We start from the raw sequence: 72,089 nt of genomic DNA on the forward strand, positions 1-72,089 counted from the left end.
CCCAGCTGCACGACCAGGCCTGCGCCCACAGACCCCAGCTGCATGACCAGGCCTGCGCCCACAGGCCACAGCTGCACGACCAGGCCTGCACCCACAGGCCACAGCTGCACGACCAGGCCTGCGCCCACAGGCCCCAGCTGCACGACCAGGCCTGCGCCCACAGGCCCGCCGGACCCGCCTCGGCAAACGCTCCCGCAGGAAGTGATGTCACGGAGAAGCCGGTCGGCGCGCAGCCCCCGCAGGGCGTGTTCTACGGCCAGAAGTCCACCACGCTGGTGCTGCAGAGGTCCAAGTCCCACCCCCTGGTAGGCCATCATTACATTTTAGCCCCGCCCCCTGGTAGGCCATCATTACATTTTAGCCCCACCCCCGGGTAGGCCTGTCACGATCACTACATTGTAGCCCCGCCCCCTGGTAGGCCATCATTACATTATAGCCCCGCCCCCTGGTGGGCCTGTTACCATCATTACATTATAGCCCCACCCCCTGGTAGGCCTGTTACCATCGTTACATTATAACCCCGCCCCCTGGTAGGCCTGTTACCATCGTTACATTATAACCACGCCCCCTGGTGGGCCTGTTACCATCATTGCATTATAGCCCCGCCCCCTGGTGGGCCTGTTACCATCGTCACATTATAGCCCCGCCCCCTGGTAGGCCTGTTACCATCGTTACATTAAAGACATCTTTGGCAGCCAAAGAGTTAAGGCACTGGTCAAACAGAGTCGGGTGCTGCTATTGTGCCTGTTGGCTCATTGGACACTCGGCTACACCAGTGTGTAACGTGTCCTTGAGTCCCTGTACGGTTGTGTGTAACATTGAGAGTTATGGGGGTCCTTGAAATTCAAAAGGTTTGAGAACCACTGTACACTAAATGGAACAAAGCCTGAATGAATCGGTAAGATCGGTAAGGGGGCTCGGACACAGAAAGAGTTATTCCGTGTGCATAGAGCCTATATAAAGAGTTATTCCGTGTGCATAGAGCCTATATAAAAACCACCAAACACAATTGTTTGCCACGACACGACAACTAAAATTGTCATGATGTTTTACAGCCCTCCGCTGAGGAAGAACAGGAGGAGGAGGACCACCCGGACAGGAGGAGGACCCTCACCCTGCTGCGCCGCGCCTCTGAGCAGCTCCTCACTGTGACCCTCCCCCACCCACCCAGCCACACCCTGGACAGGCACCGGCCCCCTCCCCGCGGCCACAAAGCCCTCTGCCGGCCCCCTCAGGACGTCGCCGGAGGCCTGCGCGTGTCAGACGTTGAGCCCAACAACAACCACGCCCAATCCTCCTCCTCGTCGCCGCCGGCCTTCTGCCTGTCCCCCGGCGCCACGCGCGCCGTCAGGGACTACTTCTCCACGTCGCAGCAGCAGCCGGGCGGCGCCGGCCGGGCGGACGCGAACGCCTGCCTGCGGCGCAGCCAGGAGGTGGCGCTGGCCCTGGTCCAGGGCAAGCGGGAGTGGCAGAGCCGGCGCTGCAGCGACCCGCGCGGCACCGCCGTGGATGACTTTGACCAGCTGTTTTTCGCGGAGGAGTCGTACGTGTAAATGAGAAGGAGACTTTGTTTACGTTCCAGAGACTTGTTGTTTTATCGTCTTCGTTCCACGTTGAGTTTTTATGGATTTGTCACACTTTCTCAATTTTATGGATTGTCACACTTTCTCCGTGCCATCTTGTTGGTTGCACAGTAAAATCTGTGTGGTGTGTAAACGGCCACTTCCCACCTTTTTTTTTCATTCTTTGTTCATGGAATAATATTGTACCGTTTTTCTTTCTTCCTTCGTAAACTGGGAGAAACAAATTGGAACGGTGGCTGGAACTTTTTGTGACCAGTGATCTCTGTGTGTGTGTGTGTGTGTGTGTGTGTGTGTGTGTGTGTGTGTGTGTGTGTGTGTGTGTGTGTGTGTGTGTGTGTGTGTGTGTGTGTGTGCGTGTGCGCGTGCGCGTGTGTGTGCGTGCCTGCAAGTTAAGCACCATTGGAAACATACCATATGTTCGGCTCTTATTGTTCATTTTGTCTATAATTGTTAATTATGTTTAATCCCAGTGCTGCCAATATTGTTTGAAATGTTTCATAAAAATACTTAAGGCCTATTTGTATTATTATTGTTATTCTTATTAATATTATTGTTATTATTCTCTCCTTTACAGTGAATTGTGTTCAACGTGTATAGTTCTACATATTTATGAGTATATATAGACATAAAATAAATATATGATCACGTTACTTTGGTATACTGTGTTGTACGAGAAAATCAAATGTGTATTTTTATACATGCCAATTCTGTTGCTGCTGTCTCTACATAAAGTATATTTGCTACGGAGCACACCATTTGTATATTAATGTGTATATCTGATGTCCAACAATGCTTATGAAAAAACGAAATATCATTGATTATAATAAATGTTGCTCTTGTGAAAGTACAGCTGTGTTGCATTTTGCCATTGTGTTTTTGTTTGATCAGCGGTGAGCTCTTTCACTGAATAATATCGTTTATGCCATGTCCAAAACCATTCAGGGTTCAAATAGGAAAAATAGGAAATGTAGCACGCACGCAGGGCTGGATTAACACCTCTGAGGGCCCCTGGGTACTGAAGCTCGAAGGGTCCCCCTTCTCATGCGTGCGCAACATTTTTTGCTGTTTTGGGCCGTTTTGGGGCAGTTTTATGCCGTTATATTGGCCTATTTCCGATCGCCTACCCCCCCCCAGAGTGACAGCCAATCTAGCGCATTGTTGCTGCTTTACACACAATTGCACTTTTCAGCTGCCTTCTCACCAACAATAAAACACTATTTTTTTTAGACACCATTTATTTCATTCGGATTAGCAGGGACATTTTCTGTGGAGCTAAAAAAAAGTTTATCTTTTTCTTTTTGAGGGGCCCCTGGTGCCCAAGGGCCCCTGGGCACGTGCCCAAAGTGCCCATATGGTAGATCCGGCCCTGCACGCAACTCTACAAGCTTTTTGAGCTTGCAGATCTGCTACTTTTGATGCTTTTGTGTGACACTGCAGTGTGATCAATTGTAAGGCATTAATTTATGAAAGAAAACATAGAAAAGTTAGGCACCGCTCACACACAAACGGCACCCTGTCTTCTCTGGCCCCTTTTCCACCGGTTGGTTCCCAATGGGAACCGGTTCAGTTCTTTTTGGTTCTTAGTCCATGAGCCAGAGCTCCAAAATTGGAACGTTAATTATTATGAATTGAGTGGGCAAAACCATACCTATATTAGATTGTTATCACCATGAAACTTCCCCAGTTGATTACTTACACGAAGACAATGATTTGTTGTATTACAAATTTTAAATTTTTAAATATGCAAATGAGGCATTATGTAGGAAAATATGCAAAATAATAGAAAATATGAAAAAGCTACTACTGTGGAAGGGTTATCATGTATTAATTTACTTGTATTGATCTTATAAACAATTTAACAATTAAGGTGTAGTTTTCCCCACCAATATTGGAGCTCTGGCTCATGGACTAAGAACCAAAAAGAACTGAACCGGTTCTCATTGGGAACTAACCGGTGGAAAAGGGGTCTCTGTGTCTCCTGTGTCCTCTGTGTGTCGCACGGCTCGCGATTCATTTTCAATGGGAGTCAAGTGGTTTTGACGAGACAAGCTTGCTTCCATGGCTGTCTTCTGCCCTCCTTCCCCCCCCTATGGAGCAAGCAAGGAGGAAGCTTGTCTCGTCAAAACCACGTAACACCCATTGGAAATGAATTGCGAGCTGCTCTGAACACCCCCTCTCCCCCAAAGACAGCGAGAAGACAGCTGTCTTTTATAATTATGTGACTGAGGCCTCAGAATATTGAGATAAGAGGTTCCTGCCCGACGGCATTGATATTCTGTTGACCGCGTACCAGTATTTGATACCAGGTGTAAAAATGTGTCCTCATCCAGTTTGTTGCATATCGTCTAGATCCTTTAAAGGAGCATTCAGTGATTTGGGTGATTTGGAAAACCACCCAGTCCGCCCCGGTAACAAAATGTGCACATGCACACGCTCTACAGTGGGGGGAAGTGCAACAGGCCAACAGCATGTCCCCACTCGATCATGATTGGAGGAAGGCCCCTCTCATCCTGATTGGATGAAGGCTTTGCCACCCAAAGCCCAAACCGAAACTAGGGTTTTTTGACCCCAGGGGCTTACTGGGGACAGGGAGGAACTTCTTATATGGTCAGCACACTTTATAGTAGGGAGGATTATCCAAAAAATAAGAAAAAAGAGGTGAAGTGAAGTGAAAGTGAAATCACTGAATATACCTTTAAATGAGAATGTAGTGACCTTTCGTCCTTGTGGTGGTTGATGAGAGTACCTAACATGACCAAAAAAGGGAAATGAGGAATGTCCAAACCAGAAGTTAAAGTAGAACTCACAAAGGGGTTTAATTCCATCCAGGTTGAAAACAGATCTAGAATAAAAAATACTTTTAGCATAGAAACTTAGAACAGAAGACCAGCAGCAACAAAAAACAGACGTAAAAAGCTGTGAACCTCCAATCAACTATACACCTGGCCCTCTGTTGGCCAGGTTCTTATGTTCTCCTTACAGGGACATTAGACATATGGCACATACATGGCCTATCGTAGATCGGCTCCTACAGGGTACAGGCACATTGTCGCGACAGGAGGCGGCAAGAAAGCGCCCAGAGCAGGCATGTCTTTTGGGTTTTTAAACAGCCTGTGGATGGAAATGATGCTCGCGCGAGGCTTCAACTTGTATAGCGTCGGTAAAGCGTTTCCGTTCTTTTGCGGAAGTTTTTTTTTTTTTTATATATATATATATAATAATAATAATAATAATTTTTACAACCCATTTTTGCCAACCTGGGGGGCAGCAGACTGACCTCATGCTTCCTTCTATGCATGAGTAGTCCAAGCTACTCAGCAGGAATCGAACCCAGGACCTTCTAGCTGTGAGACGACAGCACTACAGACTGTGCCACCGTGCCCCCTCGCTACAAGTTGAAGCGACGCACAAGCATCATTTCCATCCACCAGCTGTTTTTTGACGTGTGCTTGCACCCACAGAGAAGAACCATTCACATGGAACATTCATGGACAACAAAATCCACTCCATAGATCAAGCAAACTTTCCAAAGCTCAGCTGCAGACTATATCAATGACAAGTCTTATTTATCTCAAGAATGTGATTCCTTAAAATAACAGCAATCCTATCCTAATTGTAGACATGAATCTTGAAATGAGTAATCTGGAATTATAGACAAATCTAAGGCAGGGCTCAGCTCTCAACAATTCTGAGAGTGCAGCGAGTTAACTTGAACTCGCTGAACCGGTTGACGAGATCCAGTGTCCAAGTCGATGCAGATACTTTACATTAGGGGAAACATTTGATATGAACTCAACTTACACGTATACGTATATCTTAGTCTTATACCATGGGGACAGCTCAAGTACTGTTACGGCTGTCCCAAGTCTTAATTTATTGTGTTTTCATGAGTCCATTATTACTTATGATATGGCATTGGCGGCTAACTGGAACCACATTGTAAGTGAGTCATGTTGACTCGCCTATAAGCAGAACCACATTGTGGGCCCGTCGAACTCAAACAGGAATCAGTGTACGCCATGTCCTCATGAACAGAACCACATTGTGGGCCCGTCGAACTCAAACAGAAATCAGTGTACGCCATGTCCTCATGAACAGCTATAGCGTGATGTTCCACGTCCTCATCATATTTTACGATACATTTCCACCGATACATCACACTGAGAACTGGGCATAAAGATTAGCGCTTAGGTCATACTCAGTCCATCGTATGACGTTGTCGCTTGGTGAAAATGTACGAATACAAAATGAGTTAATATACTGCAGCGTCATTTTAACCACAGTAACAATCTTTGACTATAACGTTTGTAGATCTTCTATTTTCCGTCAAAGCGGTATCGCCGTGGGTCGAAGGCTTTGCCTTGCCCCGGCTGGCCGTCATGTTTCTCGGAGTAACAGGTTGGTAGCTGTAACGCCAAGCGTCTGTAATAATCCAAACAGAACTGGGGTTATGTAATGGAATGGACCCCCACACACACACACACACAGGCCTGGATCAGCATTCTTCTGGAGCCTGGTCCAAAGCACCATCTGGCAGCCATTGGGTGTGTTTGGGGGGGATTTCAGAGCCCCATATAAATGTCATGATGGGCTCCTTTTTTTATTTCTTTCTCAAGGATGGTGTTGTGGTATTTCTGCTCTGTGCAGGGATTGCGTACAATGAGAGATATGGGAGGAGGGGGGGCAGCAGGGAGGGGGTCAGATGATGGCTGGCTTCAGAAGAACCCACATCAATGTGGCAGCGGTGGCCGAACGGATAGCGGCGCGGTCTAGATACCGGAAGGTTCCCAGTTCGAACCAGCCGTCCGACACGTTAAAATTACCACCGCTGAAATGCCCTTGAACAAGGCATCAACCACTACGATGAAATGTGTTCTATGAGCAGGGCCTGGCTGGAAACAAGTTCTTGAGCTTAGCCCAGATACCCTGGGTAAATATAGATTTCATTTCATTTCATTTCATTTCATTTCATTTCATGGGGGGGGGGGGTCGCCTGGGCAGGGGTCTCGATGCGTTGCGTCGGGGCCGTTGTGCGGGCTCATCATTGCAGTTAAAAATGTCGTCTCTGTCGGGTGGAAACCTCATATGTCCCAAACTGTTACTTTTTGTGGTAATACAAAAATTGCTATAAGGTAGCAGCAGATCTGCAAGCTCTAATTGGGTCGCTTTGCGTTGCGTTTCGAGCATGCAGATCTGCTATTTTTGATGCTTTCGCGTGGCGCTGTATATATGATCAAGTAGGACATTATTTTTTTACGAAAAAAAGTTTAAATATATGGAGATACGATTTTAATTCTGCCCAGCAACAATGCTATGCTGTTTCATGGGTTACTTTAATAAAAACAGGCCTATGGTAAATAAAACACACACACACACACACACACACACACACACACACACACACACACACACACACACACACACACACACACACACACACACACACACACACACACACACACTTTCTCTCTCTCTCTCTTCTCTCTCTCTCTCTCTCTCTCTCTCTCTCTCTCTCTCTCATGGACATTGCCCAACTGATCCACCACAATGCCCCAAAGCATTAGTGTTTGAATGAGAAGGATTTAATTTAAAATATATTAGACAGTACATTTCCATATACGGGAACAAAAGGGGTCTCCTCCTCATCATGTGTGTTTAAAGGGGTCTCCTCCTCATCATGTGTGTTTGGAACAAAAGGGGTCTCCTCCTCATCATGTGTGTTTAAAGGGGTCTCCTCCTCATCATGTGTGTTTAAAGGGGTCTCCTCCTCATCATGTGTGTTTGGAACAAAAGGGGTCTCCTCCTCATCATGTGTGTTTAAAGGGGTCTCCTCCTCATCATGTGTGTTTAAAGGGGTCTCCTCCTCATCATGTGTGTTTGGAACAAAAGGGGTCTCCTCCTCATCATGTGTGTTTAAAGGGGTCTCCTCCTCATCATGTGTGTTTGGAACACAAGGGGTCTCCTCCTCATCATGTGTGTTTGGAACAAAAGGGGTCTCCTCCTCATCATGTGTGTTTAAAGGGGTCTCCTCCTCATCATGTGTGTTTGGAACAAAAGGGGTCTCCTCCTCATCATGTGTGTTTGTGAACAAAAGGGGTCTCCTCCTCATCATGTGTGTTTGCTCAATATTGAATTCCTCAAATAAACATTCATAACAACAGCAGTTATACATGTCTCAGAAGAAGCAGCCAGTAACGTCTGATGTAGTTTGTTTGTTCGAGAATTTAGTTTTTGCCATGTTGTGTTACGCCCGCTGTAAAGTCAACACATGCAGTTTACAGTTAAGTTGTTTTTCCAGCTCTTTGTTTTTATTTTATTTTTTCTTTAAAGGAGCATTCAGTGATTTGGGTGATTTGTAAAAAAAAAACCCGGTCCACCCGGTAACAAGATGTGCACATGCACACGCTCTACAGTGGGGGAAGTACAACTGACCAACAGCACGTGCACCAATGCCCGCCCCACTCGATCATGATTGGAGGAAGGCCCCTCTCATCCTGATTGGATGAAGGCTTTGCCACCCAAAGCCCAAACCGAAACTAGGGTTTTTTTTACCCCAGGGGCTCACTGGGGACAGGGAGGAACTCCTTATATGGTCAGCACACTTTATAGTAGGGAGGATTATCAAAAAAATAAGAAAAAATAAGTGATATTTGAATTAAGTGAAATCACTGAATATACCTTTAAGATATTTTTTGTGGCTTTCGCCTTTATTGTTTTATTTGTTATAGAGGGATAGAGTGACAGTAGGCTGACAGGAAATGGGGAGAGAGATGTGTGTGGGGGGGGGGGGGGGGGGGGGGGGGGTGACATGCATTAAAGGCCGTCGGGATCGGGAGTCGAACCCGCGGCACACTGCCAGACTGCATGGATTACCAGCCCCTGGCCTTTCCAGCTCATTTTTGGAACGAAAACCTGAAGCTGGCACACTGCTGGTGAAACTCCTCCAATCCTCTGTATCATTTTTATGAGCACAGGACCATGAGAATAAACATAACCTATGTGTGCACTATCACAGAATTGTGAGTGCCAACATTACCGTCCTTACCCCATACTTAACTTCGACGCTATGGAAACAGGAGAGGAGAATATTGCTCCAGACCATGCAGACGTATGTCATATGACTTGGGGAGTGCAGGCTGAAGCTTCTTCTTCTTCTTCTTCTTCTTCTTCTTCTTCTGCTTTTAATGTTGTATTAGAGCACACAAGGTTACAATAGACTCCCAAACCATTTCACCTAACCTAAGCACTCAGTGGTATCGTGGTTAGAGTGTGAGATTGGGAGTTTGGGGTTTGATCCTATAAAGCGTACTACCAAAGACTATACACATTACATTATACCCATGCAATGCCTCCATGCTTATCAGTATATGTCAGTATAATTTATGGTCAGCGGTATTTCTACATTAATTTGCAGAATTGATACTTTTACTTAAGCAAAACAATTGAGTACTTTTTCCACGAGTGCACTAGCTGCACCATCCATTCAGAGGTATTGCATAATATGACGTATTGGTGATCGATGACTCTGGCAGGGCTGGTCATCTGCCAGAGGATTCCTGTTGTCACTGGTGGCCTCTCGACATCACTCCTGTTATTCAGCCCTCGTGTCTCTCCGAAATTCCTGCGCTGAACCTGCGTTGACTAATCATCCAGACACCACCCTCTGACATTTTGTCCAAGTTTGTCCAAGCACGAGTCAGCCAGTGTAAGCAAATGCTTTGTTTTATGGTTACCGGCATTGTTGCATACCTGGAGGTGCCATATAGGAAGGGTCTGCCGTACATGGGGGCTGTTACAAGTAAAAGTCTGCCAGAATTCAAAATGTACTTGAGTAGAAGGATACAAATATTGCCATCAAAATGTACTTGAAGTATACCAAAAGTAAAAGTACTCATTGTGCAGAATGTCTCAATTCAATTCAAGTTTTCAAATGTATAAATATCTTTTGAAAATAGCAGATCTGCAAGCTCACAATGCTATGGGCTATTTTCAAATGGTCGAAATGTACATATATAGGGCTGAAGTGGTTAATGTATGCTTTGTAATAATAATCAACATCTACCTAAGTAACTAGTAACTCAAGTTTTCAAATAAGTGTAGTAGAGTTAGAGTACAATACTAGAATTTGATATGTAATGGAGTAGAAGTATTGGAAATTTTGAAACACTCAAGTAAAACCTAAAAATTGTAAAAGTAGGGCCTACAGTAGGCTACTTGACCCATTTTGGGCGGGAACCCCTTTTGGTGTTAGCATTATGTTATGCTTTAGCTATTGAAAAATAGCAGATGAGCTTGTAGGTCTGCTATTTTTGAAAAACCGAAGAACGACTGACATAGAAACATAGCTTTTTCAGAAAACTGTCAGGATTTAGAAGATTTTTTTAGAATCCGATCTCTGGTCAAAATGGGATAAGCAAATGTACTTAGTTACTTTCCACCACTAGATGTTGTGTTTGCAGGGTTGCACAGTAACAAAGTACATTTCCGCGAGTAGTGTACAAACTTAGAAGTACATTCATGTGAGTATCTGTGCTTTCCTTGAGCTTTGTGTTGTTGTTTTGGGAGACAAGGAGGCGAGGAGCCCCTACAGCGAGGAGCCCCTACAGCGAGGAGCCCCTACAGCGATGAGCCCCTACAGCGAGGAGCCCCTACAGCTGCACTACATTTAGCCAGCCGTCCCGGCTGCCTTTCTTCTTAGAGTTTTGTTTTTAATGTTCCTTTTAATCTTGAAGAGACACATTGTTTTCAGGTGCGTCTCACACGCTCAGGTCCCTAAATGTATCGTCGCCTCCGACGCCTCGGTAACCACAAGCTTGCTTTTGTTTTGGTCGGTTTCTGGTTACGGGCCGAGGAAGATGGGCCGATGGGTGGGCCTTATTGGTAGAGATACCACAGTGTCTGTCTGTCTGTCTGTCTGTCTGTCTGTCTGTCTGCCTGCCTGCCTGCCTGCCTGCCTGCCTGCCTGCCTGCCTGCCTGCCTGCCTGTCTGTCTGTCTGTCTGTCTGTCTGTCTGTGTGTGTGTGTGTGCCTGACTCTGTGTGTGTTTATGTCAGTTAAGTATCTCTCTCTCTCATTCTCTCTCATTATCTCTCTCTCTCTCTCTCTCTCTCTCTCTCTCTCTCTCTCACCGTGTGCGATGAGGTCACGCTTGATATGATCTCGGCCCGCCGGCTCGTGAATTAGAGTCAAAACAGTAATTAGTCGTTATTTTTTCCCCCTCCCTCGCTGCACTGTTGACCTACTCTGAAAAAGCACGTTGACTCCCTCTTGCACAGAGGAGCGGCCCTACATGTGAGGCTGCATGCTGCTATATGGATGGAGCTGTTGTTTTTCTGACACACATTCATTCGGGTTGCTTCTTGGATGGTTTGGGGGCCACAATGAGAGGCATGCAGAGCCGTGACTCACCCAACCCCCCACGCCTTGCGCCCAGGGACCCCCGCATCTGATGCCGATTAAAAAACGCAGACGTGCAGAACGTCACGTGGTTGTGTTTGTAGCACATTGCTGCCTGAACCATTGTAGATCAGTGGTTCCCGAAAATGTGATGTCTCCCCCGGGACCCAAACTCAGTGGCGTGCACAGATAGACACTAGGGGGTGCTAGAGCACCCCCTGCCCTTTTGGCAATGTGCCCTTTTGAGAAAAAAAAGAAAAAAAAACTTTTTTTTGTTCTTTTTTTTTGATTTTTCAAAAATAGCAGACCTACAAGTTCATAGCGCGCCACTCGGTGGCGCGCTATGAGCTTGTAGATCTGCTATTTTTCAATAGCTAAAGCATAACATAATGCTAACACCAAAAGGGGTTCCCGCCCAAAATGGATTAAGGCAACCGGCCGGTTCCACGCGCTGCACAAGGTGCCCTTTTTTAACTTGAGCACCTGCCCCTCTAAATGTCTGTGCACGCCACTGCCCAAACTAGTGACAATATAGCCGTTCTGCAAGCTCAACAACAACACGTGTTGTGAGCTTGTAGATCTGCTATTTTCCCCCTATAATTAATTTGTTTTACTCCCGAGTCGCGACCCATAACAATTGGAAAACAGTGTTGTAGATCAGTCTTTCTCAAGAAAGGTCCAAAAGCACCATTACGGGTCCATTTGGTTCCATTTAGCTTGTATACTGTAGGCTACTCTCAGAGTTAAAATGACACAGGATCTTTCTTACCATGTAAATGGAGTCCAAGAGAAAAAAATAATAATTGTCAGTTTATCATAGCTACTATCATTGTGATGGGTCTATATATTTCATACCAGAAGTAATAACTGTTGCTTGTCAGAAACAGGCAAATAGATTTCGCCATCCTTTCCAAATTAAGAAAACCCACATAAGAAAACAAGGGGACGTGAATGTGACATTTTCTGAGAAAGTACCGTGTTGTTATCCAGAGGAATCGTATAATTTACCGAACACGGCGTCTCTGACGGCCCGAAGTCGAGGTACCGCAAATTACAGGCCCTGCCTGGAGGTATTTGCTAGAACAACAAATAAATAAATCCTCAAAGCTGTCTCACTTATGTATAACCGGAAGGCAAAAGATGTGTGATGGACACTAAGAACTGAGATAAACTCTGTCAGAGCTACCAGGCCGAGGGAGAGGTAACGAGACGGATGGAAAGACAGCGTATGTTCGCCAGGGCACATATTCCATTCCTCTCTGTGTGTGTGTGTGTGTGTGTGTGCGTGCGTGCGTGCGTGCGTGCGTGCGTGCGTGCGTGCGTGCGTGCGTGCGTGCGTACGTGCGTGCGTGCGTCCTGGGCATGCCGATAAACTGCTCTGTTGTAACTATAAGTAACTACCATCGTCAATGTATAGTGGGTGCAGTGGATGCATTTGCTTCCTATAGTGCCTCCCCAGTTGGAATGGCACATCTGTACATTCTGTTCCTCCTCCCCCCCAACACACATTCCCCACATTTACAAGCTGACTTTACAGAAAAACAAGCCACTTTGATGCTATATTATTAACTCGTTTAGCTGGGGACTCCCTGGAACCACACTTTGAGAACCACGGCTTGCCTTTAAGTCAAGATCTTCAGACTGCCGTGTCCTTTATATGCATTCGCAGATGAAAATGTATGATGGAGAGACAGTGAGAGAAAGAGGAACCTGGCTGTGAAGTCTTTTCTGGCCCCATGAGACCACAGGACAACCCCCCCCCCGCCCCCCCCCCCCCCCCGCCCCGCCCCCGCCCCGGCCCCCCGCCCGCGTGCCGTGCTCCCTGCAGACATCAAACACCTGCACCGTGGCCTCGGCACTCTGTGTCCCCCTTTGATGACACGCAGACATGAGTCACACATGGGTCATTCACGTTGGAGGAATAAAGTATTGGGATGTACGTGTCCTGTATGGGGAAGGCTTTCCTCTACGGGGGGACAGAGGTGCATGGGCGTTCATTTGTTTGATCCGCCGGTCACTGATGCTCTGCCAATCTGTTACACAACCGACAGGCTCAAAGAAATGCCATTATAAGTTCAACGTCAAGCGCACGCGTGTGTGTGTGTGTGTGTGTGTGTGTGTGTGTGTGTGTGTGTGTGTGTGTGTGCGTGCGTGCGTGCGTGCGTGCTTGCGTGCGTGCTTGTGTGAGTGTTCTTCTGAGTGTGTATAGGCCTATCGTCCATGTCGGGTGGAAACCTCATCACATCCAAACCTGTTACTTTTCAGGATTCACATTCAAACATATGTAGCACTGTTCCTTTAAGGTTTGAGGCCTGTTTGGCCAGAAGCCTGATTTGAGTGTTTGTTGTGGACCTGCATGGAGGCACCAGGTGTACAGCCTATAGTACTTGGTGAGAAAACCTGATGTTGATGCTTTTTTTTTTATTATTATGGAATGATTAGTGTCTTTCATGACAGCTGTCTCTCTCAGAAGGTTTAAAAATATATATTTGATTTGTATTGAGATGGATGCTACCTGTTATGGGGTCTGACAACCATGCTCAACTAAGCAGGTTGGGCAGATACAAAGATTGTGTACTGTTGTATGTATGCTTCTTTTATTATATTTTTGGGGCTTTTTGCCTTTATTGATAGTTAAAGGTCGTCGGGATCGGGACTCGCCTATAGGTGCCCGGACCGCTAGGCCCGCAGAGGGTGTGTAGAGCCCAGGATCACATTAGATAATTGACCCAGGGGTGAAAAATGGGTTACAAAATCGTGGGATAAAGGAAAAAAGATGTCACTTCCTTTTCATAATGTTAAGTCAAAGAAGACCACATGACACAAGGAGCAATTCAAAGTGAGTTGCGAGCCCTTCTTTCATCCACAGATCGTAGAGCCACTCTGTTAATATACTGTACACACACAATGAGGTTATCGAGGACAAAGCTGTATATCTCGTTCATGGGCGTTGTTCCCCCCCATGTACGGCCGTTGAGAAACAGGCATCCTGACCTGAATGTGTGCTGGGTGGGCTGTCCCCCGAAACACCTGAATGTGTGCTGGGTGGGCTGTCCCCCGAAACACCTGAATGTGTGCTGGGTGGGCTGTCCCCCGAAACACCTGAATGTGTGCTGGGTGGGCTGTCCCCCGAAACACCTGAATGTGTGCTGGGTGGGCTGTCCCCCGAAACACCTGATGTGTATTTATTTATTTATTTATGGTTCTGTGGCTTCCAAGAAACAACACTGTCAGACCATAGAGACAGACGGTGAACCTTTTACTGCCCCGGCGTCCATCCATCCATCTTCAACCGCTTATCCGTAGTTGGGTCGCGGGGGCAACAGCTCCACCAGAGAGCTCCAGACTTCCCTCTCCAGAGCAACATCAGTGACTTCCTCCTGGGGGATCCCGAGACGTTCCAAGGCCAGTGAGTCGATGTAATCCCTCCATCTGCACATTGGTCTGCCCCGGGGTCTCCTGCCAGTGGGAAGTGCATCGATGCATCTCTCTTATTACCTCCCATTATCCTCAAGACCCCTTGTTTTGACACACGTGCGCACCGCACACACTTGGCCCACGTGTGCCAAGTATGTGCCCTGCACAAAAACACTAACTGTGTAAGTGCGCGCACGGTACATACATGCGTGCACAAAGTTATGCAACAACATATACTGTACTGTAGCGCCCGTAACTCATCATAACCATTATCGCTGAAGACCCATATTCTGTCTGTCTTGAAGTGAACCCATACAGTGACAACCCGGTGTGTGTGTGTGTGTGTGTGTGTGTGTGTGTGTGTGTGTGTGTGTGTGTGTGTGTGTGTGTGTGTGTGTGTGTGTGTGTGTGTGTGTGTGTGTGTGTGTGTGTGTGTGTGTGTGTGTGTGTGTGTGTGTGTGTGTGTGTGTGTGTGCTTGCCCACTGATTACCTGGCTACGGGTCGTCCTTTGACCCTCAAGGCAGCTGCAAATCATCATTATTATGTAAGACCATAGCTTCCTCTTCCTCGGTTTTAAGGTTCCAAACATGCCTCATCCTTTTTTACAGACCTTTAATGGCATTTATGGATTTTAATTATTATATTGGGGAAACTTGCCATAATTCCAGCCACCACAGGACTCTACTTCAACATAGCAAAAACCAAGGCGATGGAAATTAATGAGGCCATGAACTGAACCGTGGACACATACTGGGAAGCATTGTTGGGTAGGATGGCGGCAAAGACATACAAGCAAGAATAGGGAAGACTGAACAGAAGTAGGTTGGGAGTGGCTTATCAGCCGGTAACACACGGGAGTCTATCCCCGTTACAATGTGCTAGACCCCTGGGAGATGGAGTCTATCCCCGTTACAATGCGCTAGACTCCTGGGAGATGGAGTCTATCCCCGTTACAATGCGCTAGACCCCTGGGAGATGGAGTCTATCCCCGTTACAATGCGCTAGACCCCTGGGAGATGGATTGCTGAGGTGGAGCGCCACACCTACCATCAGCTCCCAGTACTTCCCGGGCCGACTTGCTGCACCAAGCTGTGCTACTCATACGCTGAGTTGGCGGTGCCCGGGATGGAACCCATGACCTTGTGGTCCTTAAGGCGAGAGCTCTACCGATAGCTATTAAAATGTATCGTTACATTGTAGGGGGCACGGTGGCACAGTTGGTAGTGCTGTTGCCTCACAGCTAGAAGGTCCTGGGTTCAATTCCCGCTCAAGACGCTGTTGGTGCTGGCGCCGTGTTTCCTCCTCCACGTCATCAGTGCCCATACCCGAGGCGGGGTTGGCGAAAGGGCCTTTCTGTGTGGAGTTTGCATGTTCTCCCTGTGTCCCCCCCCCCTGGACTATGAGTTCTCCAGCACTGGAATGTGCCCTACTGTGACCCTGTGTCCATGTGCAGCAGGGCTGGGGAGAGACGCTACAGCAGTGCTTCTCAATAGGGGTGTGCTGAAATATCGATATGGCGATATATATCGATACGTCCTCCCGTGATAAATAATCGATATTGATTATTACAATATCGATTAAAATAAAAAAAATAAAAAACTTGTTTTCGTTTTTTCTTTTTTCTGTCAAGGACCCCCAAAATGTATTTGGCTTCGGACCCCCCATCTCATATTTTGTACCAGGGACCTCCAGGGACTCCAGAAGTAAAGATCTGACTTAAAAATGTTTGCTTTGAAAAATATATATGAATATATATATCTTTTTTATTTGCTAAAAAAGTCCAGGATTTTTCAAAAATAGCAGATCAAAATGGTAAATGTTGCATTTTTTTATATGGCACTTTTATCCAAAGCGCTTTACATACTGTAGATTGTTAACCTAATACATTCACAACGATGGCAGAGGAAACCATGCAAGGCACCAACCACATGGGGAGTCTTGCTCAAGGTCACTTCAAACACTAACTCTGGCCGGGGGAGCCCACAGGGATCAAACTTGGAACCTTGCGGTTGCCATCCGGCTGTTCTACCGGCCACTCTATCCCTGAGCCGCACTGCTGCCAGTGATCTACACGCTCACTTAAACATACTTATATTTGCTGTATTAATACCTTTAATTTAAAAAACAAAACATCCGAGTACTTCTTCCACCCCTGCGTCTTTCTCATTAAGCTGTGTGATGAATCTGTGCTTAATGCTGACTGACGAGCTGTAAAACGTTCTGAATGGGAGGGATGACTCCAGCATGCTGCTCTGCTCTGAATGGGAGGGATGACTCCAGCATGCTGCTCTGAATGGGAGGGATGACTCCAGCATGCTGCTCTGCTCTGAATGGGAGGGATGACTCCAGCATGCTGCTCTGAATGGGAGGGATGACTCCAGCATGCTGCTCTGAATGGGAGGGATGACTCCAGCATGCTGCTCTGAATGGGAGGGATGACTCCAGCATGCTGCTCTGCTCTGAATGGGAGGGATGACTCCAGCATGCTGCTCTGAATGGGAGGGGATGACTCCAGCATGCTGCTCTGCTCTGAATGGGAGGGATGACTCCAGCATGCTGCTCTGAATGGGAGGGATGACTCCAGCATGCTGCTCTGCTCTGAATGGGAGGGGATGACTCCAGCATGCTGCTCTGCTCTGAATGGGAGGGATGACTCCAGCATGCTGCTCTGCTCTTAATGGGAGGGGATGACTCCATCATGCTGCTCTGAATGGGAGGGATGACTCCATCATGCTGCTCTGCTCTGAATGGGAGGGATGACTCCAGCATGCTGCTCTGCTCTGAATGGGAGGGATGACTCCATCATGCTGCTCTGCTCTGAATGGGAGGGGATGACTCCAGCATGCTGCTCTGCTCTGAATGGGAAGGATGACTCCAGCATGCTGCTCTGCTCTGAATGGGAGGGATGACTCCAGCATGCTGCTCTGCTCTGAATGGGAGGGGATGACTCCAGCATGCTGCTCTGAATGGGAGGGATGACTCCAGCATGCTGCTCTGCTCTGAATGGGAGGGGATGACTCCAGCATGCTGCTCTGCTCTGAATGGGAAGGATGACTCCAGCATGCTGCTCTGCTCTGAATGGGAGGGATGACTCCAGCATGCTGCTCTGCTCTGAATGGGAGGGATGACTCCAGCATGCTGCTCTGCTCTGAATGGGAGGGATGACTCCAGCATGCTGCTCTGAATGGGAGGGATGACTCCAGCATGCTGCTCTGCTCTGAAGGGGAGGGATGACTCCAGCATGCTGCTCTGCTCTGAAGGGGAGGGATGACTCCAGCATGCTGCTCTGCTCTGAAGGGGAGGGATGACTCCAGCATGCTGCTCTGCTCTGAATGGGAGGGGATGACTCCAGCATGCTGCTCTGCTCTTAATGGGAGGGGATGACTCCATCATGCTGCTCTGAATGGGAGGGATGACTCCATCATGCTGCTCTGCTCTGAATGGGAGGGATGACTCCAGCATGCTGCTCTGCTCTGAATGGGAGGGATGACTCCATCATGCTGCTCTGAATGGGAGGGATGACTCCATCATGCTGCTCTGAATGGGAGGGATGACTCCATCATGCTGCTCTGAATGGGAGGGATGACTCCATCATGCTGCTCTGCTCTGAATGGGAGGGATGACTCCAGCATGCTGCTCTGCTCTGAATGGGAGGGGATGACTCCAGCATGCTGCTCTGCTCTGAATGGGAGGGATGACTCCAGCATGCTGCTCTGAATGGGAGGGGATGACTCCAGCATGCTGCTCTGCTCTGAATGGGAAGGATGACTCCAGCATGCTGCTCTGCTCTGAATGGGAGGGATGACTCCAGCATGCTGCTCTGCTCTGAATGGGAGGGATGACTCCAGCATGCTGCTCTGCTCTGAATGGGAGGGATGACTCCAGCATGCTGCTCTGCTCTGAATGGGAGGGATGACTCCAGCATGCTGCTCTGAATGGGAGGGATGACTCCAGCATGCTGCTCTGCTCTGAATGGGAGGGGATGAGTCCAGCATGCTGCTCTGCTCTGAATGGGAGGGGATGACTCCAGCATGCTGCTCTGCTCTGAATGGGAGGGGATGAGTCCAGCATGCTGCTCTGCTCTGAATGGGAGGGGATGACTCCAGCATGCTGCTCTGCTCTGAATGGGAGGGGATGACTCCAGCATGCTGCTCTGCTCTGAATGGGAGGGATGACTCCAGCATGCTGCTCTGCTCTGAATGGGAGGGATGACTCCAGCATGCTGCTCTGAATGGGAGGGATGACTCCAGCATGCTGCTCTGCTCTGAATGGGAGGGATGACTCCAGCATGCTGCTCTGCTCTGAACGGGAGGGATGACTCCAGCATGCTGCTCTGCTCTGAATGGGAGGGATGACTCCAGCATGCTGCTCTGCTCTGAATGGGAGGGATGACTCCAGCATGCTGCTCTGCTCTGAATGGGAGGGATGACTCCAGCATGCTGCTCTGCTCTGAACGGGAGGGATGACTCCAGCATGCTGCTCTGCTCTGAATGGGAGGGATGACTCCAGCATGCTGCTCTGAATGGGAGGGGATGACTCCAGCATGCTGCTCTGAATGGGAGGGATGACTCGAGCATGCTGCTCTGAATGGGAGGGATGACTCGAGCATGCTGCTCTGCTCTGAATGGGAGGGATGACTCCACCATGCTGCTCTGCCCTGAATGGGAGGGATGACTCCAGCATGCTGCTCTGCTCTGAATGGGAGGGATGACTCCAGCATGCTGCTCTGCTCTGAACAGGATGGGATGACTCCAGCATGCTGCTCTGAATGGGAGGGATGACTCCAGCATGCTGCTCTGAATGGGAGGGATGACTCCAGCATGCTGCTCTGCTCTGAATGGGAGGGATGACTCCAGCATGCTGCTCTGCTCTGAATGGGAGGGATGACTCCAGCATGCTGCTCTGAATGGGAGGGATGACTCCAGCATGCTGCTCTGCTCTGAATGGGAGGGGATGACTCCAGCATGCTGCTCTGCTCTGAATGGGAGGGATGACTCCAGCATGCTGCTCTGCTCTGAATGGGAGGGATGACTCCAGCATGCTGCTCTGCTCTGAATGGGAGGGATGACTCCAGCATGCTGCTCTGCTCTGAATGGGAGGGGATGACTCCAGCATGCTGCTCTGCTCTGAATGGGAGGGATGACTCCAGCATGCTGCTCTGCTCTGAATGGGAGGGGATGACTCGGTTAACTTGGTTAATTAAACACTTAAACCTAGTGCACAGTGAAAGAATTGGAAGGCAGAGTTCATATCCACCCATAATACTAGGCTTACCATTATGTACAAAATATTGTCAATCTTTTTCTTAACTAAGGACATTCTCTCTCTATGGTTTTTGAATAGTTTTGGTAAAGGTTAACACGATTCAGTTTCAGAAGCCTTGTTTCATTTTTAATTTTAGTTTTGGTTATTTAATTAGTTTTAGTTATCTATATTCTATAATAGCCTTGGCATGCATGCATGCAAGGGTTGGATCGGGGTAAAGTCCCTGTGACATATACTAGCGTCAGCCGCCAGGTCCCGAGGGTGTACTACTTGTACATTAAGCCAGCTCACGCTACAGAAACAGGAGATAGGCCCTATGGGCCTCATGGCTCAGCAATGCTTACTTAATTGTGTGTGTGTGTGTGTGTGTGTGTGTGTGTGTGTGTGTGTGTGTGTGTGTGTGTGTGTGTGTGTGTGTGTGTGTGTGTGTGTGTGTGTGTGTGTGTGTGTGTGTGTGTGTGTGTGTGTAGTGCTTTCATCTCTGACCTGAGCCCACCTGAAACCAGCAGAGGTCTGTTTTCAGTCACCACCCAAAGGCTTCAGAAAACATCACCTCACCTCAACCCAGAGCCATGCATCTCCAGAAAACATCACCTCTCCTCACCTCACCTCACCCCCAGAGCCTTTCATTTTATTATTCTCCGTTTTCTTCTGTTCTTATTCAGCACTTTGGTTCGACCTCAGTCGTCGTGCTATATAAATAAACTTAGATGTGCTATTTTTAAGAAAAAAAGAAAGAAATTTGAAACATTGGCTCCAAATATTTTCAGATGGGGGTCTGCCGCCTGCAGACCAATACTATTGGGGGTCCTTGACATGAAAATGTTTGACAACCACATGGTTTAAAGCATTATTAAAGACCAAATAAGCAATGTACACTTTAGAAACTACCCTGGAAAAAAGAAAACCCCACTACTACTAATATTTACCAGCAGCGACTTTACAGAAAAACAAGTCCAAAAGTCCCTTTATAATAAGCAGACATGGCAACACTGCCTCCTGACCTCCACCCAACCTCCCACTGACCTCTCCCTGGCCCTTCGGCTCCCTGCACCACCTGATTTCTCCTCCTCGTCCTCCGCCCCCTTTCTAAGAATATCCACTTCTTCCTTCCATGAACTTTGCTCTGCGTCTCGCCTCTTTCCTCCCCATGGGGGAGATCCTCTCTCATATTCAGCATGCAGTGGCAGAAGATAAACCATGTAGGAACTCAACTCAGTCACTGTTAGGGGTCCCAGCATGCCTTAGCTGACAGTCCGTGTTAAACGTACACAATGTTATTGTAAAAACTGTAGTCAGTAGTATGGAAAGGAAAGGGAAAGAGAGAAGGACTCGTTCTTACAACATGGGTCATGAGTCGGATTTGAACCCGAGACCTCCCAAGTATGTGGTACGCCCCATTAGTCCAGTGAGTCCACACAATGCCCCGGGGCAAATTCTTTTTAACGTCTTAGCCTCTCCAGTAACTGTATAGTGCTCCTCTGGGCCTGTAAACTTCAGTCTGGGTCATTACACATGGTTGTAACATTCAGTACAACATTCCTTTTTGATCTGCCTTCCATCCATCCATCCATCCATCCATCCGTCCGTCCGTCCGTCCGTCCGTCCGTCCGTCCGTCCGTCCGTCCGTCCGTCCGTCCGTCCGTCCGTCCTTCCGTCCGTCCGTCCGTCCGTCCGTCCTTCCATCCATCCATCCATCCATCCATCCATCCATCCATCCATCCATCCATCCTTCCGTCCGTCCATCCATCCATCCATCCATCCATCCATCCATCCATAGTATAGTATAGTATATATGTATAGTTAATAATGTATAGTGTCATTATATAGATATGTTCTAGTTACGTTCTTAGCTTACGCATGTTTCTTGATAAATGCATTTTATATAATGTGATGTATTCCCATACTTTTGTTCTTGCCTAATGTAAATCGCTCTGGATTAAGAGCGTCTGCTAAATGCCTAAATTGTAAATTGTATCCATCCATCCATCCATCCATGCATCCGTCCGTCCGTCCGTCCGTCCGTCCGTCCGTCCGTCCGTCCGTCCGTCCGTCCGTCCATCCATCCGTCCATGCGTCCGTCCGTCCGTCCGTCCGTGCGTCCGTCCGTCCGTGCGTCCGTCCGTCCGTCCGTCCATCCATCCATCCATCCATCCGTCCGTCCGTCCGTCCATCCATCCATCCATCCATCCATGCATCCATCCATCCATCCATGCATCCATCCATCCATCCATCCATCCATCCATCCATCCATCCATCCATCCATCCATGCATGCATGCATGCATGCATGCATGCATGCATGCATGCATGCATGCATCCATCCATCCATCCATCCATCCTTCCATCCATCCATCCATCCATCCATCCAAAATGCTGACAATCACAGACAGAGAGGACTAATGCCTGATTAGCCAGCAATGGCAGATCTATGATCTCAAAGCATGCTGCAACATGCTGCAACATGCTTTGAGATCATAGATCTGCCATCTCCCCTGCAACATGCAGCATGTTGCAGCATGTTGCAACATGTTGCAGCATGTTGCAGCATGTTGCAGCATGTTGCAACATGTTGCAGCATGTTGCAACATGTTGCAGCATGTTGCAGCATGTTGCAGCATGTTGCAGCACGGTGTAATATGAGCTTGTAGATCGGCTGTTTTTTGGTATGCGGCATGATGCGCAACCAAGTATAAACCAGGCGTTAAGCGTCCCTTGGTTTCCTCCCAACACCACATCCCACCACTGAGGCATTCCCCACATTGCTCCCATGCACACAGACAAATCCTGAGTGTTTATTTAACCTGATTTTTACAGTGGTAAATGGTAAATGGTGCATTTATATAGCGCCTTTATCCAAAGCGCTTTACATAGATTGTGCATTACATTCACCCATTCACACACACATTCATACACCGATGGTGGCGGAAGCCATGCAAGGTACCAACCAGCACATCGGGAGCAATTTGGGGTTCAGTGTCTTGCCCAAGGACACTTCGACATGTAGACAGGAGGAGCCGGGATTCGAACCGCCGACCCATGGATCATTGGACGACCTGCTCTACCTCCTGAGCCACAGCCGCCCTTGTGCATCGAGTAATGTCTCAGTTTGAATGCAGAAGGCAGGAGAGTTTTCTTTTAGGCCCAAATCGCCATGCATCTCCTTAGTTGCATGAAACTATTATCCCCAATGGCAGTTATTGCATTAGTGTGACATGACAGATTTTCAAAGAATGACTCAAAGAAGATTGGATGAAAGTTTCACCAATGATTATTAATTTAATCCAACATATTTTGTGTAAAACAGAGTTCGTTTCAACTTTTACAAAAGCCACAAAAATAGAGTAGGCTATTATGTGCAGGGTGAATGGGTGAGACAGACAGACAGACAGACAGACAGACAGACAGACAGACAGACAGACTGACTGCAGAAAAGCAGTGATTGATTTACAAGCAGAAAACGCTTGTAAATCAATTGTTTTGGGCAGCAGGCGACACCGTTGTGCAAACAGACAGAGTATACTATAGATGAGGCCCTATGAGCTGCTAGTGCTGCATGGTGTCATCAGCACTTCTCTCTCATGTCGCTTGAAGCTTTCAGGCACCCGTGCGCTCATGCCCTCCAGCGGCCAGGACAGGCACACCTGGCAACCCAGCCGTGACCTGTGTGTGGACGACAGGACAGGGGACAGCCGTGACCTGTGTGTGGACGACAGGACAGGGGACAGCCGTGACCTGTGTGTGGACGACAGGACAGGGGACAGGAAGGAGGAAATAAATGATGACGTGACGACAAGCACACTTAGCCTGCAGGGGTTCCCAAACTTACAAATGGAACCAAATGGACCCTAACGGGTCAATTTGGTTCCATTTGTACAATCTCTGAGTTACAGACCCATAAGGGTCCATTTGCTTCCTAAATATCATTTAGCTGGGGACCCCCTGGAGCTCCCTCAAGTACCCCTGGCGGTCCCCGGACCCCACTTTGGGAACCACTGCACTAAGCCGGCTTCATCTCTGAAGTCGGGAATGCATGCACGTCTTCTTTTGTAGTATTTTTTGATACTTTTCCGGGTTTCATAAAAACATGCCTTAGGTGTTAGAAGGTCTTTTCAAAATCTACCTCAGGTCTAAATGGAGAGCTGCGGCCGGTTCTACAAATGCCTTCTAAATCAGCAGTTCTCACACTTCAAATCAAAATAGCATTATGTAAATGGTAAATGGTAAATGGTGCATTTATATAGCGCCTTTATCCAAGGCGCTTTACATAGATTGTGCATTACATTCACCCATTCACACACACATTCATACACCGATTGCGGCGGAAGCCATGCAAGGTACCAACCAGCACACCGGGAGCAATTTGGGGTTCAGTCAGTGTCTTGCCCAAGGACACTTCGACATGTAGACAGGAGGAGCCGGGATTCGAACCGCCGACCCATGGATCATTGGACGACCTGCTCTACCTCCTGAGCCACAGTCGCCCCACGAATTAGCCCACAAACCCCCATTTGAAAACATATGCCAAGGATCCCCATAAGAGAAGATTTTTACGGGTATGGCAGGCAGTGATTTTCAAGCATTTTCATTTCAAGGGCCCCTCCGGTTTGACCTGAATTAGGCTACCGTCCCCTATTTAATGGCATTTCTATCTCTGGGACCCCAATGTATATTGTAAAATCAAAGTTAATTTAACTCTGAGAGTGTACAAATGGAACCAAATGGACCCTAGCGGGTCAATTTGGTTCCATTTGTACAATCTCTGAGTTACAGACCCATAAGGGTCCATTTGGTTCCTAAATATCAGTTAGCTGGGGACCCCCTGGAGCTCCCTCAAGTACCCCCGGACCCCACTTTGGGAACCACTGCACTAAGCCGGCTTCATCTCTGAAGCCGGGAATGCATGCACGTCTTCTTTTGTAGTATTTTTTGATACTTTTCCGGGTTTCGGATTAGGGTGTCTTTCATAAAAACATGCCTTAGGTGTTAGAAGGTCTTTTCAAAATCTACCTCGGGTCTAAATGGAGAGCTGCGGCCGGTTCTACAAATGCCTTCTAAATCAGCAGTTCTCACACTTCAAATCAAAATAGCATATGTAAGTGGTAAATGGTGCATTTATATAGCGCCTTTATCCAAGGCGCTTTACATAGATTGTGCATTACATTCACCCATTCACACACACATTCATACACCGATTGCAGCGGAAGCCATGCAAGGTACCAACCAGCACATCGGGAGCAATTTGGGGTTCAGTGTCTTGCCCAAGGACACTTCGACATGTAGACAGGAGGAGCCGGGATTCGAACCGCCGACCCATGGATGACGTGATGTGAGCTTGTATATCTGCTATTTTTTTTTAATAGCCAACGCAAAAGTGTAAAATGACACAGATGCTTTCCCGGGTTTAATTGCTTTCATGGTTTAACTTGAGCCATTAAGAGCTGAGGCCAGTTCTACAAATGCCTTCTAAATCAGGATAGAAAGAATAGCAGATGTACAAGCTCGATGTACATCTGCAATTTTTTTAATTGCCAATGCAAACATTTTAAATAACGCATGTGCTTTTTATGGGTTAACCACTTATAAGCCTACACTATACAAGCCCAAAATCAGACCCGTCTGAAGTGAGTGGTGATGTACTGTACTGTACTGTACTGTACTGTACTGTACTGTACTGTACTGTACTGTACTGTACTGTACTGTACTGTACTGCAGGGGTAGGCAACCTTAGGCACGGGTGCCAACATTGGCACAGGGGAGGGTGACCACTGGCACACTGACCACTGGCACACTGGCATAGGTATGAGAGAAGTTTTTTATTTTAAAATAAAATGTTCCAAAAAAGTGTAGTCAGGACACTCAAAATCATTTGGGAATATTTAATTGTGATGTGGTGTCATAATTATATATGGCACACTGACTCACAAAAATGAAAACATGGCACTTCATGAGAAAGGTTGCAGACCCCTGCTGTACTGTACTGTACTGTACTGTACTGTACTGTACTGTACTGTACTGTACTGTACTGACACCGATAGGATGGTTCTGTACACAGTGGGGAACTCATGTTTTTGTATTGTCTTGGTGTATTGTTCTTGGTGTAATGTTTTTCTGTACTATGTGTTGTTTTTGTTGTTGGTGTTGAACAGACCTGTGAAGATGAATATCCTTCGGGACAATAACGATTATTAATATTATTGTACTGTACTGTACTGTACTGTACTGTACTGTACTGTACTGTACTGTGTGTCAGGCTAGGATTTTACTGGTGTTACTATTACACACTATAGCAGTGGTTCTCAATCAGGGGGTCCCCAGTTAAACTTAAATGGAGAGTTGGTAACCAAATGGACCATTAAAGATCTTTAACTCTTGAGAGTCGAGACGAGAGTTAAATTATTGTTAAACATCTGCAAATTAGAGAATGTCGATTAGAAGAATTGTTCTTTTGATCGTTTGCCTGTTTTATTGTTGAATATTGATTCAACAAAATATTCTATTTTTGGGTCTGAGAGGCTAAAAGTGTGGCTTAAATGCAGACTAAATAATGGACATTTTGGGACATTTTTGGTGTTAGCGTTATGTTATGCTTTAGCTATTGAAAAATAGCAGATCTACAAGCTCATAGCGCAGCTTGTAGGTCTGCTATTTTTGAAAAATTGAAGAACGACTGACATAGAAACAGTCGTTCTTCAATGTAGGATGTAGAAGACGTTTTTAGAATCTGATCTCAGGTCAAAATGGGTTAAAAGGGTTGAAAACCACTGCCCTAGAATCCCTGGCCTGAGCAGGCTTCAAGCAGAGCCATATAACTTCAAGCACGCTCTTTTAAAATCCTCGGAGGTAGCCACGCCCCCTCCCCCTCCACAGTCCACACACACCTGCTGCAAACAAACAAACATGATGAGCTCCTTGTGTTTAGTAGTAAAACGAGTGAAATAAACTACTTTATAAGGTAACTTTACACCTCATGGAAGTTGTGTGGAGTTAGTAGCCTGGGTTGTTGGGAATTAGAAACTGCTCAGTAACATGTGTGTAACAGTTTGAAAGAGAAGTTAATTCGTTCTTCATGACAAAATGTTTGGTCGTTTTGGTTTTATTCTGACGGTGAGTTAGCTACATTACCTCTATGCTAAGCGTTAACGTGCGTGCGTGCAAGCCGTGCATGCGTGCGTGTGTGTGTGTGTGTGTGAAATGAACAAACGTGCTTGAAGTGCTGCTGCATGGGTAACCATAGCCCTGGTCCAGTGCTAGGGTAAATCAGTAAACTGATTTGGTGGAGTGACACCTTTCATAACGGTTTACTAATGAATTGGTTTAATTGAAAGTGATATTGAACCAAGTGTTACAACCTAGAATTGCACATCTAGATTTCAATCAATTTATTTCAAGGCATATCCTATTCCAGGCATGTCCAAAGTCCCCACAGTGTCCTTCCTAAAATATATATATTATTTATCTGATATAAAACTAACATTACAGTATGTATTATATGTACACCTACGTATACTAGGCTGTGTATGTTGTGACAGGATATAATAACTATACTACTAAGCTGCATGTTGTAACCGGAAGGGTGCAGTAGGCTATACAGGTACGTATACAGGCTGTGTATGTTTGTCTGCTGTTGCTAGTGAGTTTTGACAGGGTACACCGGTACAGTGTACATTATGTGGCTCTTGGTCAGCTCACTTTATTTCCATCTTATCTACTTACTTATACTCAAAGCTTATGGGGTCTCTCTCAACCTGCTCCACAGGTACACAAAGCCATGGTGATGACCCCAGACCCCCAAGCTCAGCTTCTTCTCAGCCCTGAGTCCATTCTCCTGTGACATGCTGTGAATGCTGGACCCTAGAGCCTGCCCAAAATCCCTGACCACTGCACTACTGTCAAAACTGCGATGCGACAATAAAGATGATTCTACATCCAAGGCTGAGTGGGAAGATGGCAGCCAGGAGAATGAGGCTGGTCGGTGCCATTGATACTGAGAGGAAATCACTGGCCAGCTAGCCAGATGTATGGAGGATGGAGATGACTGGAGACGCCGCTGGAGGGCTCATCAGGAACTAGAGAGAGAGAGCTAGAGGCAGTAGAAGACGGCTCAAGGTATGAACGTTTCTTTCTGCTGCTGCTAGTGTTGTATGCTGTGTGTATACTATACAATGTGATTTAAGCTGGTGTACTGTCATTATGGGACCCAATGACTGAATGACTGGGTGGCAATGAAACATGTTCACTAACTGTTTCTGGCTCTGGAATTGAATGCTGATGTGAATCTACAGTTTGTATGTTGTTACTTGCGCGAGCAGTGCGTGCGCAAGTACTGTTTTCTGTGTCGTTGACACCCTTGGCCAATCAGGGCGCTGCGTGCGTACGTCAGTGACGCCCTCGGCCAATCGGGGATTGTGAATTTTTGGTGGTCCCCTCGGCCAATCAGGGATTGTGTATTTCTGGTGGCGTTGCTCGGCCAATCCAATCGGGGATTCTGTATTTTTGGTGGCGTCGCTGAGCCAATCAGAGCGCGAGTTGGAAGCTTGCTGCGTATGTCGGTGGTCCCGTTTGGATTGCCTCCTTGTGTTGGTGGCGTTGCTCGGCCAATCATTGGCTGATGACGTAACGATGTGTGTTTATGTAAAATCATGTTTAAAAGACATATGTTGCGCTCTGCTCGCACACAAGTTGGCCATGAGTTGGCAGCTCGACAGAGTGCATTTCTAGTTGTATCTGCCGTTGAAGGTGTGTGAGTTGTAACGGAACAGTATCCTAAGAGGAAATTTGCTATTTCTTTTTGGTTCGGTTTGGAGCTAGAGGTTTTAATTGGGCTTTATAACAGGCATCATTTCCAAATGTTAATTTTCAATTGAAGACTGATAAACAGTAGGTTATGTGTTCTGAGATTGCTGAGGTTTGCTGTGAGTTATTGTGACAGAGTGGCTGACTGTATTGGTTCGTCATGACTGGCATGGTGGCAAAGAATGTATCTATGTAGGCTTGTTTGTATCTCTCTCTCTCTCTCTCTCTCTCTCTCTCTCTCTCTCTCTCTCTCTCTCAGTCTCTGATGGACCCACCAGACACAATAGTGGTGGTCCCCAGGTTGCTCTTAGTCAGGAGGGTGGTCCCTGGGTCAAAATCAGTTGAAACCCCCTGCTCTATAGCACTGACTGCGAGAGAGCTTTAACTAAAGATTAGAAAATAAATCCACGCGGCAAAGAAGGCCATCGGGATCGGGAGTCCAACCCGCGGCACGCCGTCAGGCTGGCTCAGCAGGCCGAATGAAGCTTGTTTTGACCAAAAACGCAACCTGGGAAAAGTATCCGAGAAATCGAAATCTGATAATGTCGCGGAGGTGGACGCCGGCAGGCGAAATGTTAATTTCCCGTTGCATCTGTTGCTTAGCAACCCAGAACCATTTATACGAATGGCGAAGAGCGTGATCTTGATCTATCATAAACCACTGAAAAGACCACATGGCAGAGATCGATCTCTGTCCTTGGCGTTATTGGATTTGACTTGATGGAGAATGTGTTAATTTAGAGACCCTCAAAGTTAAATGAATGCTCAGGGTTTTTATGGTGTGTAAAAACCTCTCTCCTGATTATGCCGTGAGGAAAATAAGCAGCAATAAGTGCTGAGTGTCACGTCAGATGGGATATGAAGTGATGTCCAAATATGATCCATATGGTCTTATGCAACAGCTGTTATTCCAGATGTGTACCTTTTAGGCGATGCTATTGTACGTGTAGGACGTGTGAGGTTGTCTTTGTGGCGAGTGAATCATCTGTTTCGTGGAGCTGTAGGGGAGCTGCATGTGGTACCGATCAGCCAGCGCCATCCTCTTTAATTGAAGCGGAACGCTGCGTCACTGCGGTGACAGGTGATGATTTGTTCTGCTTAGCAATGTGAGAAATGTGGGTATTCGCCAGGCCTGCGTGCGTGCGTGCGTTCCTTGTATAACTACCCGTGTGGGGACCAAAGATCCCCACAGCGATGGTAAAACCAGACAAAGTTGACCTTATGGGGACATTTTTGAGGTCCCCTTGAGGGAAAGTGTCATAGCTAATGGTTAGGGTGCATATACTGAATACAGTCAGGGGCGACTGTGGCTCAAGAGGTAGAGCAGGTCGTCCAATGATCCATGGGTCGGCGGTTCGAATCCCGGCTCCTCCTGTCTACATGTTGAAGTGTCCTTGGGCAAGACACTGAACCCCAAATTGCTCCCGATGTGCTGGTTGGTACCTTGCATGGCTTCCGCTGCAATCGGTGTATGAATGTGTGTGTGAATGGGTGAATGTAATGCACACATCTATGTATAGCGCCTTGGATAAAGGCGCTATATAAATGCACCATTTACCATTTTATATACTGTACCATGCTCTGACCAGTGAGTCCCTGCTTTGACTCATTTACTGAATGTCATCCCCTATACTCTCTCCACATTTCTGTCAATAATGGCTAATATATTCCCCCAGAATACCCCCCAAGATGTATTTCTTTAAATGAAAAGCCACCTCTGTGGCTTATTGGTGTCCTCCGGCAGTCAGGGACGCAGGTAGAAGGTTCAAACACATTTATTGTACACTAGTGGCAAGATGTTATGAGCCAGAGTGGATGGGATTGCTGTCATGACTCGGGTCAGAGTGGGATGACTGATTTGTGTGCAGTGTGTATAGATCTCATGGCCAAAAAATTATGTATTCTAACGTAGAACGTAAATAATACAGCGCCACACACAAGCGATCAAAAGTAGCAGGCAAGCTCAAAGCAACACGCACAAACATGACATCACATGTTTGTGCGTGCCCTCAAAGGTGCTCCTCACTTTGTTCACACAAGTGAGATTTTTGAATATGATCCAAATAAACTGTCAGACAATAAAATACCTGATGAAACTAAACAGTCAAACTAATGAATTGCCCTCCAAGTCATACTGAAGCTTTTGATATTGACATCACTTACACTTACACACTTACATACCAACGTACACCTGTGAATACCTTGTTTACTGCTAGTTTTACAGCGTGGCTCACACTGCGTGCGTGCGTGCGTGCGTGCGTGCGTGCGTGCGTGCGCGGGACTGACGTCTCAGTAAGTCCAAAGGCCAGATCCAGCATGTCCATCTCCTCGTCAACAATACATCCCAGAGTATCATACACGCCCTGGTCCAGGATCACATGACAGGTGGAGCACGCCAATGTCCCCTCACACGCCCCTGGGGGAGGGAGGGGGAGAGAGAGAATTTGTAGTTTTTCTTAGTTTAGTTATATTTTACTCTTGCTTTGACAATTTCACATGACAATACAGCCCCTTTGAATAGAATTGAAATGGAGAAAGAGTGAGAGGGAAAGGAAGAAAGATAGGGCCCTTAAAACCCATTTTGGGCGGGAACCCCTTTTGGTGTTAGCATTATGTTATGCTTTAGCTATTGAAAAATAGCAGATCTACAAGCTCATAGCGCGCCACCGAGTGGCGCGCTACGAGCGTGTAGGTCTGCTATTTTTGAAAAATCGAACGACTGACATTAGAAACATAGCTTTTTCAGAAAACTGTCAGGATGTAGAAGACATTTTTAGAATCTGATCTCAGGTCAAAATGGGTTAAGTGATTTTGTGATGGTTTCACTACATACAGACATACTATATGTATACTTACACATGCAAACATACGTACAGTACACGTGCACACACAATGGCAAAAGGTTTTGAGAAGTATTCCCGTCTAGTTGATGTCATTTATAAACATACTTTAGCCTGCAGTCAAGAGGTTAGCAACAACCAGATGAAGCTCCTCTCTCCTGGCCCCTCCGACCGCACTCCACTGCTCTTCTATTTCACATTGCCTAAGCCCTTTCTGCCTTGTTTGAAATTAGTTTACAGCAAAAATGGGAAGGAGATACATTTAGAGCGGGATAGAGAGGGATGTTGTTGATCGCATGAAGCTAGTGTCTGTATTCTGAGGTGAACATTCAACAAAAATGACAGATGTACAAGCCGCTATTTGCAGCTTGCAGATCGGCTATTTTCGGTGAAGGGATTTGGTGTAGGGGGGGTAAAAGGAGAGAGCCTAGGGATGCACCGAAAGGGAAATTCTTGGCCGAAACCGAATACCGAATTAGGAAACAGTTGGCCGAAAACCGAATATCCGAATATGATTAATATGATATATCTTTTTTCATACCATTGCTGTACCTTAAAGCTACCTGATTTATGGCAAAATAAATGGTTATGGCAAAACTTAACTTAAATAATAACCACTATTATGGGTCCATAAAACATTTATTCAGCTCTTTTGAATGCATTAATTGCATACACTATTGAGTATTCGGTGATATATTTTCTGCCTATTCGGGCCGAAACCGAATAGGCCGAAAATGGGTGCAAATACACTTGGCTCTCTCCTAGTATTTACTTTGTTGACCCCGGTCAACAAAGTGTGTATATAGGGTTAAACCCCCCTTATCCCTAGCCTTTTTTTAACTATTTTGAAAAGAAAATTTGAATAGTTAAAATAGCCAATCTACAAGCTCACAACGTGTCGATGTAGTTTGGCTAGTTGAACTATTCAAAACATATTTTCAAAATAGTCAAAAAGGCAAAGTAGTTTAGGGATAAGGGGTTTAGCATGGACGCAAATAGAGCCCTATATTCTTTGCTGACTCTAAGTGGTTAACACCTGAAAATGATGCCTTTAGCCAGAATCCATATGCTGCTGGGAGCCTGGGACAAGTGAACTTGTGAGTTTCATGCTTTGCTTTCAAATGTGGCAGCTAGCCTGGTTGAAAGCACTGAATGACAGCTATGAAAAAACACTGTCTGTATTCACAAAACGCACGCCAAAAAAAAAGAAGAATGCATAAATAAAGATCATCACGTGCAGTATGCTAGAAATCCTCTACGAACCACTCCGTGACCTCAGGAGATGCTGCGAGCAATGCATGTAAACCACGGAGGCCGGCCGCTCCCCCCCCTCTCCTCCTCCTCCTCCCTCTGCTCTGTGAGACACACGGGACCGCACAGAGGTCATCCAGAAAGTACACCACCACCACCCACTTCCACCAGACACTGCCCAAAACCCAGACCAAAACACCCAGCCAGTGGGAGGACAAGACCTGCACGGTCAGGACAGGTCCTCCACACTTCCTTCCTTCTCTACAGAGAGGAGAGGGATTTGTTGTTTTGGTCTCTCCCAATGTGGAGAATGTTGTCAAACCAACAGGCAGAGTTATACAGGTTTTTGACAGAAAATACTAGGGAGGAGTAGAAAGTATGGTAAGGAGAATACATCTCATTCCTCAATGTCTGGTTTTGTATGTACGTGGACGGGGGTTGGCCTCTGAACATGTTTAACCACTTAAGGTGGCCTTACACTAGCCGATAATCGGGCATTTTTTACGCTCGGGGGGGTGCCCGGCCGCTCAAAGCGCGATCGGGATCGGCCCGATCAACATCAAGAATGTTTGATATTTGCTCTGCCCCGCTCCGATTATCCTGTAGTGTGTGGTGCTATCAGATTTCAGATTGAAAAAAATCGGCTAGTGTAAGGCCACCTTTAATCCCCATACGTTGACAAAACGGCTATAGCTAGAATGGCTAAACTTTCAAAAACCGAAAATAGGGACGACAACAACTTGTTAAGAAGTCCCGTTCATCACATGTCCTAAAAGGACCATACAGTGGTATGTTCAGCCCATTGACCTTGACTCACATTTGACACATTTTTCTAAACATACTGTACTGTGCAATATGTAAGCTATTGGATTTCAATCATTTCAGTACAGTATTAGGGCGGCAACTATCTATTACTTAATTAAATTAATTGTAAAATCTGTAAATCTGTAAAATCGCCCGGTGAAGGCCAACTGTGGCTGTATAAAGTTTTCTTTGTTTTAAAGTGAACTAAACACTTTGGAGCAATGCTGTTGCACTCACTCTGTGTCCAGCACCAGCAACGAACTGGCGAACCATTGTTCTGAACTCATTTTCAAGGAAGCCATTGGATTTAATTAATTTCAGTACAGTATGCAAAATGCACTCTTCAAAACATCCACCACTTCTTAACCACGCTAACATTATCATCGTAAAATTGAACTTGAAGACTTGCATGTAGATATTCCCCTGCAGTCGGTAGTGTAATCGTGTGGTGCAGTGTCTACTGTAGTTGTCTCCACCAGGCCGAAGGCATGGGGAGAGAGTATGTTTTGCACTCCGTCCGTGTGTGTGTGTGTCCTTCCGTCCGTCCGTCCGTCCTTCCGTCCGTCCGTTACCAGCTAATCTCCGGTACCGTTGGCCCGATCCATGCCAAACTGTGCACACACACTCCATAGATACCAACGATGAACCTCTGCCCCAAATATTCCTCAACGGCCTGTTATAGCGCCACCATGAGGCCGATTTAGGCAAAACACATTTCTGTAGATTACCCGTACACATTTTATCCATACATCACACAATTCGGTATACACTATCTACATAGTCATGTGATCAACACGGATTTGCACCATTTCCCATCTTCCATCCTGATTGGCTAATATTGGCTTCCAAAGCTCACATGAATGGTCCGTTTCGAACAAAATGCCACAAATCACAAAAACAGTGTGCAATTTCCGTGAAATTATACACGCACATTTCCACTAGGCCGAGGATGACATGCCACTCATTATTTTCCAAATCAGCCTCATGGTGGCGCTATAACAGGCCAATTCCTGTTTTTAGCTATAACTGCATCAATCTGTATACAACTTATGTATGCGCACTCCCTAGAGGCCATGGAAAAACATTTTCCCTGCATCCCTCCACATCTGCCGGTTATAGCGCCACCATGAGGCCGATTTCTGCTAAACACATTGCTTATGTTAGTCGCACAGATTTCATCCAAATCTCACGCAAATCGGTACACACGATCTCTGTAGTGATCAAGACGAGTCTGTTGGATTTCTCAAAGTTTTCAGGAGTGGCCTGTTTCGTTCAAAATGCTGCACATAAACAAACAAACAAAAAAACATGTTTATATTACTCCTAAACATTTTGCCAAACATCACACACCGTCCTATCCTCCTGGTGGAGACCTGTGCCCAGAAGGGCACTTTTTCTAGTTTGACATTGAGACCAACTTCAGTGTTGACTAAGCATTGACACTGGGTTCTGGTTTGAGCAGTTCATGACATTTCCACATGCATAGATACAGACAGACAGACAGACAGACAGACAGAATCAGTGTCCCTGAGTGTCAGAGGATCCCAAGCCACACAGGTGGCTGCCTATAGTGGCAACAACTCTCTGTAGGACCATTTGGTTCCATTCATACACTCTCAAAGGTAACACTGAGGATTTTTGTACAGTGCACAATATTGACAGAAACGTCTACACACACACACGCACACACACACACACGTGCGCACACACGTGCACACACGGGACACACACATTGCAGCAGCTAACGGACACGAAGAAGGCCTCTGGCACAGAGAGACACCGTAGAAGGTAAACATCTTAATCAGGACACACGAGGGCTGTACATGTGGACACGCATGGAGGACTGCCTATTCATGTTTCCTAATATTTTGCCCTGGGGGGGTCTCATGTGAGTGATGTGACTGATTGTGAATATTGCTTATGAACACAACTGGCAAGAACATAACCTATAGCTGCCAGAAGACATTTCAGTGGAAAGCAGCTGTTTATTGTAATGTACTGTAGATACGACCACAGTAGGCTACTGGCCCCTGTGGGCGCTGTGGGGCCCCTTGCCAATCATGTTGTCTAAAGCTCACGTGTTGTAGCGAGAGCGGCGGTTGTGAAGGGGGGGGGGGGAGGGGACAAGGAGCTCTGACTGCGTCGTATCTAGTCCAGCTTGCATCTGATCGCCACCTGCGTTGAATCCAGCCTCGCTTCCTCACTTGCGTCACTTCTACTGTTGGAATTTAAAATATGATTGCGGTATCCTTTTAGACCAAAATAAATGACACTGGGCAGGATTCCGCCGAGTGTGCGGGGACAAAATGTAAGCATTCACTATAAACAGCGGCACCTGTGTTCTCTCACCCGCTGCAAGCTCTCACCGTCGGGGCCAAATGTTTTACACTTTGCCGTACGGTGGAGCCGCTTGACATAGGAGGTCGATGGTTCTCAATGTCGGGTCTGGGGACCACCAGGTGTCCAAATGGAAGTTTACACATCTGTAACTAAGGTTTCAATTTTGGAGCTCATGGACTAAAAACCAAAAATAACTTTACCGGTTCCCATTGGGAACCAACCGGTGGAAAAGGGGCCCAAGAGGATTTTACAGTGTAGGTTTGGTATCCCAGAGATAAAAATCACACTTGTGTGAAGTGAGGGGTGCTCTTATCATTATACATCATCATAAATAACATTCTGTGCTCAGCCAATCAAATCATCGCTATGGGGTACACACATTGCTCAGCCAATCAAATCACCGCTATGTGGTAGACGCAAACGCACAAAGCTGGGCCTGGCGCTCTATCGCTCTCTCTCTCTCTCTCTCAAAAACAGATGTCGAGGAGGACAGAGATGGAGAGTTTAAGAGCCGCTGACTTCAAAAGGTGTGTGTGTGTGTGTGTGTGTGTGTGTGTGTGTGTGTGTGTGTGTGTGTGTGTGTGTGTGTGTGTGTGTGTGTGTGTGTGTGTGTGTGTGTGTGTGTGTGTGTGTGTGTGTGTGTGTGTGTGTGTGTGTGTGTGTGTGTGTGTGTGTGTGTGTGTGTGTGTGTGTGTGTGTGTGTGTGTGTCGTTCTGTGGAATATGCATCAAAGCTTTGCATCCCGGCAGGCCCGAGGGAGTGGGGCGGGCAGGGTTCAAAGGTGAAAGGTTGGACTTCATACCCTATATTTAGGCATATGTGTTCAGAGCATTCACCACCACCAGACACTGTAAAAATATGAAGTGTCACTCAAGAGGCTTTGACGCACTTCCATTCCATTCCAATGTGTTTCATATTATTATTTTTTTATACAGTGAGATGACATCCACTGTATGATGGCATCCGATTTGTTTTTAAGACGCTGAACAGAGAGATTAGATGATTATGTATTTCTGTCGTGTTTTCGTTTTTATTTTATTTTTTATCTGGATCGCAATCGAGACATTTCGAGCAGCCATGGTAAATATTATATCTTTGTGTCATGTAGACATCTGTTATGTAGACACTAGCCGAATGAAAATAAAAGCCTGGGTACCGTGGCTAATATGTAGACACTGGTCTGCTCCCTGGCCATTTTGGCATCACTTCTATACCGTACCAATTTCAGATTGTCAGGTGAGTACTACATGGGGCGGCTGTGGCTCAGGAGGTAGAGCAGGTCGTCCAATGATCCATGGGTCGGCGGTTCGAATCCCGGCTCCTCCTGTATACATGTCGAAGTGTCCTTGGGCAAGACACTGAACCCCAAATTGCTCCCGATGTGCTGGTGCATGGCTTCTGCTGCAATCGGTGTATGAATGTGTGTGTGAATGGGTGAATGTAATGCACAATCTATGTAAAGCGCCTTGGATAAAGGCGCTATATAAATGCACCATTTACCATTTATGGTGAATAAATAATGCTTAATTTGTGTTGTGCGCTACAAAAAGCGAATCTACAAGCTCACGACGTGTCACAGTGCAACACGTTGTGAGCTTGTAGATCTACTAAAGTAGGCTATAAATCAGGCCCTGACAATCCTGTTCCAGCTGGTCACTTATTTCAGGTAACTTAAATACCACAGCAGAGCATAAATACAATTCACTTGACGCTAAACGAAGACTCATAAGCTATTATTAATAAATGATTGACAGCGTATGGCAGAGAAACAAAAATAGATAGACAGGGCAAATGCTGAATCTGATTAAGCACCTGGCTTGCTCCAAGACTGCGAGATTCAGACATGAGAAGAAAAGACTGGACTGGTTCTCTAGAAATAGATCAAAAATGAGAATGAATTGCTCCAGACCAGAGTAAACCGCTGAGAAAATGCCAACCTAGGCTGGAGAGGTAGAAGTATTCAGCCTCAGCAGAATGGACGGAGTCAAACGATGAGTCTTAACGTCCCTGGCAATCAGTACATAGTGATATTGAGCTCGTCTTAACGTCCCTGGCACTTAAACTGTTTTAATTAGGGATGGAGCTCGTTCATTTCTATTGATAACGAGCACCTTATCGATCAGACTCATCGAGCCGGGTTCTTATCGAGCATTTGTAGTATTTTGTGGAATGACGGGAGACAATAAATTCTGAACAGAATCAGAATATTTTACTAGGGCCTTTAAATACAGTACTTTTCTAACAGACAGAAGGCAATTGACCTTTTTACCAAAACTGTTAACTGGTTAATATGTGTACCGTCACTTAAAAAGCGTGCTTTTGTTTACCCGGACGACGATGGTTGGCCCAAAGCTTATTTGATAAAGTGTACTCTATAAGCTTGTTATCAGATTTTTTTCGGGTATCGGTTATCAAGCTCCATCCCTAGTCTTAATTAGAAATGGTAATAAATGCACTAAATGTAGTTTGATTGAATGTACAGCATCAGTTTGTGTTTTACTGTGCAATAAGCACACCAAATAACAAAACCAACAAGCCCTTGGGCAAGGCAGCACCTGTCAGGAGAGTGACTAATTAACATTTTCACACTTGTTTGAACTCTTTCCTTACTCGTATTACTCTAGTAAAAGAATATTTCAAATATATATTATTATTATCACTATATTTATGATGTTTATAAATATTTTAACGTAAAATATTTAATGAGAGGCGTATGTGTGTGCATGTGTGAAGACCTATTGAGCCGTTTCTTGTCTGGTGTATGATTATGGCACGTGTGTCTCTGTCTCTCCACATTCCTCTTCTTAACACTAATCTTGTAACTATGTAAACTAGACACATGGGGAGCAGAGGAGATGTAATCGGCCTTGGAAAGTGTTTTTATGTCAGGTCGTGATGTATTCCTACTTTGTAACCAAAGGCCTTCCTCTAATTTTAACCACTTTCAACCTGGTGCCCCTATTGGGCATGTCGTTATAGGCAAAACATATATTTAAAGCAATGCAATTGCCGATCTACAATGTGTTGAAACTGTAAACTGTAAGCTTGTGCTATCTTTGTTATTTGCTATTTGTCATTGAAGTAAACCAGGAAAGCATTTTAGGTTTTTGCGTTGGCTATTCAAAAATAATCGGCTATAAAAGCTCACAGTGCATCACTTTGTGCCACACTGTGAGCTTGCACATGTGCTATTTTCTACCATTTTGTGAAAAATGTTTGATAATTACTGATTTAGAAAAGCATTGGCAGAATCAAGCTCAGGTCTTAATGGGTTAACCCATTTTGACCTAATCCATTTTGTGTTTAGTTCAAACATTGAACTAAACGCAAACATTAAACCTGTGTATAGGAGGGGCTGGCGCCCCTCAAAAATGTAATACTGTATGTTTCGAACCCCAAGAGGAGTTCCCGCCCAGAAAGAGGCTATATGATGGAGCTCTAGTTCACATTTTCTGCCTATATGTAAGCTTGGTACAGTGCATGTGGAAGGGACATCAGTCCAGCTTTATCAGTCTGGCCTTACCCTTACAAATATTTACACCACAATCTGATTTAGCATGCAACTCTAAACAAGAAAAGCAGTGTTTACATGCTACAATCACATTTCTAATACAATTTCTTGGAATCGTTACTTGGTTGGGATCCTTCCCAAAGTACTCATCCTGTTTCCCAGAATGGACGGTTCTATTACTTTCTGAAGATGATGTGGTTCTTCCAGCTGTTCAACGGGTGCATTTCATTCTAAAAGGTATTTGCAGTGAGAAGAACGAGTACTGATGCTGAAGATCTCGGCATCCACATGGGAGCGGCGTGGCTCCATTGTGGAGCCAGCCTGTGACGTCAACCGTCTATGACATTTCTATGACATTCCCAAAATTTGGCAAGGTTTCAGCCTGAACCGAGGCTGTAAAAGAGTCACTTTGGATGAGGGTGTACAGAATAGACAACCAAGGATTGCAAATTATGCAGATTTATTTTTCCTGTTTTACTGTGTATCGTCAATGTTTAACTGCTGTAAACAAACATTAAAAGTCCTTGGTTTCCACATGACGTCACGTTTGGTGCCCTAAAACAAGCATTCAAAGTTCATAGACTTTGCTGCCATGTGACAGGAATTGGAGGGTCTAGCTAGCGCCCCTCAAAAAAGGTGTTATTTACTCCATGGGACTTTTAAAATACTGATGACAGCACAGTTTAATCTACAGTATATGGTTGAGATATCTGTTCCTTCCTTCTTTCTTTTTATCACTTCACTGTCGGCTGACAACATTTTTGAGGTTTGTCCCAAAGTGCTTTTTATTTTATTTATTTTTCCCTTTCTTCACCATAACTGTGCACTCGTTGCTGATGAGACAAATACTATACTTAAACCCTATATACTTTGCCTCCTCCTTTTTTCACCTCCTCTACCCAAAATGTCTTCTCCGCTAAATAGCAGATCTATAAGCTGACAAGCTTGTAGCTCATTGTTCGCCTATGATGACATGCCCAGAATAGGGTGACCAGATCCAAACTGTTCATTTGAGGGACAGAAGTATCGCTTGTGGGACAAGTGGGATGGGGGACCCCGTCCCCCATCCCACTTGTCCCACACAAGCGATACTGGAGTACCGGGTTAGCAACTTACTACTTGTTGCTATTAAATGCCTTGATGTCACATTTTGTTTTAAAATCACGCTTTATTTTTTATTTTTGTTCTATTTTAACAGGCTTAAAAACACATCTTGCAGGAAGAGACAATGAGAGAGCTTTACAACAGAAGGCCAACTATTTAGGGGACTAACTATTGAACACTGATGCAATTGCCTGCCAGTCACAATGTGGGACAGGGTCTCAATTTGTGGGACGCCTGAAAAGTCTTGGAAATGAGGGACTGTCCCACGCAAACGCAAAGAGGGACATCTGGTCACCCTAGCCCAGAATAGGGAGGCTATAGGACTCATGTGGTTCAAATACCGATGACGGTACTTGATCCAGTTTCATGTATAGTTTCACAGTATGTGGCTGAGATTTCAGTTCCTTCTCTTTTTCTCGTCTGGAGAAGTCAAATGATTTGTGGTTTGTCATGTCTTTCCAAGTTCCATTTTTTTTCACCATCGCTGCATATTTATTGCTGATGAGACAAAATACATTTTACATTCCTTCCTTGTATGTCTTCTGTTCCAAACTCATTCTACTGGACTGGTGTTTTGTCTTGTGGATGAAAAATGGTAGCAGCCTAGAAGCCTAGATAAACGGGTAACACACCTGTGTTAATTCACACCGCCGCACCACTCCCCTAAACGGATCTGCTGCAGTTCACAATAGAACCAGCAATGAGCATGACTGGAAGGTGGACGATATGAATGGATTATTTTTGTCTGCGTTTAAAAATTGCTCCGCGATCGACTAAAAAGCCCCCCTAGGATTGACCGGTCGATCTTAAAGACATGGTTTTTGGCAGCTAGAATGTTTTTGTTTTTTTCTTTCTTGAAAGGCATTCGATAAATTCTAGTTATTATGGTTGCCCACCCCTGCTTTCTAGCAAAGCTGGTTGTCAGTTGATGGCAGGCCACTACAGTAATAATAATAATAAAACTTTATTTGTATAGCACCTTTCATGACATGAAATGCAGCTCAAAGTGCTTTACAGAGCAATGGAGAAAAAGAAAAGCAAGGCATAAACATTAAAAAACAAGAGCAGTAATGCAATACAGTGAGGACATGAATAGTATAGTAATAGTATTAGATAGTAGTATTAGATAGTATAGAATAGTAAGGCCTGATGTGCATGTGTTACTAAAGCACTTTAGCTCAGAGGTTCTCAAAATGTTTTTGGCTCAGGTTACCGAACCTTTTCATCCACGTCGTCACCCCGGACGTACATTGATACTAGCACCTTAGATTTATGCCATATTATGGTACATAAATATCTAAATCTTTCCCCCTGAGATACAGTATGTCACGAGGAAAATGAGAATTTTCCATTTTGGACAGATTAAAAATAATTTATACTATACATGACATGACATTTTAACCTCTTGAATCCCATCATCCCTTATATTCTGGGGCGTTCTCACAACGTGTTACAACGTGACGTGACGTAGATCTGCTATTTTTGGTGAAGAGATTTAGTGTAAATTGAAAAAGAACACAGAAAAGTGCAACTCTTCTGCGTATTTCAACTGAAGTGATATTGATAAATTCCAAGTATTCTGCGGCACCCCTGGACACCATGGCTCCCTAGGGGGCCACGTACTGTACGGCAGGGGTTCCCAAACTTTCTCGTGTCAAGGACCCCCAAATCAACATTTATTAGGCCACGGACCCTCTATTTGAAAACATATGCCAGTGACCCCGATAAGGGAGGATTTTAACGGCTCTAGCAGTGATTCCGAAACATATTCATTTCAAGGGCCCCCAGTTTGACATGCATTAGTCTACGGACCCCTGATTTAATGGCATTTCTATCTCTGGTACCCTAATTTGGTTCCATTTGTACACTGAGTTACAGACCCATAAGGGTCCATTTGGTTCCTTATATCTCTAATTGAGCTAGGTACCCCCTGGAACTCCCTCAAGTACCCCTAGGGGTCCCCGGACCCCACTTTGGGAACCCATGCTGTACGGCACCCACTTTGAGAAACCCTGCCTTGGCTATTGTCATCTTTCTAACTGTTAGAGAATAGAGATGTCCTATGGCTGTTGAAGACCCCGTACATTTGGCTGTTTGTAACGAGCCTTTTCCTTGCCATCTCACCAATGGAAATATAAAACCTGTGTAAACAATTACCATGTTATTGTATTAATTGCATTGATGATGTATGTATTAAGACATGCATTTCTGAGGTCCCTGGCCTGAGGCAGTACGTCCCAGGCCCCATCATGGACTCGGGATCTGGCCCTGGATTTATGACGTACACAAACACACGGGTCCTGAGCGTGACTCAAACTACTGTAGGAAGTTGTGGTTGTGCCGTAATGCAGTAATCCTTTCCCCTCGCTAACTGCAATATAGGCCTATCTAATTCATGAAATCATATTTCCATTTGTTAACACTGTCACCACATTGGGACACGCTATGAAATAGCAATTTACAGTAAATGCATTAACTCTCTCTGAGCTTATTGCCTCTATAGCTTGGCCAAATACTCGCCATCAAACTCAACATCTTAATCATGTTTGTAATTGTAACACGATTAACGGTCGGGTCAGGAAGAAATGTGTTAATCAGTGTCAGCTTGGATACAGGGTTTGTATTGTTTTGCTCCACTGGGAGGCGGGTAACTGTAGTGATGGTGTGTGTGTGTGTGGCGGGGGGGGGGGGGGGGGGTGGCTGGCTATCTTTCACGGCCCTGCGGTTGTGAAGTCTGCTCATTATTAAGTGGCGTGCGCGGGCCCGCGCACACAAACACACGATCACTCACACCGCAGGGAGGGCAGGGGAGGTAAGGCAGATTGCTGATAGTGACAGAGGAGCAAAACAGGCCCGGGTGCTCTTCTCTCCCTCATGGGAGCCGATTCCATCGTCCCAATACCAAAATAGGACTGAGAGAAAGAGATAGACAGAGACAGTGAGGAACACCAGACAGACGGACGGACAGATAGACAGTGTTGGAGAGAGAGATAAAGGCACGTGGGTCTTGAACTTATTGCTGAGTGCCCTCTTTTTTTTCTGTGACTCTCTCTCTCTCTCTCTCTGTGTAGTCTCTTTCACCGTTTCCACTCCACCTACACTTCTCTCTTCCATTTGTTTCCCCTCCCACACCACCCCCCCCACCCCCGCTTTAACCCTTGAGGTGCTGGGACTCCCTCTACCATATAAAGCCACAGAGAAATTTACGAGCGCCTGTGGACTGCAGCAGGGCCAGATGTGACAGATGTCATGGTGACTGATGTGGCATCTATTCTCCCCGCAGCACCTAATATGGGAAAGCGACACTCGCAGGATCCTCTGCTCGATTCATCACATCATATATGTTCCGTGTAAATCCTTTCACATGGTATTTGCATATGTACTGTAATTGGAGCGGTGGTGCAAACATGCAGGGGTAGACTAGCCTTGTCTCAAAACCCTATGAGGAGTTGTTCGGAAAACCAATGCTGTATTAAAGGCTTATTTAGATATGCAGCCGTAGTTCTGTGCCAGTGTCGTGCACCAAAAACTAGTACATCTTCGCATCACAGGGGCGGCGGTGGATCAGGGCTAGAGTGGCCGCAGAGTTAGTGCCGAAGTGTCCTTGAGCAACAATCTGAACCCCTAATTGCTCCCGGTGTGCAGGTTGGTCCCTTGCATGGTTTCCTCGACCATCGGTGTATGAATGTGTGAATGGCTGAATGTAATGCACAATCTATGTGAAGCCCCTTGGATAAAGGTGCTATATAAATGCACCATCACAATGGGTGATGAGCTTGTCGATCTGACTTGATAGCCGACAATAGTTGGAAATGACACGTCCACCAGGGGGAAACTTTGACCAGGCTATGGTGAGTATGCCAGTATTGCCATACTGGGCCCATAAGATGCATGATAAACGGACATACTGGGCCCATAAGATCGTATGATAACGGTCGAACTCGAATCCGCTAATTATGTAGGAGTCAATCGACATATTCTAAATGTCAGCCGCAACATTTTCACATTCAATTTTCACACACATTTTCTTTTTTTTCACTCTTATTTTAATGGTTTCTTTTTTAACGTCCATATGTGGAGCTTCAGCTATCTAAGTAAAACACATTTTCATTGACACGATTAGATATTCTGGTCAATTCATCTGGTTGTGCAAGAGGCTTCATTACCATGCGTACCAAAGCCACAAGTCAATAACATTATAGTCACATCCCACATGATGCTTTCTAGGGTCGTAGGTTGTCTAAATTCAAGAAAAGTTCTTGACAAAACTGGTACTTAAAGGGGAAAACCACCCATTTTCAACATTTGACTATGTCATTAATATACCTTAGAGCTGTTGTGTGGAAATAATAAAAAGGTCCCCCCATTCTGTGTTTCCTAGAACTGTAATTATGAAAAGAATCATTAACATGGTGAAACACATGTTTCACCTCTAGTTCTAGGAAACACAGAATGGGGGAACTTTTTTATTATTTCCACACAACAGCTCTAAGGTACATTAATGACATAGTAAAATGTTGAAAATGAGTGGAATGCCCCTTTAACAGTGATAGGAAGCTTCATATCACTACTGCACTAAGGCCCAGGCCACACTACTCTGGTGATAGGAAGCTTCATATCACTACTGCACTAAGTGTGCTCTCATCTAACATTGTGTTTGCGTGTTTAAACTTGTGGCGAATAGCAACAATGTTTCTTGAATTATCAGTTGAAAGCAAAGTGACACATTGATGATGAGGAAAAGACCTTGGTGTACCCGACGTGTCTCTCTCTCTCTCTCTCTCTCTCTCTCTCTCTCTCTCTAATTGGCTGACAAATCTCTCAAGCATGGATGAAGATGAAACACAACCCATGATTAGTGGCATTGCATGTCAGTGTGATAATTATTATATCGACTGATGTAGATGTAGTACTAGTAAACTGTAACTTATACATTTCAGTAATTACAGTGATTAAAATGATGTCACGTAACACATTTTAATACGTATGCTCTTTAAATGTTATCAGATAATTCTCTAATTACTGCTGCTCTGTTGTTTGGCTTTTTCCAGTCTATATTAAATTGTAAAGAAAGTTCTGCTGCTTCCGTAGAACAAAACAAACACAAAACCTGCCCATTACCACTTTAATCACTGTTTTTGATCCGGCACCCAGCCTAATAGGTTTTAGATGTGCGTGTCTTTTTTTGGCTGTTCTTTTGCCTGATTTACCAATGAATTTGTAATTTCTAATTAGCAGAAACAATATTTATCACATCCATGATTAAACGATGCCATAGCCCAACCAGTTATCTGTTATCTTTTTCTTTTTTCCTTTTTTCTATTAAACTGTATCGTATTGGCATATATAGTGTCCAATATCACTTGTCCAAGTGAAAGTAAACGGACTGACGTACAGTGTGCCACCAAATCCATGAACTAAATGCCACATGAGTCTAGAGCACTAGAGCAGACCTGCTAGAAGAATGAAGGTCACAGGTCACATGAGTCTAGTGCAGAGCAGACCTTCTAGATGAATGAAGGTCACGGGTCACATGAGTCTAGTGCAGAGCAGACCTTCTAGAAGAATGAAGGTCATAGGTCACATGAGTCTAGTGCAGAGCAGACCTTCTAGAAGAATGAAGGTCACAGGTCACATGAGTCTAGTGCAGAGCAGACCTGCTAGAAGAATGAAGGTCACAGGTCACATGAGTCTAGTGCAGAGCAGACCTTCTAGAAGAATGAAGGTCACAGGTCACATGAGTCTAGTGCAGAGCAGACCTTCTAGAAGAATGAAGGTCACAGGTCACATGAGTCTAGTGTAGACTAGAGCAGACCTTCTAGAAGAATGAAGGTCACAGGTCACATGAGTCTAGTGCAGAGTAGACCTTCTAGAAGAATGAAGGTCATAGGTCACATGAGTCTAGTGCAGAGTAGACCTTCTAGAAGAATGAAGGTCACAGGTCACATGAGTCTAGTGCAGAGCAGACCTGCTAGAAGAATGAAGGTCACATGAGTCTAGTGCAGAGCAGACCTGCTAGAAGAATGAAGGTCACATGAGTCTAGTGCAGAGCAGACCTGCTAGAAGAATGAAGGTCACATGAGTCTAGTGCAGAGCAGACCTGCTAGAATAAAGAAGGTCACATGAGTCTAGTGCAGAGCAGACCTGCTAGAAGAATGAAGGTCACATGAGTCTAGTGCAGAGCAGACCTGCTAGAAGAATGAAGGTCACATGAGTCTAGTGCAGAGCAGACCTGCTAGAAGAATGAAGGTCACATGAGTCTAGTGCAGAGCAGACCTGCTAGAAGAATGAAGGTCACAGGTCACATGAGTCTAGTGTAGAGCAGACCTTCTAGAAGAATGAAGGTCACATGAGTCTAGTGCAGAGCAGACCTTCTAGAAGAATGAAGGTCACACGTCCAATTGCTGGTATTGCCCAGGCAATACCTCCAGCAGGCCAAAGGGCCCTTGAGCAAGACACTGAACAAATACCCTTTGTGCACTGTACTCAAGTTGCTCTGGCTAGCCGTGGACTACAATGAGGAATGCTTCACTTATACTGAATCGCACAACGTACAAATTAAGCTTACAATTTCAGCCATTTTTTTTTTAATTTACGTTTTATTGAATTTTAATCAAACATACATGAAAACGAAACGACTGACAATTGACAATACATACAACCGAAAACAAAACAAGACAATATACGTACAATACACACAAGGGTAGATATCTGCCTCTCTTCTCTATTGATGATCATTCATAATACATAAGTACCTCAAACAGGTGCATATACAGGTTAAACAGGTTTAACTGAATGTATACAAAATCAGGTCTTATGGTAGAAACATGAGTAATCCATCTAAACCAGTTATCTGTGAAGACTTCAACTTGACCTCTGAAGCTGAATGTAATTCTCTCCATAATAAATATACTATAGATTAAATCAATCCATTCATTCATAGTTGGTATAACATTTGTAAGCCACTTTTTTGTTAAGGCTTTTACCTATCTTCATATAATTGGTCCTCAACTAATGCTCATTATAATATGGTACTTGTTTTTTTTTGTTTTTTTTTACAGTTCAGAGACCAGTGCCATCATCGTTTTTTTCCTTTTCCTTTCAAAGGATTTCAAATTTGTATTAAAACGGGGTGCTGTGGCACCCTAGGGTGCCTTGACGCAAGTCCAGGGGTGCCTCAGAATACGTTGATATATTCTTTTTCAGTCTACAGTACACCTTGGGTGCGTTTGGAAATGTGCACTCGGTGTGCCTATATCCGAACGCACCCCAAGTCTCTTCACCAAATATAGCCGATCTACAAGCTCACAAAGCGTCACGACGTGACGTGTTGTGAGCTTGTATAGATCGGCTATTTTGTTCCCCCCAGAATAGGGATGCTGCATGGGGGGTTTTTAAGTGGTGAAAAGGTATCTTACCAAAGCCATCAATGTCTAGGCTCTGCTTGACCACCACGTCCAGCAGACTGTCTCCTACAGCTCCTGATGCTGTGAGCTTCCCTCCATCACGGTTTATGAAGTGAACCGTCACCTTCTCCTCAGACAGAGTGAGAGGAGGGGGTGAGTGGATGGATGGAGAGATGAGATAAATGGGTAGTGGATATTAACCTGACTCCGCCAGATGGGGCAGCAGAGAGTACACTTGGCCTTGCCAATCAGCGGCAGCTAGAGGCGGGATCAAGGCAGCACTGTGTATGCCTCGATCCCGCCTCTAGCTGCCGCTGATTGGCCAGGCCGTTTTGTGGCCGGAGCATCAAGTCTGCCTGAGTGTTCCCAGATGGGAGCAGGAGGGGGGAACCCAGTGTACTCTCTGCTGCCTCATCTGGCGGAGTCAGGTTAAGTGGATATGGCAAACGGACAAACGAGGACAGCTTATAGGTTTTTATAACCAGAATATGCTCGACATGACCTTCTGGTCAAGTTCTGTTTTTGGTTGTCATTATTCCATTTGCCACTACAAGCTGAAGTAGCAAAATGTCGGTGTGGCATTTCCGCGAGATGTGCAACAGCAGCAACAATATAGAAAAGATAATACTTTGTTGGAAACGAACTAAAGATAAGAAAAACAAAACAAGACTAGAAAAAGTGCCCTTCTGGGCACAGGTCTCCACCAGGAGGATAGGAGTGTGTGTGTGATGTTTGGCAAAATGTTTAGGAGCAATATAAACGTGTGTGTGTGTGTGTGTGTGTGTGACACGGCTTGGCCTGTTGTAGCGCCACCATGAGGCTGATTTGAAAACTGTCAAGTGGCATTTCTTCCAAAGCCTAGTGGGAATATGCATGCACAGTTTCACCACAATCGGATGCTGCGTTGAGTAGTTGTGGCGATTTGTACAAAACGGGTACAAAGCAGGCTACTCCTGAAAAGTTTAGAAGCCAATTGTAGCCAATGAGGGTGGATTATGAGAAATCAAACAAACCCGTCTTGATTGACTATGAAGAGCATGTGTACCGATTTGGGAGTAATATTAGAAAATGTGTTTTACATAAATTATGTCGGCCTCCTGGTGGCGCTATAAAGAGCAGATGTGAACAATTCCAGGCAAAGGTTTTTCCTTGGCCTCTAAGGAGTTGGCATACAAAGTTATCCACAGATCCGTGCAGTTAGAGGTAAAACACTTTTCGGCCAGTTATAGCGCCACCATGAGGCTGAGTTGAAAATGTTCATGTGGCATTTCTTCCTCTGCCTAGTGGGAATGTGCGTGCACAATTTCACGGAAATCACACGATGTGTTCATGATTTGCAGCATTTTGTTTGAAACTGAGCACTCCTGCCAATCTTAGCCAATCAGGATGGAGTCTGAGAAATCTGAAAGACCCGTTTCGTTGAATGGTTGTAGAGAGACTGTGCACCAATTTGCGTGATGTTTGGACAAAATCTGTAGGTGTACTGTCCAAAAACTTGTTTTGCACAAAGCGGCCTCCTGGTGGCGCTATAACAGGCCGTTCTGGAAATTTTGGGGCAGAGGTTCATCGTTGGCATCCAGGGAGTGTGTGTGCAAAATGTGGCATCGACCGGGTTAACGGTGCCGGAGATTAGCTGTTCACAGACGGACGGACGGATGGACGGACGGACACACACACGGACACATGGACACACGGACGGACGGAGTGCAAAACATACTCTCTCCCCATGCCTTCGGCCTTGTGGAGACAATAAAAGATGGAAATAAGGCTCAAATGACAGTCCATGGCTCAATGCGTATCAAAATGGGGTTACTTGAAATGAAAAATATTGATAATCACTGGTGTAGAGACGGCCCTGTGTGGTAAACATGCCAGTTAAAATCTTGATCAGACTGGAAACACTTAGTCACAACGGTTACAGCTTTCATTGCTTGGCCAATGGAAAACATCCCAGAATAAAATAATGTCAACAACAGTAATAATCTCACTAAACCATAATAATTGAAAGCATCACTTCAGTGTGTGTGCTTTCCAGTTGAATGAAGATATTTCAATTGGCAAATCGTAATTTATATCGTAAAATCACTGTTAGTTCCATTTGTACACTCTCAGAGTTACAGACCCTTAAGGGTCCATTTGGTTCCAAACTATCATTTAGCTGGGGACCCAGTGGAACTCCCCCAAGGACCCCTGGGGGTCCCCGGACCCCACTTTGGGAACCACTGCACTACACAGCAGAACATTGGTAAACAACATAACGTCATCCTGCCGAGAAAGCCAAGCGCTGTGTGTGTATTGAGGACCCGGAGCCTGAGTTGGCTTTGCTGCAGTGCCAGAACTCAACGTCCAAACACACAGCTCCCATAAATGACTTTTACAAGACGAGCTGCCTCTGCCTAATATACGGAAAAGATGGCTATCAGATATGAAAGATAGGTTTCTCTGTTGCCTTAGGACCTTTTAATTTATCTTTAAGACATTAACGATAAGTCATGTCTCCTCCTTAACGACCAAAACATTATTAAAGATGAACAGAAATAATAATCTTTTGGATGTTGAAAAGAAAATAACTAGGTGAATTGCCAGGACGCCCCACCAGAAATCTTTTAGTAGAGTACAACCGTATAAACTTCAAATTGAAAAACACTTTTTTTAACCACTACACCAGTGGCGAGGAATGACTTTTACAAGGTGGACTGTGTGTATATAATGCGCATTGTGGTTTGCCTCAAGCCAAATGTATTTCATGTGTAGGCTCTTTTTTTTTTTGGAAGATTTGACGACTGTCCCCACTAATGTTTGTAGTTACCTTGTAGAATGAAATGAACAACTAAGACGAGGCAATTGCACGAACATGCATGAACAATAGTTACAGGGAATGGACTCCAATTCATTTCTGTTTAGTGTCTGTCCCTTAAGAGAAACTTGGTTTGCACACGGTTTGCAGTACAAATCACTAATGTTACAAATGTACATGACCACATACAGTAGACATACGTACATGTCTACTGTATGTGACTAGAATGGGAGTCAATAAATAGATACAGTGCAGAAGCTATTACCCCTCTCTCCCGCACGCCCGCACGCACGCACGCACGCACGCACACAAAAATCATTCCATGTGCAAGGGCCAGTGCATTAGCCTGGCTAATAAGCCAGACCGAATCAGCCGTTGGCAAAAAAAAAAAAGCCTGCCGGCGGATTACGGTCTGGAGAGGCTCAATTGTACGCCCATTTCCTACACCAGAGAACTGGTGTGGCCAATCGGGACACGGTATGCAATATGGGCGGGCTTTGGTACAGTGACGTTCAATGCTTGAGCGTCAAAGACAAAATGTTTGAACCCGCCCCCCAGGAAACAAGATCCATACACAGCATCTCCAGACTCAAATACCACACGACAGTGTGATTTGAGTCTGGCTTATTAGCCAGGCTACCAGTGCATGCCATGAATCCTAGCATTCCTATATATCTTGGGGACGAACATTGAGCATATAGCAGATCTACAAGCTCACAACGCGCTGCAACATGGCACTAGATATCTTTGGCAAAGTTATAAAGTGTAGTCCTATATATAGAGCCCTGGGGGACACCCTATGTCAACTACTACTAAATAAAAAAATCACACCCGTGTGAACTGAGTGGTGTAAGGTCTTATATAGACTGATCAGCTGTGGTCTGACGTAATGTCTGACGTAATGAAATCACACCCGTGTGAACTGGTGTGACCATAGCAACCATGCTCATTTTTTGGTACGAACAGACAGACAGACAGACACGTAAACTAACAAAGCCAGTTGTAGGAGTGGTTTACACCACTCAATAATATAGGGTCTAAATATAATATAGGGTCTAAGGTGGTTCAAGGAGAACTCAACCCATTTTCAACCTTATCTTCATATAATTGGTCCTCACTAGAGCTCATTACTGTATGATATGGTAAAAGTTTGGTCTACTCACTCTGCATCTCATTTCCAAGTGAAACGAAACAGCCTTTTTCTTCCTGAAAAGGTTAGCCATTGTTCTTGCATTCATAAAAAAAAAACAAAAAAAAAGTTGAATTGACACAATTTACCTTTTGATTATGTCACTGGTAGGCATGTTTTTGACGGGCGCTAGCCCTCAGCTTTGGTCCCCACACGTCTCAATATTTGCCATTGAGAATGAAAGGAGAAATTAGGTCAAATGTGCCTCAAATATGACATAAATCTGTGGCAACACAAACATTAAATGCCATTGACAATGAATGGAAAATGTACGTCATATGGAGACGAGCAAATCGGCTAAACAAATCACATAAATTCAGTTCACCACCAATACAAATTGACCGCTACAATAACCTTAATAATATTTTTTTATTTTTTTTATATAATTTCGGGACCCCCCAAAATAATTTCGGGACCCCCCCCCCCCGAGCAGTCGCGACCCCCAGGTTGAGAACCCCTGGCCTAGGGGACCCCGGACCCCACTTTGGGAACCACTGGTTTATAGGCCACTGCTATAAACTCTTTTTCTTCTGCTGTAACTTTCACCTGAATCAATACCAAAGAGTTTAACAGCGGTCAGACCGAGACTTCAGCTAACAAACAATGGCAGACCAACTCCATATGCAAACATATTCAAGTACGGTATAGTACGTTATAATGGTATCTGGCAATTGCAAGCACTGGTAAACTAACTAACAACGGGAAGTGCGTATGATATTTACTCCTGTCAAAGAAGGCAAACATCTGAACTTCAAGAAGGCAACAGCCTATAAGTAAAGAATGACACAAATGTAGTATCTATCTACTCAGCAATGTTTTAGGTGTTACTTTGCTGCCCTCTTGTGGTTTTCTTGTGGAGATTTCACAGCTATCACAAAGTCTGTAGTGATACATACTGTAGGCCTACATTTTCTTTTTTTTTTTATGTTTTTTTTTGTGGCTTTCGCCTTTTATTTTTTATGGAGGGACAGACAGTAGGCTGACAGGAAATGGGGAGAGAGATGGGGGGATGACATGCAGTAAAGGCCGCCGGGATCGGGAGTCGAACCCGCGGCACACTGCCAGACTGGATTGCAATTTACAATTTACAATTTAGGCATTTAGCAGACGCTCTTAATCCAGAGCGACTTACATTAAGCAAGAACAAAAAGCATGGGAATACATTACATATGTAAAATACATTTATCGCGAAACATGCGTAAGCTAAGAACGTGACTAGAACATATCTATATAATGACACTATACATATAAACTATAACTAGAACATATCTATATAATGACACTATACATATAAACTATACATATATGCTATACGATGCTGTACATATATACTATGAAGTGCTATGACTATATACAATGCACTTATTGTGCTGTCTACATGACATTGCCAGCCAAGGTGCCTGGACCGCTGAGCCACGGCCCAGGCAGGCCTACATTTTCAGTGTCAAATTCAGCAATGTACTATCCTGACTGTGTACAGGTGCGGTATTTTGCCCCCCTCTTGTGGCTTTTGTGGAGTGTGACTCAGCTTTCACAAAGTTTGTAGTGATTAGGGCTGGGTGCAATAACCGCAATATCGCCATACCGCCGGTATACAACGCATACCGCGGTATCGGGTTCGTTACCGCGGTTTAAAAAAAAAAATGTTTTTTTTGTTGTTTTTTTTTAAGTTTTTTTTGTCCGTGCTGTTCTGGCGCCCTAGGTTCTAACCCTAACCCTAACCCTAGTTCTAACCCTAACCCTGGGTTCTAGGCCTAAGTGCATATGGTTGATATGAAATAAAGTGTATCATAATAAACAGTGAGGCTCAGTCAGTCTAATCATATGCCAGCAACACCAGAGGGAGTTCAACAAACCATGTGCAACCCAGATTCGGCACAAACAAGTATTGATTGATTGATTGATTGAACTATTTATTAACAGTTTGCAGAATTACAGTAGCCTACATTTCAAGCACAACTCAATACAAAGACTGTTAACTGCGAGTGGACAACCCAATAAAGCATTACACTTGTTTACAAGAGGGTCCACCTAAATTAATTTCACTCCTATGCCACAAAAATGTGGAACGCCCTACCAACTGTCATTAAGACATGTAAATCCCTTGACTCCACCCACCCCTTTTCCCCCTCACTGTATATGTTTTTCCCCCTTTTTACCTCCTTTATGATGATTTCCTGTTTTTGGCTTTATAGAAGTGTATAGTGTACAAAATGTTATGATGAATTGAACAAGGTGGACCCTCTTGTAAACAAGTGTAATGCTTTATGGTGTCGTCCACTCACAGAGTAACAGTTAACAGTTTTTGTATTGAGTTGTGCAAATGTACTGTAAACTGTTAATACAAACTTAAATCAATCAATCAAGTAAGGGATAATATCTGGCTAGGTGGTCATTGTCGGGAGATAATTCACCGACAGGGAGTTTAACCACCGAGGCGAAGCCGAGGTGGTTACACTCCCTGAAGGTGAATTATATCCCAACAATGACCACCTAGCCAGATATTATCCCGCTTATTACATGGCTAACTAACATAAATTAATCCATTGATCCAAAACACAACAAAAAAAGTATTCCATAACTTCGCGCTGGCTGCGTCTGCCCAGCTGCAGGGCTGAAGCACTGTCGGAAAACAAGGAAGTGAGTTGATCAAATAGAATCCATTTTCGGGTCCAGCTGCTTCGTCTATTTCTCGCTCAAATGTTTTCAAAAACATTTTTAAGAGCAATGTTTAGCTGTAAATTACATTGTGTGTCAGTAGTGTGTGTGTTTACATGGCTGTTATGTTGGAAACGGCAGTAAATCAAGCGGGCGCAGCCGCGCAGCTGGTGGTGCTCAGAGGGTTTGATTAGGCAGCGGTCATTATACAGCGGAGCGGTCATTATCATGAGATAACTCACCGCTGAATTAAGCGATTGACCAATCAGAATCAAGCATTCAACCAAGCCATGTAATAAGCAATGTTAACTCATGGCTTGGGGACTGGGGAGGCGCGCAGTTGCTGCGTGGTGTGGAGCGGCTGGAAGTTGAACCTTTCAATTCATCATATATTAAATCTATCAGTTAACTTGGAATTTGTTTAATATGTTTAAGATTTTAGGTTCCATGATGAGGGGACGTTTTTGAATGGTGGTGTTTGTTTCATGCGATGCGCTGCTGAGCGGGCATTTCATTGGAGTGAGAATGGTTGCCATTGCGATTCCAAGTGAGACAGTGTGCGGGATTCTTTTTTTCTCTACTTCTCAGTTCCAGTTATCCGACGCACCTGTCCATTGTAGGTGTGCAGAAGGACTTTTTCTTATAGTCAGTCAAAAGATAAAAACAGTTCTGTCCGTCCTGTCTGTACAGCTCTCTCTCTCTCTCTCTCTCTCTCTCTCCCTCCCTCTCCCCCTTTCTCTTCTCTCGCTGACAGACATCAATACAAAGTTGAAACCGTTACGATGCGCCATTATCCATAGGCTACAGCCTAATGTCTCTCTCTCTCTCTCTCTCTCCCTCTCAATACAAAGTTGAAACCTGTTACCTACGATGCGCCCTTATCCATAGGCTACACGTTTAGCCTAATCTTTCTCTCTCTCTCTCTGACGGTCTGAGCAATGCACGATGCACCTGGCTGTTACAATAGCGCGAGGTATTAATATTCTCTCAAAACAAAGTCGGACAATGTTTTAAATTAGGCTACTCCAAACCAGACCCACCTATAAATGTTGTCTGTTGTGACATCAATGGGATCGCAGGAAAAAGACGCTCAACACAACTTGTCTTGATCTGAAATGATGTTAAATCCGTTCGCTTTTTTATTTCTTTTTTTAACAGCGGGCTGCGGGAGATGTCTGACGCAGTTGATTTGATTGACACCCGAACACGTGTTGCGGCATTGACATGCCAATCTTTCCTTAATAAAACTGTAGTCCATAATATCCGTTCCAAAACTCTGTTTGCCTGCACCTCCTGATAGCTAACGCCCCCCCAACGCCCAGAATGGTTTATTTGGCCCAAAAGGATTTATATATATTATAATCACACAATCAAAGTCCGGATCGTTTGCAGCTGGGGTTAAAATTGCCTCGGGCTGCGCAAGCGTCTTCACAATAGCGCTGTTGTGGATTTAATTTTGGTAAACTGGATAACAACAGAAACACGTGGAAAAGCTATATGAGTCGTCTTGTCTGTTGTCTCTGTAACGGTGCCACTGTGTGTGTGTGTGTGTGTGTGTGTGTGAGGATTCTTTTTTTCGCGCGCGCGCGCGGGGGGGGGGGGGGGTGCGGTAATTATCGCCATACCGGCGGTATGGGGGCCGACAATAACCGCGGTAATAAAAATCCCATACCGCCCCAGCCCTAGTAGTGATACATATTATTACCTGCTCAAGCAAGTATTGTGGTCGGCTGGACCAAAAGTGCTATGTACTGTATGTATGGTATGCATGTCTCTAATTGGCTATTGATGGTGACGTAATTAAGATATGTTTCAAGATATGTTTCAATGTTGGTAAAGGTAACTTATGTATACATGTATGTATGTCGGGGTAAGAATGGTGGTCCCTTATTGGCTGTTGATGGTGACGTAACTAAGGTACGTTTCAAGGTTAGTATAAGTTCAATAACGGGTCTAAAGGATTTAGAACAGCAGTTGTAACAGACATTAGTAGCAGCATTTGCGCGCTCTGCGCAAGTACAGTGTGCATTTCCAGTTTCATACTGTAATTGCAGTGTCAAATGTATCAATTTACTACTGTGTAGTGTGTACAGGTGCTGTGTAGTGCTGTGTAGTGTGTACAGGTGTAGTGTGTACTGTGTAGTGTGTACTGTGTAGTGTGTACAGGTGTAGTGTGTACTGTGTAGTGTGTACTGTGTAGTGTGTACAGGTGCTGAACAGAAATGGAAATCCTCTGGAGCAGTTTATTCCAATTCAGACAAATCAGTATCCACACTGTTCCTAGATAGCACCTGCCTTAAAGCCACGACAGAAATGACAGTGCCTGGCTTATTGGACTTCCAAATATGTCCGGAAGCTAACGGAGAAGAAAACGCATCACTGCATTTTTGAGGGTTGTGCTATACTGTATAGCCCCTCCTATGACCAGCTTTGAGGGTTTGTGAAAACACAAACATTGTGTAAACACAAACGTTGAAGACAAAAGTGAGGATGCAAATTGTGATTGGCCAGAATGAGATGATGTATGGTGATGTATGATGATAAAGAGCCCCCTCACTTCACACGGGTGTGATTTTAAAATCAGCTTTTTTATGGTTTGTCCACACATGTGGGAAAATACTAATTTTCCAAACAAATATTTGCCCCCAGTTAGTATTTCCAGAACATGGAAAAGAGTTTGGTTGGCTTATTATTCCATGAATAGTGAAGACTGAATAACCTTAAACAGAATTAGACCAGCGGTTCTCAACCTGTGGGTCTTTTTGGTGGGTTCCCAGATGACAGTGAAGTGACAATTTAAACAGGTTTTAAAATACAATCAAACAAAAAAATGAATAAGAAAACAAGACCATTACTGAATCCAAACTATACTGATTTGATTCAACACAGGGAAGCTCGCCCGGACAAGGAATGGATTGACAGATTGACAGCTCTTTCTCCATTCTGTGGGTGGTGCATGGCCGTTGATTCTGTGGGTGGTGCATGGCCGTTGATTCTGTGGGTGGTGGTGCATGGCCGTTGATCTGCTGTTTAGGTACGGGGGATACGGAGTCCCTATATATGGTTGGGACTGATGCGCTTGATCAGAGTACCTAAAAAGCAGATCCAATTCATCGCCAAACCATAATGTATTGCTCATTTTATATTCAATAAATATATATTTCATCCATTCATGAGTTGTCCTGACTGAACTGCTATTTTTCAGTCACTTGGGGTCCGGGGTAGTGTTCAGTCACTTGGGGTCCGGGGTAGTGTTCAGTCACTTGGGGTCCGGGGTAGTGTTCAGTCCCGCACCAGAAGTGTGGAGGCTGTGAGATCTCCATGAGCCGGACCTCCTGCGGGTCCCTGGCCTCGCTCTCTGCGCCGGCCGGCGGTAGTAAAGCTTTGTAGTAATGACAGTCTCGTCCGTCGTCCGGGTCGTAAGGCGGAGCCAGGATGTCCAGGAATGCCGTGGGTCCATCCACGGCGTCTATCTGGTGCAGGTTGTTGGTGTCCGGGCCCAAGACACAGGGCCCGCTGTCCTCTGTGAACTCCCCGGTGGAACGGAGCCGTGCACACTGCAGGGCGCCTCGGGTCGAATGAGGGTCTGTGGTGCTTGCACTTGGGTGCGTTTTATCCATCTTGTCGAAGCAGGTGATTTGGACGGTGCCGTACATGACCTTGAGCATGCCGTGCATCCCTGGGTGGTCGTGCAGGGGGATGGAGGCCCCCCTCCTCAGCAGGAACACGCCCATGCTGAAGTCGTCCGTCTCGCATATGTGCATGTAGGTGACGGACGGCGAGCCACGGGGCGGACCGGGCACCGCGGCCGCGGAGCCGTCTCCTTCCCTCGCGGTGAGCTTCAGGTCCGCAGCCCTGACCTCCGTCATCAGGCTCTTCAGTTTGCTCTGGTTGTCCAGGAAGGCCTTGGCAGGACACTGCTTTCTGAAGGTGATCTGTGCCTGACGGGCGATTCCCTGCACAATGCATGTCATGTTGTTGTTGTTGTTGTCCTGGTGCGTCATAGCCAAATCATCGACCTGCAAATGTGTGTGTGAAAACAAATATCTAATATATTTGCAAAAGCATATTAGATATGCTTTCCAGTACATGCACTGGTTTGATGGCTCCGTCTAGAGCGCCTTTTCGCATCTCGACCCGTCGGGATTAATGACCAAAACAACCACAATGAAACAGATTGATTGAAATGAATTCAATAGAATAGGTTCAGTAGCAGCTCATGTTGTTTCCTTTCAGATGCCCCATTTTCAAGTAAATATCACACAGGTCTAGAGAGACACGCAATAACCACTGTGGTGCCTTTCACATAGTTTTATACTTTATGAAATAGTTAACTCTAATTTACAATGGAAGATCAGGTCATACGTCATAGACGTAATGACCTGTGACGACATCAATGACGTCACAGGATGGCCACAGGACATCTGACATCCACAATCAAGCCATGCCATTCTCATGGGGATCCTGAGATCCCTATAGCAATGATTAAAGGTAAATTATTAGCATTTTGACCAAATTGACATTTGGGCTGAGGGTGGAGCTAGAAGGCCATGGGATCATTCTAGCGCCACTATATATACCACTATATATATATATATATATATATATATATATATATATATATAAATATTAAAATGTAAAAAAAATCATACAAAATCACATACAAAATAATATAAAAAATAATATAAAAATCATATAAAAATCATATAGAAATCACAAAAACATAAAACATCATATAAAAAAATCATTTATGTTTTTTTATGATTTTTTATGTCTTATTCCAACCATAGGTTGCTTATTCCAGCCATAGGCTTGTCTACATTTGACGTACATTTTCCCTTCATTGTCAATGGCGTTTAATGTTTAATTTACGTCATATTTGGCGGACATTTGACCTAATTTCTCCTTTCATTGTCAATGGCAAATATTCAGACGTGTGGAGACGAAAGCTGTATATAGGAGGGGCTAGCGCCCTTCAAAAAAGTAAAGAAGCCAAGCTTGTGGATCTGGGGGTGACCCCGGCCTGAAAAGGTTGAGAACGACTGCCATAACAGACCAAATCTGGAGTTAATTTAACTCAAGAGTGAGAATCAGATTTACACTACCATGAAGTAAAATCTGACCTTTGCCCTGATAGTTCCACATTAGAGATAAGAAGTAGGGAGACTGATGAAGCTTGATTTATTTCAGCCACAGTCATACTTAGTTGCATCCAGATGTTGATGTCAAATTGTCAAATATTAAATAATAATTCAAATGACATGACAGGTTACAGGAGGACAAAAGACAGAGGAAGCCCACACCAGCCATCTCTCGATGGCTCAGGGTTCAGGGTTCTTCAAAAGTGGGTACCGTCGCACCCTAGGGTGCAGTGACACAAGTCCAGGGCTGCCTTGGGATAAATATTATCAATATCACATTATGTTTAACCACAATTTACACCAAATCTCTTCTCCAAAAGTAGCAGATATACAAGCTCACAACACAACGTGTCACTGAGCTTGTAGATCTGCTATTTTTTGGAGAATGTCCCCCCCAGAATTGGGATGCTGGGCCTCAAGTGGTTAATGGAGTTTTCCTTGTGACAAACATTTTACTATTTCCCTACTGTAATATGACATAAATGTAAGGCGTTATGATTCAGGGGTGCTGTGGATGAAACAGTTATTTACAGGGGGGCCCTGAACAAAAACGTTTTGAGAACCATTGCTCTAGATTAGTCTCAAAAGCTTGTATATTGCTTTTAGAGAAAAAGAAAACCGCTCAAGGATCCAACAAAGAAAGTTAAGAATGTTCCCCTGTGGCCTTAAATAGCTTCATTGATTGAACGTAAAGTGAAACACCTACAATTCAAAATAGATATCATAGTCAGTATATAGAAACATGGGCTAAAGAATATTAAAAACATAGAAGTAATAGCTTATAGAGCGTCGCAGTCCCGCCCCCTACCATGGCCCAGGAAATGATTCTCCGTTCATTTTCCTCATAGACATTTCAGAAAGTATTTATTTAAAGACGTTTACGCCGCGGACAAAGCGAACTCTTGTCGTGACAAATCATGACAACAAACACAATTTTTCGGGCCAAACAAAGAATTAGAAAGTAGAAAAAAACGGCAGGTTACAACACTTTTTTTGTTGTTTTTCTTTTTCTTCTATTTCTTCTATGTAATTATTTGTTTGTGTGTGTTGTCATGATTTGTCACGACTCGAGTTGGCTTCGTACGACGCTTAAAAGGTCTTTTAATAAATACTTTTTGAAATGTCTATGGGAAAAATGCATTGTGATTCATTTCCTGGGCCATGGTAGGGGGCGGGACTGCGACGCTCTATAGAGGCTACTATGGCTACTTTCACAAATGTTTTGTGAAGTGGTTTCATACCTGAGAGGCTGAGGACAGCTGCTGAAGAGGACTTTGTTTCCAACATGTGGCAACGTCGCCAACAGTGCAACGTGTGACACAGCAGCAGCAGCAGTGGCTTTCGTTTGACGATATAATACAAAACGTGGATTGAATTTCATCAGTCTGCTTATTACAGATGCTGCTGACATACTGTAGCTTACGAGCTGTGTGGAAATAAAACAAACAGAGAGAACTCACATAAAAGGCAGTCTGTTGTCTCAACAACAGTGTCCCACTGTCCCAATTCAAACTATGCAGAATGAATGACCAAGTGCACTTTGAATGGTTGCTCAACAGCACCAGTGCCAATTAAAGCAGTATAAACAACCCAGCACAAATAATGGCTATTGTCCATTAATGGCCACACGGTGTCAGCGTTGCACCACAAGTGAGCAGGTTTCCCTGCAATGTGACTAAAGAAAATAGTAAAAGACAACATTGCACTTTGCAGGCACATTAGGGTCACCAATGTACTTTTTCCCCATCACTTCCAATTTCACTTTTTTGTCCCCGTAAGCCTATCCTGTATGAGTCATGTAAGTCACAGAAAAAATACAAGAGTTGGAACACTGGCCCTACCTTGATTGATTGATTGATTGATTGATTCATTGACTGACACAATAAAATATGTTATGGGGCAGCCCGTGCCCTATACAATTTAATACATGCACAATCAAAGACATGTGTATAATTGTATATACATCTGACATTTTAACGACTTTCTGTATTGTCACCTGTCTCTCCTCTGCAGTGCTGGCAATCTAATCGTGTTGATTGGAAGGGGCTAAAGCACTGTAGAGGATGGGTGTTTGTTCTTGTTATTTTGCATGTTTATTGTTGTTTGGCGCCTGCAATATTTATTGAATTGTGTTTATTGAAAAATCATTTTGAAAAGCAGTATGTAGATCAGCATTTTACTGCATTTTACATATGCATATGCATTTTACATATGTGATGTATTCCCATGCTTTTTGTTCTTGCTTAATGTAAATCGCTCTGGATTAAGAGCATCTGCTAAATGCATAAATTGTAATAGCTCAGTGTCCTTGATTTGCCTGTTGTATGAGTTATTGATGCCATTACCAATTACTGTGATTGTGCTTGATTTGGCCCACCTGTTTAACAGCAGGCAACCTGCAGGTGAAGGTTGTAGTACGTTCAGTTTGACTTGAGGCTAGCCAAGAAGAACATCAGGGGGGAGTTGCCATGCTGCCCGGGCCTCATGGAAGGCATAGCCTGTTAGCAGTATTCTTATTGTTCACGTTTGTTGTTTTCTTAAGTGTAGCTTAAGTGCTCATTTCTGTTCCATATTTTTGGAACACTATTGTTATGTTCTGTATTTGTCGCTGGCTTGTACTTGTTGATTTCTTTGAGGTAAATAAAATGCCCCAAATGGGCCCATCCCAGTTAGACTACAGTTCACAGTGAGTAGCATCATAGACTGTAAAGGTAGAATAGAGATCATGACCACAGCATTTCTCAAAGCTGTATTTAGGCTACATTTTATAAATACAATGGTCTCAAGCTAGTATTGGTCTCTCTCTGGAATTGTAGTATAATGGATGGTGAATTGCCAACACAAAGTTTGTATTACAAAAACATATTGGCCCAAAATATTGTACTAATAGTTCACATAGGACTGTGGTTTGTCAGATGTAATCACTCTAATTAGTGTTAAGTTCACTTACATAAACAGCGACTCATATGTGAAACCAATCAGTATTTATTTATCAGTTACAGTAGGCTGCAAGTCAAATACAAAGAACCATGAAAAGAAATACCCCAAAAATTACCAAGAAAGGTCTGCATAAGTGTAATAAGTCATACAATTTAGCAATAGAACAGCTTTAGTATGTTTGATATTAACATTAAACACAAAGTTATATTATAATGTAAAAATGATAGGTATATTCCCCTTATAAACCAATTCAACCCTTAAAACATTAAAGTATATCAGATGAATATAACACATTTTAAGGTAAACCAAAAAACACAATTTTCCCATACTGTGGCTAATATTTGTGAACAACCGACTGTTGATTTGTTTTAGGTAAATATAATAAACCAAATGTATTTGTGGACCTGTCTGCTTCATGGAGCCTCGGGCCATCAATATGTAAAATTATAAATAATACAATAATTAAGTGTAATAATAATGAATAATAAGTCATACAATTTAGAAAATAGAACAATTTTAGTATGTTTGCTATTAACATTAATTACAAAGTTACATTATGATGTAAAAATTATAGGTATATTCCCATGTACAACTCAACCTTATGAACCAATTCAAAATCAGATGAATAAAACATATTTTAAGGTAAACCAAAAACACAATTTTCCCATTATACCGTGGCTAATTGTAGACAACCTGATAGTGTATTAATCTCTTAATTATTTGATCATGAAGAAAGAAAAAGAGAAGTTGGGACTGAATACTATTTCTTTGTATCTGCTATACTATATTTACTCTATATTTACTCTATCCTTTGACCATCGTTTATGCCAATTGCACTTAGTCGCTCTGGATAACTAGTAGTTTTATTTGCTCAAAAAGTCAATTTTCACTGAGTTTGTTGACTTGGAATCCACATCAGTGGCTGTGGCTGTGATTTCTGTGAAGCCAAATTTGACTTGCAACTGGATTTCACGATCCATCCCTCGAGTAGTATTTGGCATCTCAATGTCAAATGAGTTAAGTTCTTCTATTCCCCACTCATCTACATATTGAGGATTCTTCCTTTCTGTGCGATAAAAGCCAAAATTGACTGATGTCTGGTTTCTTGTTACTGGGGTGAAGATGTGGTCTCTGGTTTCATCCCAACCCACATCTTCATCTATTGTCACCAGTGTCGAGAAACAACCACGACACCAGTCACCCTCCTCGTTGGAGTACAACTTATCAGCCTTATGCTTTGATGCATCAAACTTTTCAGAGACTGCAATGCCATAAGTAAAGGCACTTTTTCGTGATGCCACTACCGCAGGGGTTCTTCCAAACATGACAGCTCCCTTCAAAATGGCCTGCTGGGCCATCAAAGGGCAAAGTACTTTGCACTGAGCACCAAACCGTTTGGTAATGTGTGTGCGCAGAATCTTACTAGAGGCATAACCCCCCACTAACACAAGGTACTCGATGGTGAAATCCTTTTTCAAGATTTCATTGATACTTTTAGTGATGCCAGTCAGACTTTCATCAAAGAAAGATCTCAGCCTCTCCTTTGAGATTTTGATCAAACCCTCATCCCAAAGCACACCTTGCACTGCCTTAAAGTAATTCTCCATTGGTTGCCTTTTCTGGGCTAATGCTGCCAAGTTAAATGGGCAGGAGATCTCCACATCATCATCCACACATTTAAGAACAGAGAAGTTATACATCAGCTTTTGAAGCTCACTGGGATATGTTGTTTCATACTCATTCCAGAGATCATCAGAGAATATTTCCTTGAGGAAACATTTGAACATTTTGTTAACATTCTCCCCTCCCAGACCGTTACCAGAGGCCTTATGCAGCTCTTTCAGGACTCCGCCATCCAATACCTCATGCACCGTGATGTCAATGGTACCACCTGTAAGACAACAATGTTAGGCTTTAAAAAATGAGCGCAAGAATGGACAACAGAATAAATGATATAGGGCATAGCAGTGGCGGCCAATTGTTTATGGTTACTTTAAGCTTGGAACCAATTGCCACCCAGTCTCCAAGTTAATCATGACCATAAAACATTTGATTCTGTATTATACTATATTTAATAAATTCCCCTTTTTTGCAGTTTTCAAATATCCATTGACACAGAATCAAATGTTTTATGGTCATAAAACATTGATCGCCCTAAAGGGTGAGGGCGTGTGCACGCATCCACGTCGTTGACGGCAGACTACTGGTTGAGCGCTGGTGCTTTGGCATGGGGACCAACCAACCAACCAACCAACCAACACACACACTGACGGGAAATGCTAGATTACATGGTTAACTGCGACCTATGACCACCACACCTCCTCCCCAAAAATGGCTGATGTACAAGCTCACAAAGTGTCACAACATGACACGTTGAGAGCTTGTAGATCTGCTATTTTTGGTGAATGTTAAATGTCAAGTGTGAAGTTATTTTCAATCTGTCGTAATGGAAACTACTATTCTCTCAAGTTGTCTTCGTGAGATACTGTCTGTATCTAAGGGGGAAGGATTCACATATTTACATGCCGTAATATGAGAAATGTAAGGTTCTATAAAGTATCAATTAAATTCAGGGGTGTCCTGAATTAAAATGTTATTTGCAGGGGTGACCTGAGACAAAAAGGATTGAGAACCACTGCCCTACAGTGAAGTTGCACTTATTTAATATAATTGTTTGCAGTCATATGTTTGAAAAGCAAATGATTTCTTAAGACGTTTATGTAGTTTATGGTGAAACAGCTCTCAAATTCACTCTTTTAAACTGTTAACAATTTTTTTTAAACAAATGCTGATTCTGCCAATAATATACATAGCATAAGCATATACAGTGTGTATAATAGATTTAAACACTCTTTTGTTCCCCTGTCAATCAAAATGCTCAATCAGAGATTGCCGAATGCACTTTACTGACTCAGAGATTCAGGGATTGCCAAAAGCACTTTATTGACTAGTTGCACTTTATCAAGGGAATGTGTGCAATATCTCTGTTTTGTGTATGTTGGGTGTTTCATGGTGTTTTTCTTTTTCGTATGTGAACGTGTCTGTTATTTGTATGCAGCTGTGACTCTGTCTCCAAGACAAATTTCTCCCAAGGGAGACAAATAAAGACAACCTTGAACCTTGAACTTTGAACAGCAGTTTTTCCCGCATTGTATTGCTTTGAGAAACTGAGAGCGGTTTTACTATAAATTATAAAAATAACTTTTTCGGATTATCAGTGGATTGATTGATTAACATCATGATGAGGTAAGTACAAAACGCAAACCTCTACCAAAGTGTCATTGTGTGTTACTGACTAGACTGGGAGAAATGGGGAAGAAAAAAATACTTCCAAATGAAAAACTAAACTAAAACAACAATAAAACCATCAACTTAAAAGTCACAGCACAACATACCTCCACAATCAACGACAATGTATTGTGTTCCAGGTTGTTGTTGCAGGGTGGCATTTGTTGTGTTCTCGTCAACAAAACCATCTGAAGGCAGCTGCTTACACCAGATGGAGGCTGCTTCTGGCTCCAATGCGATGACCAACTTGTCTGATTGGCTTTCTCTCACAATGCCAGCCTGAAAGAAAGAAAGAAAGAAAGAGAGAAAGAACAACAAATATTATTTAATTTCACACATTAGTGTAGAAGCTATCCTGTAGATATATGTACAGTATGTAATAACCTCAGTTGCTGCTTTCCTCATGAACTGTTTTGCGGAAGCATCCCAAATAGCAGGAAGAGTCAGAACCCAGGTGAAGTCAGACGCAGTGAAGGTGCGTCCCCCTGTGTTTTCAGCAATGTAGTTCAGTGCATGGTCCTTCAGGTAGCGTAGACTTTCTGTGATGACTTTCAGTGCTCTCATCTTTTTGCCATTTATGGCTGTAATCATTAGATCCTCGTTGAGTGCCTGGTTATAATTGATACATTGTTAATTTTATATATATATATATATATATATATCACTGGGTAAATACTAATTGGATAAACGTATTTACCCAAAACAAAAATATTGACCTATAGATATGGATTAGAATTTTTACATTATAACATTGAACCCATTGTGTGATTTACTTACTTTTCCGTAGAGTTCCATCTTAAAGTTTTCAAAGAGAAGTGTTTTCTTGGCCATTTCATTTCCCTTCTTGGTGTATTCCATTTTAGCATTATAACCAAATTTGAGGAATTCCTCATTTTCGTCAAATAGAATACATGTAGGTGTCTTCGGGGTGCTTAAATCATGTTCTCTTCCCCATTGTGGAACAATGGGATCTATGTTAGCTTCTCTACCTTTGATACTAAAGGCGTATCCACTGTAAGCTGTACCGAAGTCTATTGCTATTATAAACATATCCCCCATATTGGAAACCAGAAGAAAGTATACTGAAATGAAAACGGATGGCAAATATCCTAGTTTTTATAACATGAGCACCCCGTGGTATGTCACTAAGCCCCACCCTTTGGACGGCCTATTTGTACAGTGTACATTGGTGCAGGTGACAGACCAGCTTCAAGTGTCGACACAAATCAGATGTGGGGCAAGACAGACGAGAAGACCAAACCGGTAAGCAGTGAAAATGGTAACTTTTTATTCATGTTTATTTAATGGAGGATGTGATAGGCAAGTTGGTTTAAAAAGAATAAAATAATAGGCTATGTTGTTTATTCATGACTAGGAAATAAAAGTAAAATGTAGTCCAAGCAACATGATGAACAAATATGTACTTCCCTTTAAAAATGTTGATAATGTAGTAGCCTCTTGTTTGAATGGAAATATGGTAATATATTAACTATATAACTCCTTTCATCACTAAGCATTTTGTTCTTTTATTTGGTCAGACAGCATAATGTTTTTGATAAATAATAGGCTACTTAAAATATATATGTTTACACCTACAGGCTGCTTCCTCTGGTCGTGGGAAGGACAAGCAACCTACAACCTACAAGTAAGTAATATTGAGTGATCTTATATTGAGTTATTGCCCGCAAATCGGAGCATGCACATTTCTTTATTTGATCTCATGATGAGACTGTTGTCAATCACGTTTACCAACTGCCTCCAAACGTTCTTCCGTCAAACCTATTGATTTGAATCCTAAACACAGAACATTTAAGTAATCTTAGTTCATCAGGCACAGCAGCATAGCCTACTGTGAATACAGGAACCTTGTTTCTCATTTTAAAATTGACTCAAATGTTTGATACCAAAATATCCTCTCTTTATCCCAACTTCACTGAATTCAGAACATACCTTTCAACCTATCGAAGGTAGAGCTTTGTTGTTTTGCAACATTTCTCTGTTACTTCACAACATTACATAAAAAAACTAAAGGATAATGACGCATGTGAACTGATGCCATGGGTGGTGGATACAACCTTTTAAGTTGTCTTCACCTGGGCTAACGTTTCACTTTATTGGCTCTCTTTCTATTCCATAAGCCTAACATTTTCACATACTGTAGGGTTCTCAAATCTGCAAATGTATGACTTGAGCAACTAAGCATGTTATTTGCAATTTGTTTTGAAAGCAAGATTATTTGCACACAGATGGAATGTTAGTATATGAGTGAGAATGCAACTTATGGGAGTGGTACTACCAATTTAAATGTTTTAATAATGCAAACTGATTCACGCTTTTAACAGTGATTATGGGCCACCAAATGATACCTACCAAGACGGACGTAATCCAAGGTAGCTACTGTACTTTTTTATGATTCAAAGTTGTCCTCCTGGAGACTGAAAACTAAAGGATAATGACGCATGTGAACTGATGCCATGGGTGGTGGATACAACCTTTTAAGTTGTCTTCACCTGGGCTAACGTTTCACTTTATTGGCTCTCTATCTATTCCATAAGCCTAACATTTTCACATACTGTAGGGTTCTCAAATCCGCAAATGTATGACTTGAGCAACTAAGCATGTTATTTGCAATTTGTTTTGAAAGCAAGATTATTTGCACACAGATGGAATGTTAGTATATGAGTGAGAATGCAACTTATGGGAGTGGTACTACCAATTTAAATGTTTTAATAATGCAAACTGATTCACGCTTTTAACAGTGATTTTGGGCCACCAAATGATACCTACCGAGACGGATGGATTCCAAGGTAGCTACTGTACTTTTTTATGATTCAAAGTTGTCCTCCTGGAGACTGAAAACTAAAGGATAATGACGCATGTGAACTGATGCCATGGGTGGTGGATACAACCTTTTAAGTTGTCTTCACCTGGGCTAACGTTTCACTTTATTGGCTCTCTTTCTATTCCATAAGCCTAACATTTTCACATACTGTAGTCTCAAATCTGCAAATGTATGACTTGAGCAACTAAGCATGTTATTTGCAATTTGTTTTGAAAGCAAGATTATTTGCACACAGATGGAATGTTAGTATATGAGTGAGAATGCAACTTATGGGAGTGGTACTACCAATTTAAATGTTTTAATAATGCAAACTGATTCACTCTTTTAACAGTGATTATCGGCCACCAAATAAACATTATACCAACCAAGATGCCACACATAAAGCAAGGTAGCTACTGTACTTTTCTATGATTCAAAGTTGTATTGCTTTTTTCAGTTTTAGCGCAAAGGATGTATGTAATATGTATGTACTCATGTTTAGAGCCTCTACCCATGATATTGGTTACCCTATTTGTCACACTTGTAAGATACACAATACAGACTGGTATATTTCTTACTATTCCATATTAACTGAAGTCTTTATCTCTGTTATGCATTTACCAAATTAGATGTGGCAAGTGTGAACACACTGTGCGAGAATGTAAAGAAAGGTGAGTTTTTTTTTTTTTTTACATTTTTACAAATATATTGTATATATTTTGTTATCATTAATATGCAGTACTCATTGTAAGAATTGATTGTCTCCACCAGGCCGAAGGCATGGGGAGAGAGTATGTTTTGTTAATTCTGTTCTGAAGTGTTTTATAATTATTTCCAATATGTTTGCAATACAGTATGGATCAGATGGAGCAACATTACACAGAGAAACTAAAGAAGGAAAGGTAAATATTTTTCCAAATATGTTACTCTATATTATTATACTAAGTACACTATGATTTCAAGATGTGAAAATTACTTTACACCTTGGTGTCATCTATTTTAATTGATGTCTAATTATTTTCTGAAAAATACATTATATCAGATCACCTTGAACACTAAGACATACAAGGATAATACAGTAATTAATGAAATTGTTGATCGGGGAGTTATAAGCATACATTTTCACATGAATCATTTTCCTCCCTCAGAACCGCACTGAAACAATGTAAGACCGCACTGGACGACTGTAAGGAAGAATTCAAATCATTCAAAAGCAGGTATGTAAAATTATTCTGAAAAAAGATAATGTAATTTTACATACATTTCCTCTATTAAGACTCTTGTGCAACTACAAATAAATGAAAAGATTGTTGTACAACATGAAAATCTAATCTTTTTTTAATCTTATGAAGAATGGCAGTCGATCTAAAAAATGAATTGAAGGCAGGGGATTGTGAGAGCATGGACAGTCCTGTTAGCACGACACAACTGAGAAACATGTATGATAAACTAATCTACATCAAGTGGACTGAAATCAGGCATGATTTGAAAACAAAGAATGAAGACAGCAAGTTGGCAGATGAATTGATTCGGGTATGTATACATGTGATGACTGAAAGTTGTGCTGTTACTGATTTATGTTCTGCAGTCTCCTTATTCAATTCTTAGCTTCATTTACTAAATCCATGCACCCAATGCTTTTATCATCATATAGGGAATGTTTGAGGCTTCAAGAAAGGATATGGATGCAAAGAAGAAGCAATTGGAGGAAATGTTTGCACTCCACAAGCACAGCACGTCACCATCACCCAAGGATGTACGATGACATGATTACAAAGAAATACCTCATTTAATCTTGTACTTGTGCAGTTTTGTTAATTTTCTACCTTTCTCATACAGGTAGTGTACAATAAATTGGCTGCCCAAAATCTACAAATGGCTACATACCACAGCAGGAAAGAAGAGGTTGTTAAGGTATGGTTGATACACATCAAAGTTCTGTGCGCTACAAAAGTATAGCATACTTATGCTGTAGTGTACATGAAGCTTGTATAGACGAATAGACTATAGGCTATTCAGGTCAATAGAGGAAACGGTAGTGTAAAGTGCATGCGTTTAGGGTGGGTTGTGGTTTTATGAATCATTGAATGAAATTATGAGATTGTTTAAGGTATACATAGAATCATTCAAAATCTTAGTTTGTCAATATTGTCCATATTGTCTCATAAAGGTTCCGTTCCGGAAATACCAAGAGAGGGTCCCTACAGAGTTAGCATCACCATTCAGAGATCTGGCTGCTGAATGCTACTGGTTGGGTTGTTTGATGGCTTTAAACAATCCCCCACTTCAGCCTGACTGGGAGAGTCTTATTCCTGATAGACCGTCACCTGATGCTTGGAACTTCTTCCCAAATGCTATTACGATTACTTCCAGCATGGAGACGGAGCCAATGATTAAGATTACTTCCAGCATGGAGACGGAGCCAATGGAGTAATGCGTTTAAGGATGTCTGGTTTTAAATGAGTGTTACTAAATGAATGGGATGAATTGATTCAAGATTCAAGAGGTTTTATTTGTCACTGACTTATACAGGTACAAGCAGGGAAATGCTTGTACCTATATTTGTTAACATTCATTTGCACTTAAAGTATTAATTGTAAAAAATGATATTTCTAGTCTGAAGTGTCTTATAATAATTTCCAATATGTTTGTATTGTAATACAGTTTGAAAGCCATGTATGAAGAAATCTCCAGCAAGTGGTCTAAATTCAAGGATGATTTTAAATCAAAGGAAGACAGAATGCTGGCAGAAAAATATATTCGGGTATGTATACATGTGATCACTGAAAGTTGTGCTGTTACTGATTTATGTTCTGCAGTCTCATTAAATTCTTAGCTTAATTTACTAAATCCATGCATCCTCTAACACCCAATGCTTTTATGATGATTTAGGAAATGTTTGAGGATTCAAGAAAGGATATGGATGAAAAGAAGGAGGATTTTTTTTTCATCCACAGCACGTCACCCAAGGATGTATGATGATACAGTATGATTACAAAAAAAACCCACATAAATCTTGTACTTGTGCAGTTTTGTTAATGTATTTCTCATACAGGTAACAGTGTACAAAAAACAGGCTGCCCAAAATCTACAAATGGTATACCACAGCAGCAAAGAAGAGGTTGTTAAGGTATGGTTGATAGTTACACATCAAAGTTCTGTGCACTACAAAAATATAGCATACTTCACTGTGCAAGATTCTTATGCAGCCTGTAGAGGCTATTCAGGACGAGAGAGGAAACAGTAGTGTGATTGTTTAATGTAAGCATTCAAAATCTTAGTTTGTCAATATTGTCCACATTGTCTCCTAAAGGTTCCGTTACTGAAATTGGAGAGGGTCCCAATTGCATTCAAAGATCTGGCTGCTGAATGCTACTGGTTGGGTTGTTTGATGGCTTTAAACAATCCCCAACTTCAGCCTGACTGGGTTGATGCATGGAATATCTTCCCACCTAAGCTTACTTCCAGCATGGAAGTACCAATGCAGCAAGGCAGTTAAAAAATGTCTGGTTTTAAATGAGGGTTACTAAATGATTGGGATGA

General features: G+C 43.8%; 5 protein-coding genes across 7 annotated transcripts in view; 2 read left to right on the forward strand and 3 right to left on the reverse strand.

The window, feature by feature from the left end:
• LOC306934969 (uncharacterized protein) overlaps positions 1-2,412 on the forward strand; it is an 80,507-nt gene extending 78,095 nt beyond the window's left edge. The window contains exons 14-15 of the mRNA XM_079517791.1: positions 1-305; positions 1,056-2,412. The exon at positions 1-305 is cut by the window's left edge and continues 134 nt beyond it. Of these exons, the coding sequence (XP_079373917.1) occupies positions 1-305; positions 1,056-1,553 (803 nt within the window). The 3' untranslated portion in view covers positions 1,554-2,412. The remainder of the gene's footprint in view (positions 306-1,055) is intronic.
• A 20,784-nt stretch (positions 2,413-23,196) lies between these two features.
• LOC306934970 (adrenodoxin, mitochondrial-like) lies at positions 23,197-49,640 on the reverse strand (the record flags this gene model as incomplete). The annotated part of the gene is made up of 4 exons (XM_079517792.1): positions 23,197-23,323; positions 30,743-30,872; positions 47,725-47,842; positions 49,632-49,640. The coding sequence occupies 4 exons, from the start codon at positions 49,638-49,640 to the stop codon at positions 23,197-23,199; spliced, it is 384 nt and encodes a 127-aa protein (XP_079373918.1).
• A 7,910-nt stretch (positions 49,641-57,550) lies between these two features.
• On the reverse strand, positions 57,551-58,360 carry LOC306934971 (2-aminoethanethiol dioxygenase-like; the record flags this gene model as incomplete). Its single annotated transcript, XM_079517793.1, has 1 exon — positions 57,551-58,360. The coding sequence occupies one exon, from the start codon at positions 58,358-58,360 to the stop codon at positions 57,551-57,553; it is 810 nt and encodes a 269-aa protein (XP_079373919.1).
• Positions 58,361-63,240: 4,880 nt separating this feature from the next.
• Positions 63,241-66,776, reverse strand: LOC306935148 (heat shock 70 kDa protein 12A-like). The gene is made up of 4 exons (XM_079518046.1): positions 66,503-66,776; positions 66,110-66,334; positions 65,833-66,004; positions 63,241-64,328 (listed from the first exon to the last, which is right to left on the reverse strand). Exons 1-4 carry the CDS (start codon positions 66,773-66,775, stop codon positions 63,301-63,303), a joined length of 1,698 nt encoding a protein of 565 aa, XP_079374172.1. The 5' UTR covers position 66,776; the 3' UTR covers positions 63,241-63,300.
• Positions 66,777-66,940: 164 nt separating this feature from the next.
• The window catches only part of LOC306935717 (uncharacterized protein), a 5,228-nt gene continuing 79 nt past the window's right edge, over positions 66,941-72,089 (forward strand). The window contains exons 1-16 of one of the 3 annotated variants that reach the window (XM_079518896.1): positions 66,941-67,004; positions 67,324-67,370; positions 68,068-68,115; positions 68,485-68,532; positions 68,899-68,955; positions 69,176-69,217; positions 69,401-69,448; positions 69,695-69,763; positions 69,899-70,079; positions 70,201-70,302; positions 70,386-70,460; positions 70,717-70,976; positions 71,211-71,310; positions 71,439-71,519; positions 71,602-71,676; positions 71,860-72,089. The exon at positions 71,860-72,089 is cut by the window's right edge and continues 79 nt beyond it. In XM_079518896.1, the coding sequence (XP_079375022.1) occupies positions 67,002-67,004; positions 67,324-67,370; positions 68,068-68,115; positions 68,485-68,532; positions 68,899-68,955; positions 69,176-69,217; positions 69,401-69,448; positions 69,695-69,763; positions 69,899-70,079; positions 70,201-70,302; positions 70,386-70,460; positions 70,717-70,976; positions 71,211-71,310; positions 71,439-71,519; positions 71,602-71,676; positions 71,860-72,045 (1,422 nt within the window). In that variant the 5' untranslated portion in view covers positions 66,941-67,001 and the 3' untranslated portion in view covers positions 72,046-72,089. The remainder of the gene's footprint in view (positions 67,005-67,323; positions 67,371-68,067; positions 68,116-68,484; positions 68,533-68,898; positions 68,956-69,175; positions 69,218-69,400; positions 69,449-69,694; positions 69,764-69,898; positions 70,080-70,200; positions 70,303-70,385; positions 70,461-70,716; positions 70,977-71,210; positions 71,311-71,438; positions 71,520-71,601; positions 71,677-71,859) is intronic. The other 2 variants (XM_079518895.1, XM_079518897.1) reach the window with 2 other exon arrangements.

Source organism: Electrona antarctica, assembly GCF_951216825.1.
Source record: "Electrona antarctica genome assembly, chromosome: 13".
In the NCBI taxonomy this organism is placed as follows: Eukaryota; Metazoa; Chordata; class Actinopteri; order Myctophiformes; family Myctophidae; genus Electrona; species Electrona antarctica.

What these genes read in the sequence shown, in the direction of transcription:
- LOC306935148 (XM_079518046.1), bottom strand. Translation starts at nt 66,775, where the DNA reads ATGTTTATAATAGCAATAGACTTCGGTACAGCTTACAGTGGATACGCC. An exon ending in TGAGGAAAGCAGCAACTGAG is followed by an intron (nt 66,005 to 66,109) that starts GTTATTACATAC and finishes TCTTTCTTTCAG; the next exon opens with GCTGGCATTGTGAGAGAAAG. An exon ending in CATTGTCGTTGATTGTGGAG is followed by an intron (nt 64,329 to 65,832) that starts GTATGTTGTGCT and finishes GTTGTCTTACAG; the next exon opens with GTGGTACCATTGACATCACG.